This window comes from Amblyomma mixtum, chromosome 4, assembly GCF_055824585.1.
Source record: "Amblyomma mixtum isolate Tamu chromosome 4, ASM5582458v1, whole genome shotgun sequence".
Lineage (NCBI taxonomy): Eukaryota > Metazoa > Arthropoda > Arachnida > Ixodida > Ixodidae > Amblyomma > Amblyomma mixtum.
The window spans coordinates 9,603,400-9,675,488 of record NC_143015.1 but is presented as its reverse complement, the minus strand read 5'-3'; the positions used below and the strand labels follow the sequence as shown (position 1 = coordinate 9,675,488).

The window sequence follows — 72,089 nt, the reverse complement described above, 5'->3', positions numbered from 1 at the left end:
TCTGCTTGTGTTGTCGGTATTAATGTCGTTTGTGTCGCTGTGTTGAATTTGTTGTTGGGGCTTGCCGTAACAATGGGGTGATTATTAGTAGCTACCTCTGTTTCGGATTCTTCTAGTGCTGCTGGGTTTGTCCACGCGAGGTGTGGAATCCCGTCCGTAATGAATTTTTTGCGTTTTATCTCGCGTACCTCGCTGGTTCTCTTTACAAGTACAAAGGAAAGAGAGCAACACCAGAAGCCAAATAAAATGCAAAATTTCGAAATTTCGCACATTAGCAAACGAGCGGAGAGGATGACGAAAGCAACAGATAGTAATAGCACAGGGCCATGCCATTTTCTGTTTACGGAGTACAACAACATAAGCAAGGTCTGCTCAGCACGGGCAGGGGACAATGAGCCAAATGTTCTCCGGCTACGACGCAGCGCCGACATTGCTGTGCGGGTAAAAAGCCAACGTACAAACAAAACATACGACAGTTCTCTAAGTATGGACCCTTGATGTTTTATGATGTTGACAATTTCGTTCAGTTCACGACCGCAGTAAAAGCATGCCCATTAATACGCTGAATATTAAGGCGGAAGCCTTTAATACCTCATCGTTGTAAGCAGGGGTTGTCGACAGAAATGTCACGCTTTTCAATTGGTCGAAACGGTCGTGACGTCACAGTGCGCGAATTTCAAACGGGGCCAATTGCACTTTGATTAGTAACCATGCAACCAATTAAAGGGATGGTATAGTGACGCTCCAAGTGGGACTGAGTTTAGTCAAGTAGTTAAATAACCAATTAGCTTAATTAACCGTTCTAGTCAGACCAGATAATTAAATTAAACCGAGTAGGAAAGTAGCCGAGTTGGGGAATCGAACCAGGCTCTCCGGAGTGCGAGACGAGCACGTTAACCACTCTGCCATGCCAGCTCGATGGTTCGGAGTGAACAAAGGCGCGTCTAGTAAATACGGTGTTTTCGTTCACTCCCATCTTCCTCCCTTCCCCTACGGCGAGGTTCAGGTGTCCACCGAGATATGCGAGACAGATACATTTCCTTTCCTGAAAAACAAGTTTACCGACGAGCAAGGCGTAGAGCCGAACGGGAGATGGCGTTCTGTGAACTCCCTGGCAGCGTTGCAAGACGCTGTGGCATTCCGCTCTTTGAGGCCAAGCTTAACATCTTAACCACACACCTGTGACGCAAGCAGCAACACCGCGCTTAAGGCTTTCGCCTCACAGGACTTTAGTTCAACAAAGCGCCCCCCCCCCCCCCCCCCCCCTGAATTTACTTGGGGTACGTTTTGCTAATTTCTATCTTCGTATTCATTGTTCACGTCCACACAGGATGCGCTTTTTCGCTGTTGCCGTAAATCATAAGCCCTACAGGATGAGGACATATCCCACTAGCACTAAACAGCTGCGTGAGCACAAAGAAGTCAATGAACTCATCAATAAGGTAGATGAGGCGCCAAGAACAGCAGGAATGGGCTGAAAAACAATGAGCTGCCTTTCTTTTCCATTTAGATTTTGCCCACTCGATGCTGTTGGTTCCTCGGAGCCCTTCTATGCAGCAAAAGAGCCAAGGTGCTCCTGCGTAACAAAAGTCGCAGCCCGTGAGCAGACAGCAAAGTTGCGTCTTTCTTTTTACGGCTCGGAGTCTAATACGAGATACTGCAGGTCAGAGCATTCCTGACTAGTGCATGCTCCAATGCAGCTGTTGGAACAGGCGCTACGGCTAATTAATTACTCTCTTCGTCCTCCCAAGAGCAAAAGTATGATGTTTATGACAGCCAAAGTAGGAAGTGACCTGGCCCCTCGAAATGTTGTGTCATGCCAGTTTTCTAACAAAGCGATGCGAAAGTTGTCTAATTTCATCAGAGACTTAACTGATATTTTTTTGAATGCTTCTTGTAGGCTCGAGCACTACTCTTTGAACACTTTGACGGTCGAACGCTAGTGTATCCCACCAAACAAAGCAAATGCGCTATCTTTTCTTCTTTGATGAAGTTGAATTCATAATATTTACTCACAGGCATTTTCCTACAAAGACTTTCGCTAAATAAGTGCTCAAGCGTGCAGAATCGCCTATTGCCCATTGCTGGACTCGGGCATGAGTTTTCAAGGATACTTTTCCTTAGAAGTTCGAAACAGTGCCGCATGATCATGAGTGACTGCAACTCTGGTTTCTTGTCCCGGAACAGCGGTTTTTTGCTACTAAAATCTTTACGACAAAAATAGTCGCCATGTACTTATAGCTACGCAAAATTTTTCATTCCAAACTGAATGATGTGAACAAAAGAACAAAACCGCCGCCGCGGTCGCTCAGTGGTCACGGCGCTCGGCTGCTGACCCGAAAGACACGGGTTAGATCCCGACCGCGGCGGTCGAATTTCGATGGAGGCGAATTTCTGGAGGCCTGTGTAGTACTGTGCGATGTCAGTGCACGTTAAAGCGCCCAGGTGGCCGAAATTTCTGCAGCCCTTCACTACGGTGTCTCTCACAGCCTCAGTCGCTTTGGGACGTTAAACGCTGATAAATGATAAACCATAAAAAATCAAAACCAAAATATGAAGCGGGCAATAAATAGCCGAAGAACGCTGAGAAAGCATTGCTATAGCGGTCTCGACACGCACTGGTCTCTAGTGATCCAGGCCTGCCAACACTTTAGTGCAGTTTTACTTCGAAACTAACGTCTCAACGAAGAACCCACGAACATCTTATAGAAACAAACGTTCCGTAGCACTTTTTCATAACAAGAGTCGCTTCTTTTCCTTCCTTTCCCTAGAGCGGCGTGACGCACCGCTGGCTGTCGCAGGAACGAGGCGCAATGCGCGCGCTCCTCCCATCGAAGCGTTTTCTGATTCGTAGCCGTCCTCTTCCGCTTTGCAGCGCAGCTGTGCGCACAAGAGCGGCTGCCCCCGAGCTACCCATACACACATTTAAACGCAGCCGCAGTCAGCAGCGAACTGCAAGCGGCAAGCTAGCAGCAGAGGTCCCCACATAAGCGCCGTTCTCGACAGTCGTGGGAATTGATCAGTTAAATAAGAAGGAGCAATGATCGGCTTGACAGTGACGGCGTGCTTCGTGATTTTATTGTGGAGTTCGTACACGTGCGTATATTCCACTTTTATTTTGTTTTTTGCTTCTCGTCGCGTAAACTTCTAGGGTTACCTATATTGAACCCTCTTCACATCCACTGACAAAATGAGCCTGTGGCTTTGACTCTAATTTATGTTGAAGGGCGCATTTGTGTAACTATAAAGAAACACAAGATTGTGCTTCTTTGGCTGCTGCTTGTGGGGAAACAAGTACAGTAGATATGTGCTGAAGCTTCCCGTTCAGTATGGAACGCTACAGAGAGCTCTCCTAGCGAACGGCTGTAGAGTGGTGACAGTGGCGATGTCACAGTTAGATGCCAATATTTCTTGAAAGACTGAGGTGCAACATTGTTGTGTGGCACTATGGTATTAGAGAGAAGTAAGATGCTCCTATTTACTGAAACTGCCTTTGTAGCAGTATTAGTATTCCCGCATTAATCCGCGAATACTAAGAGATTTCGATACGTAGGTTCATATAGTGTCCTCTTCTACACTTTTTAGGGATGATCTGTCTGCACGGCGCATGTGTACCAAAATAACAGTTTTAATTTACCCCTGACAAAGTATTGTCGGCCTGGTTGCGGAGATCGGAAGAAGACATTCTACTGAAAGAAACGGATACTGCTGGCATTCCCGTTGCTGGAATCGGAAAAACAGGATGCCGCACACAGCGACATGCATTAGTTAAGAGCTTGTTGCAGCTGGGGCACGTTAGAATTCTACAATAAACTTGGCTATTTTTGCCTAAAAATGACTGGGCTGGCGTCATGGAACGCCAGAAGCATTATATGGACACCAAGGCTGTAAATTAAGAAAATTAAATATAAAGAAAATAGAAATGGCAAAAAATACTTAGGCACGAAACATGGCTTTCATAAGATATGTCATCTATCGATCACCCCCGTCATCAATAATACCTTTATGTCATCCACTTCTTTTTGTTTAAACGCTTGCTGAGCCACATTTCCCTCCAGTATAAGGGTAAGAAGCTGTAATATTCCGACGTCTGGGGGCCATTTGTCGTGAATGGCGCTGCCTCCTTTTTGATGATTTCCGTGTAAACTATCTCGCCATAGCTTTCTGAGATTCGCCCCTCCTTGTTTTTATCACGTATTTTGCGTTTAAGAAAGGCACTCTGAGTAAAACTTCAAATTACGCTTTAAGTACAACTCAATGCCGATGTTCTCTGTGAACGTTTCGCCGTTTTTGGGCCTCTGAGCCACCTATTTTCGGAGCCAATTTTATTTAAAACATGTTTTACGATGCCTCTGGCGCACCAAATGTTTTCCCAAGACCGAAAAAGACTCTCTGATTGCAAATTCTAAGTGAGTCGCGGTACAGCCGAGCCTCAGGCAGGCGCGCACACAAAACTATCTTAACGCTCATCCGTTTGCTTGTGATAACGGCCGGTGGTGGCGGTGTGCTTCTCCCTTTTACTGCCTTCTAAATGCTTTGCGTGCAGTTCAAGTCCATTTTTCATCAGACGGGGAGAAATATTTTCCTTCTCCCCTTTTTTTTCGGAGATAGAAAACAATTACACCTCCAGCCGCTTCGGACATATGAATTGGATTAGGGTCTATTTTTAAAAGCAAGGTAGGGGTAATATTATTTTCTTTTTGCTTACTGAAAGAGCAGGTTTCGATGTTAGGCATGCCCAGTGCTTTCAAACATTGCAACTATTTGATATGATTATATGGGAGGAAGCTAAGTTTTAGAAATATATGAACATCTCAATACTATACCAGATTTGACACAAGATGTACATTCTTAATGATCCTTGTTGGAGAGTTTCAAAATATCTTACTAATGCTTCTTTTTTTTGTTGTTGGAAAACAGAGCAATATGGTGTGCTCTAGGAGGCGTTTTCAGGCAATGCATGAAAGGATGGGAGGCTTTTGTCGCTTCAACCAGTCCCATTCCGTGACTGCAGAAGGAATGGCTGATATAATGGCAGTGGTGCCAGTGAACGTTAGGCTGCCTTGACTCAACCAGAACTGACCAGCATGAGGCACCAGCACGAGGCAGGAGCCCAACTCTAAATGCTCCTCAGTGGTTGGACGTCGTCGGTGACCTCTGCCGCCTGTGTTGCGTGCGTGCGGTGCTGTTGCACATTTATTATTGAAAGCAAAAGCGAGGTGATTTAAAAGGACGAAAATATGTCGCGAGTGGAAGAGTAGGAAGGTGAAATAGAAGACGTCATCCTTGCTTAGGTAGCAAAACAATAATAAGGAAGTAATTACTCATTGGCATTGTGGCGATTCCCCAAGTCAGTGGACGCGAAGTACACCGCAGACGCCGTCTCTGCGGCACCCAGCTGCAGGGGGAAGAAGGGAAAGGGAAATAAACGCTCCCTCGCTTTTCAAGGAGAGGAGCCAGTTTGACTCCCGCCAGCAACGTGTACTGTCGCTTTACGGGCGCCCCTTCCCGCGCCCTCCGCAGGGCACGTCGGTGACCCGTCTCGGCATGCGCTTCCAAGCTCGCCCACTTACAATACTATAACAATTCTGGCGACGAGGTAAAAGTTTTCCGGCATCGCATCATCTGTTGTAGGTACGAATTGCGCACAAAAGACACACACAGGAAAACACACGAGAGAGACTGAAAGAGCGCAAACTATCAACTGGTGTTTATTAGATTCAGTGCCGCTTTATAGGCAGTGTGCACACGTGCCTACAAAGAGGGGAAGGAGAGGATAAGGAGGCAAATCAAACCCTGCGCGACAAACCATCAGAAACGGTCCAAAAAATTCCTTTCCGCGTTGTACAGTGAAACGGATGTGTCACTCACACAGTTATCACCTCTTGCCTTGATATGATATGCCTCTAGAAGTTCACGGGAAACTTTGTCCTTGCTCTTGCCCAGAATTCTGATACTTTTTAGCAGTGGCTCACAACCGTTGCATGCAATGCAATGAGCAGGCAAATTAGCTCCTTCTTTGTTCCTAATTGAACGCTGATGCTCCCCTGCGCGTTCATTCACGCAGCGTCCTGTCTGGCCCACATACACGCGACCACACTTGAGCGGGATGAGATACACAACGCCCGTGGCGCATTTCACAAATTGTGCCGCATGCTTTATCTCGCATGCTCTTCGTCGAGCGCCTTCCGCGCTGATCCTTGGGCACAACCCGGCGAGCTTGCGTGGCGCCGAAAACACCACAGGGACGCCATGCCTATTCGCCACTTTTTTTATGTTGTGGGCCACCTTGTGTATATACGGGACGACCGTAGTCTTTCTTCGTGGTAATCGCTCCTCATTGGTGGCGCGGTTTCCTTTTTTTACCTTCCGAAGAAGGAAAAAAAAAAAAAGGAAACCGCGCCAGTTCGGGCGAAGACAGGCAACACTGCCTTTGTTTGTAGGTCCGGACCAGTGTCCAACTCTTCTCGGACGAAACTGGATCAGTGCGCTGCAGCTGAACCTCAGTGACGTCCGATCCGTTGACTCACTTACGAGCATTGACGAGCTGCTGACTTGCTACAAGGACGTATTTTCAGAGGGACTAGGCACATTCAAAGGCCAAGAACACCAGAGAATGGGACGGGAAGCAATCTAATCCGTGGCCGTTTCCGAAGAAACCATGGTCTAGACTGCATGTCGACTTTGGTGGTCCACTTCAAGGACACTACTTTTTCGTCCTAGTCGATGCCTACTCTAAATGTGTAGAGGTGGTTCCCGTTCATGCACCATCAGCGGACGCCACAATTCGATGCCTGCGAAGCATATTTTCCACGCATGGCATTCCAGACATCATTGTCTCCGACAACGGCACCGCATTCACCAGCGAGAAGTACGCTGACTTCTTGAGCAAGAACGGCATACGGCGTATTCTTATCCCGCCATACCACCCGGCATCGAACGGAGCAGCGGAACGCGTCGTGCAGACAATTAAGGGGAAGCTCAAGAAGGCAGAGCCTGGAGATTTCCAAAAAAACATCGACAGGATCCTGCTTTCCTACAGAACAACACCGCACGCGTTTACTGGGTCCCCTCCGGCTGAGCTCCTTATGGGCAGGCAACTGCAAACGCCCATTAAACGAATGCACCCCGGCCTAAGGACTCATGTGGACTTCAAGCAGTTGAAGCAAAAGATGCGCTGCGATAGCAACGCACGCAAAAGCTCTTTGCCTTTGTCCGGCGAGCCGGTCTTTGTTCGAAACTTCCGATCAGGCCCAGCTTGGATTGCCGGAACGGTTCGCCATCCCACAAGTTCTTCGTCGCTTCAAATACAGCTCGAAGACGGAACGCTGTGGAACAGACACGCGGACCATGTGCGACCGCGAAGGACCCCCGGCGTTCTCTCCGAAGACGAGGAGCCTCTTCCTGCACTGGCAGCGACAACGGACACGGAACAGCTGTGCCCACCTCGCTGCTCATTAAGCACCGAGCCGTCTACAACACCCTCGGCGCGGCAACAGCAGTCAAGCGCGGCTCCTTTGCACCCCCAGCTTCGTCGGTCTTCCCGGGTCCGGAAGCCTGTTATCTACTACGGACTATAGAGGCGTAAACAAGCGCCGCTCGACACCAGTGCCGTGCAGCAGGCTTCATAACAAAGGGAGGAGTGTGGCGATTCCCCAAGTCAGCGGACGCGAAGTACACCGCAGGCGCCGTCTCTGCGGCACCCAGCTGCACGGGGAAGACGGGAAAGGGAAATAAACGCTCCCACGCTTTTCAAGGAGAGGAGCCAGTTTGACTCCCGCCAGCAACGTGTACTGTCGCTTTACGGGCGCCCCTTCCCGCGCCCTACTTAGGGCACGTCGGTGACTCGTTTCGGCATGCGCTTACAAGCTCGCCCACTTACAATACTATAACAGGCATCCACCCAAGCGCAGCCATACGGCTACGAATATATATTGCAAAACAATATAAGTGACGTCGCTGAAATGGCACTTCACACATTACCTTTTATTGATTTGCTATTTCATATCACCTCCCCATAACTGTGAGCTGAAGTGGAGGTACGCCGACTGCAGCAACGTTTATGCTGTTGCATCGCGACACGTCATTGTATCGTGTAGTGGGGCTACGAACGACTGAGGCAGCTACATACTCGTAGCGGGCGGAACAAGAATAACGAGCAGGGTTTATTTGCACGCCTTGTTATAGAGTTGGGGGCGGCTATATCAGCGCCAAGCGCGCAAGTTGGGCTAGCACTGCGATACATAAGACAATTCATGCCCTGCGAATGCAAGGTATACAGCGCATGCTCGATGCATCCAGCGAGGTATACTGAAATGAATGAGAGTTCAGGCTGCTACTTCATTGAAAGCAGCGTCGTATTGAAGTCGTTGTGTTGTCTTGGGAGAGGCGTCGGCCTAGGAGCAGTTGGTGGCTGGGGCCAACAAGTAGATCGTAGCGCTGATGAAGTAGGAGAGCTATGTGAAGCAAATGCACTGGGGGTCAACTGGCACGCGCTCGAACGAAGCACATCAGTCGTCTTCGTCAATGTTGTCCTCAGCACATTTCTCTCGAGTTTAAAATGATGCGGTCGGTTGGGTGTAAACATCCGACGATCTTCAGTTTGTACTTCATAGGACTTGGAGCCGTGGTGATGGTGATAGTTCTTCCTTTGACCATGTGTTGTCCCTGAGCATCACCGCTGATGTTCAGGGACAAAAGTGGTAAGAGGCATACCACCACTTCTCTGGTGGTGCCACCTCATTTAGCTTGTCGATGCTTGTCGGTAAGCTTTGAGACCCCTGCCTTCAAGTTCCCCAGGTGATGGGCCGTCCTCCAGCGATGTACAGGTGGCCAGGAGACCTAGCCATAAGTAATACCCTACGTTTTCACTTTTTTTCATGATTCACTTCACAATCTGTGCGCCCATCTCTGGTAGTGCGTTGGTTTGTGGTGACGAGGACTTGATGGGACATGAGTTAAGTCGCATATTCTGACGAATACAGCGAACGCGTAGCTCATATTGTGACGAGCGCTCGTGCCCATGCCACTGCCCGCTTCGTCGTCTTCTAGTCCGTCACAATATTTATAACGAGCCCCATAGCACGAGCCCCTTCTCTCATATTTATAACGAGACCCTAATTTCCTTTCCCTTGTTTGCTTAATTGCTTAGCGAGGGCCTCGTTTCTGGCAGCTTTGACGCCATAGGAAGCATAAGAGGGTTCTCACACAGCTTCCATCCTCGCCGTTCGATGACGTTCTATGTCACATCAGCGGTAACTCAGGACGTGCTACGTCCGCCGCTTAAGAACGTGGGTGGCGCTGATGAACACTCTTAAGGTTAGGTTATTTGTAAAAACATAAATAACCCCGAAAACAGAAGATTTGACAGCCGTCGCCGTAGCTCAGCGGTAGAGCACCGGCCGCGTAATTCGGAGGTCGTGGGTTCGGATCCCACCGGCGGCATGTGGTTGTTTTTTCTTCTGCTTTTCTAATCAATTAGCTTTAAGCGATAACATATTCAATTATATTCTAAATCGAACAACAGCACAAAATAAATAAATACATGTTAAAAAATCCCCTGTGTCCCTTGGTTTCTGTGGCTGTTGGCTTCTGTCATAGCTTGCGAACTGTGGCCCGTTTCTGTACACGCTTCAAGCGGTACGCCGTACTTTGCAAAAATGGCACTGAGCGCCGAAGTTGCCGTCCTTGCAGCGGTGTTACCGATTTTTTCGACTTTGGGAACTTTCAAAGTGCATCATGTATGAAGTTGTACGAAGTTGCATAAAAAAAAATTTAAACACCATTCGATACATGCACGCCCAGGGACAGGGCACGTGAGCAATGGTTTTTATGATTGCTTGTAAGAAAATATTCGACACGCGGAGCAACTCTTGATCGGTATTGTGATTGTTGCGACCTTCCGTCGCGACGGTCAAGGACGGGCTGACCCTACCGCCCATTAGTGTTTTGTGTGTGCCATCTCCCCCTTGTCGTTTTCAGCCTCATGTCCTTCTGGCCCGGGGAGCGCCTGGGGGGGGCGTTTGGAGGCTCGCGCTCTGGTCTTCCCAAGTAATCAGTTATGAGCCGTGCCGGCTCACCCAAAGCGGAAGCTCTTTGTGTGAGCGCGGGCGCCGATGCCCCCTCAAAGGTGCCGCGGTTGGAAGGGGCTTTGGGACAGCGTGGGGAGAGCGAGGGCCAGTTGTACTCCGGACGCCGAACGACGAGCAGCTAGCTTCGCTGACTGCTCGAGCGTTCCGGGAGATGTGCAGTTGCGTTGCATTTGATTCTTGTATTTAACTTATAAATAAATTCAACGAGTTAAGTTTCAACGACTGGATCAAGTCTGATCATTTGTGATTACGACAACGAATAGCGAATCCTTGCAGTCCTCGGTGCAGTCCTGCAGTCCTCGGTGCACAGGAAGCCAACCCACACAGGACGGTACCTACATTTCGATTCGAACCATCCCATCCCGCACAAAGCATCTGTCGTGACGTCATTACTGAAGAGAGCCGACTCCATATGTTCCTCAAGTGAAGAAAAAAGGAAGGAGAAGAACCGAGTCATTTCTGACCTCCAAAAGAACGGCTACCCAAGCTCATTCATCCGGCGCATTATCAGGAAACAAGAAAGGCAAAACAAAATCCGGTCTATTATTTCCTCAGACGCATGCCAGAAGCGGAAACGTGTTTGCGTCCCCTACGTGAGAGGCGTGAGCGAGACGCTCGGTCGCATTCTCGGAAAAGAAGGGGTGCTGACAACGCACAAACCGACCAGCACTATCGGTCGCCTTCTCCCCCGCCCAAAAAACCGGCAGCCCAGAGAAAAGGCCCAGGGCGTCGTGTACAAAATTCCGTGTTCCGTCTGCCCGGCGTCGTACATAGGGGAAACGAAGAACTTCGCGGAAAGGATGAACCAACACAAAGCGGACGTCCGTCACATGAATCGTCAACGCAGCGCCGTGGCCGAACACTGTGAAGGGTGTGACCACCCAATTGACTTCGACAGCACCATTGTATTGGAAACGGAAGCTAACCCACGCAGGAGGCTTCTACTCGAGTCGTGGCACATACAGCAAACACGAGAGAATGTTAATCGTTCCCTGGGGACTCTCCCCTCATCCTACGTCCATGGGCTGAGGCCATTGACCCGCAGGTCCTCCACACAGGGGCTTAAAAAGCCAAGCTGCGCTCGCCCGTAGTCACACCTTGAAGAAGGGGCCGAGCCGGTCCCGAAACGTCGTGTTTCTTCTGTATTTTACTTGGTTGGCGTCGCTTACCTTCTCCTAACCCTAAAGATGGCATGGGCAGTTGGTTTTTTGTTACGCCTGTTCCAGTATAGAGAGACAGTGGTTTTTGCCGAAACACTATAGTTTACAAGCTGAGGCCGCCGTGACGGCTTTTTTTTTCATTTTGCTTTTAAAACACGAGATATGTGCGTTGAGCCCGTTTATTTTTTTTTTTTTTTTCTGTTTGGCTTCTACTCACTTGAGGAGTTACGAGGGAGTAGGATGAAGCTACCGAGCGTCCATTACATCACGCTTCTGAGTGGGTGCAAAATATATATCTACGTTTATGGCATTAATGAGGCAGATGATGCGTAAGCATTAGTGCTTCCCCTGGACGGAACAGCCGCTGCCGCTGAAGGGTTCAGAACGCGCGAACGGGTGGCACGATCCAATTCAGCAAGCACAGTGTGACACTCCGTAACCTCTGTCCAGTCTCCCACCACCAGTCACCCCCCCAGCCTCTCTTCGTCGTACCTCTCCCACTTTTCGTCTTTCTCCGCATCTCCGGAAAGTCTTCTTTATCTGTCTCCACTTTGACATCTGCTAACCGAGGCTTCAGGCGGACGGAAGCACGGACAGATTTTTCTGACGTTGGGGTTCTGACCACATTAAAATAAAAACGTTTATTCTCTTTTTTACTCTTACTAGCAGGCACTGCAATCTCCTGACTAGAGAAAATAGGAGAGTAACATTTATTACTTTGATAAAGGGAGTTGGCGCTGAAGTCGTCAGTACTTGAACAGTACTTGAACAAATAAATAGCAGTGCAGGGAGACGAGGACTAGACGAGACAACAAGGACGGCGCTGAAGTTCCAACTTTTATTTCCAACGAATCGTGCGAACATATACACTGTCTATACTCTGAACAATCCGGCGTCATCGTCAGTGCATTGGCAAATCTGTCAGCTCTCTATCAGAAAGAGTGATAGAAGTGGAGCTAACACATGCTTCTCCCCGATTATAAATCAACTCCGATTGAATGATTTCGCGCGTTACACGTCGATTATTCTTTTTTCTAATGACGGTGCTAGTAAGATCTGGGGAACATTCTTCACACGTAAGGCAATGGGCGGCCAGAAGTGTTTCAAAATCTTTTCCTTTGTGGGAATCCTGGCTTTCCGCCGTCGCCTTTGCGCGGCTGTACCGGCCGCCCGCGTTGTTTCTCCTCTTTCCCTCGCTCCCGCCTCAGGCGGTGGAGAGGCGGCTGGGTGACTAATCACTGGCATTTAGCCACACCTCCGCCCCGGCTCCCCAAGGGCCTTTGCCATTGGAGCCTTTTGGCGGGAATCCGGGACCCGTTTTGGCGGCCGCGCATCCCGCGACCGTCCGAGCGGGGCCCAGAGAGAGAGATCCCTCCGAGACAGCGTAAGGTGCGTACGTTACTGTTTGTCCGTGCCGGCTTTGCCGCTCGGACCAGTGCTTACTCGAGCTCGCCCGCACGTGTCCTCTGACCTGCAGCGGCTCGAGCCTGTCCAGCGGGGTCCAGCGACCTCTGACAGGCGTACCTTGCGTTGAATGCCCACTCTCTCTCGCAACCGGCCCAACGGTCGACACGAGAGAGAGATCACAGCACTGCCGCGGGGACATTCTCCTGAAGCGGCGTGCTAGCGGTGCGCATTACTCGAGTCGCTTCGTGCGCGCAGCGGAGCCTTGCTCCTCGCGCGCCCCCGGGACGGGGTGACTATTGAGTGTGTGTGTATCAGCTGGAGGACGATGTGAATAAACGTCTCCTTTGTGAACTTGGAGGCTTATTTCTTTGCGGCGAATCGCTCTCCTCCCAGCGGAGGTTGAGTGCGCTGCATCGGTGTCCCAGTGTGTGTGTGGTGACGGCTGATCGGGGCCCTTGGCTCGCGCGAAGCTCGGCCCCCTGCCCTCGGAGAGGAATTATTCCGTGACCGAGAAGGAGTTCCTCGCCATCGTGTTTGCACTGCGCAAATTCGACGTCTACCTTGATAGAACGCAATTCGTGGTGCAGACAGACCACAGTGCGCTCAGTTGGCTGATGCGGCTCCGCGAGCCTGCGGGTCGGCTGGCGCGCTGGGCTCTCCTGATACAGCATTACGACTTTTGCGTGCAGTATCGAAAGGGGAGCACGAACGTGGTAGCTGACGCGCTATCCCGTGCCCCACTCGCCAGCGGCGCCTTGACGCCTGTAGGCGGAGGGGGCGAAACAGCGGACGAGCCGCCGGGCGGCAAGGAGGGGGAGCCCGCAAACGGGTTAACCCATTCCGCTAACCAGGCAAGCAGCGCTTCGCAAAGCGGACGAGAGGCAAAGCTCTTCGTGAGCGCCTCGGAAGTGCCGACGCGAACGGAAATTTTGGCTGCAAACCTGAGTGGGGACGAGACCAGGCTCCCCTCTGGGATGACTGGAATCGTTTTCAGCCCTAAAGAGCTACTGAAAGCCCAGCAAAATGACCCGTTTTGTCGCGAGGTGAGCGACGGTCTCAGGGAGACGGAGCGCCGTGACGCTACTTGTATTGTAGCGGGCGCAGGGGGGCAGAAGCCAGCGTGTGTCGCGGCGAACCCCGGGGATTCATATTTGCTGGACCATGACGGGCTCGTGCTGAAATACATAGCCACCGATGACGAGTCCATCGACCCGTTCAAGGTGGTTATCCCCAAAAGTCTAAGAGGCGCACTTTTGCGATTCTCTCATGACGAACCACTGGCCGGTCATCTGAGTGACTCCAAAGTTTTTGCAAAACTGAGTCAATCGGTGACGTGGCCCGGCATGAAGCGTGACATTATCCGCTATTGCCGTTCCTGCCATGTCTGTCAAGCGGTGAAGTCACGGGGTGGCAAGCCGCCTGGAATGATGAAACCGATTGATAGTGTGCGTCCGTGGCAGATGGCCACCTGCGATTTGATGGGGCCTTTCCCCAGGAGCAAGCAGGGGTTCATTGACCTGAAGGCCTACGCGTCACGGTCTGATGAGCTTGCGCCGGTACCCATTGGTATCAAAGGCAAGTGTAAAGGCACAACTGGTGCTGCGGAACGCAAGCGTACGGAGCACCGGTACAATCTGAGGCGACGGTCACCTGTGTGATTGATGCCGGACGGCGGACTTTTCCGCAACCGAAGGCACGCAGCCTCAGCTAGCTGGCGAGCTTTCTTGTCAGGCCCTACCCAGGTGAAGCACGGTGTGTTTTTTTTTCTGTTGTTGTTTTGGCAGCATGCTCAGTTCCAACCTTGTGTGTTTATCTATTTATTTATTTGTTTTGCTTGAGTCAGTTTCTAGCCACTTTCTTTTCCTGCTTCTCTCGTCTATTTTTGTTCTAACATACCGATATGTACATAGGCAAACTTCAGCCCGCTCGTGCTTGCTCTTATCTTCTAGAAGGAATAGATTGGATTAGGTGTCGTTTGTACAGCGCGCCTTTTCTCATTTCCGGCCCGACTGTGGGTGGTTGGCTCGTTAAGGAGCCGTGTGTCGCGGTGCGAGTTTTGTGCGGCCCTTATGGAGGGGAAGTTGGCGGGGCGTTTGGGGCGATGGGGGGCGGAAAGTGCACCCTTTGACCCTCGCCGCGGCGCCTCTGGACGCTTCTGATGAGGGGATCGTTGTCGCCGACCAGCGTCCGCGCACTTGCCGGTGTATGCGTGGTTGCGGCTGTGACTGTGTGCGCGCGTAACCATGAGCCAAGCGGTGAAGTCTGTGAGTTGTGCCGTTGTGTGCTTTTGCGTGAGCGCGAGGATGAGAAGGACCCCTCGCTGTGGCCAAGGTTACACATCAGGACGCCGCCGAACGTCCTCGCCCGTTTCAGCCGGCGTGAAGGGGGTGCACTAACTGTTTTGTGCCGAACGTGATGTCGTGTCCAAGGGCGCGAGGTCAGTGCTCTGCCGCGGCCCCGTCGTCATCAGAGCACCCTACATCAACGGAAAGAAGACCGCCATCAGTCGTCGGCCCTCCCAACCCGTTCAACTTGAAGTCTGCGAGCGGTGAGTCGCCGACAGGCCCACTGGGCCGCGCCATCGAACTTTGAGGCTGGCATCCACCTGTAACACAGCTGTACAGTGGTATTCACATTTCCTTGTGTACCGTGTATATAATCTGCAGGCTGCTTTGATTTACTGAAGCGTATGCCCGTGTTTGTTTGTTTGCCTTGTTTTTCCTTTGTTTTTTTACATTGTTCTGGCTGGAACTGAAGTGTAGCTAGTTTTTTTTTGTGTGTATTCATTTCTTTATTTTGGAACTGAAGTGTAGTTTTTTTGTGTATTGATTTCTTTATTTTTGGCCGCGTGCTTTGCCGATGGGTAGGAGGGCATTTAAGGAGAGGGGGATGTGGGAATCCTGGCTTTCCGCCGTCGCCTTTGCGCGGCTGTGCCGGCCGCCCGCGTTGTTTCTCCTCTTTCCCTCGCTCCCGCCTCAGGCGGTGGAGAGGCGGCTGGGTGACTAATCACTGGCATTTAGCCACAGCTCCGCCCCGGCTTCCCAAGGGCCTTTGCCATTGGCGCCTTTTGGCGGGAATCCGGGACCCGTTTTGGCGGCCGCGCATCCCGCGACCGTCCGAGCGGGGCCCAGAGAGAGAGATCCCTCCGAGACAGCGTAAGGTGCGTACGTTACTGTTTGTCCGTGCCGGTTTTGCCGCTCGGACCAGTGCTTACTCGAGCTCGCCCGCACGTGTCCTCTGACCTGCAGCGGCTCGAGCCTGTCCAGCGGGGTCCAGCGACCTCTGACAGGCGTACCTTGCGTTGAATGCCCACTCTCTCTCGCAACCGGCCCAACGGTCGACACGAGAGAGAGATCACAGCACTGCCGCGGGGACATTCTCCTGCAGCGGCGTGCTAGCGGTGCGCATTACTCGAGTCGCTTCGTGCGCGCAGCGGAGCCTTGCTCCTCGCGCGCCCCCGGGACGGGGTGACTATTGAGTGTGTGTGTATCAGCTGGAGGACGATGTGAATAAACGTCTCCTTTGTGAACTTGGAGGCTTATTTCTTTGCGGCGAATCGCTCTCCTCCCAGCGGAGGTTGAGGGCGCTGCATCGGTGTCCCAGTGTGTGTGTGGTGACGGCTGATCGGGGCCCTTGGCTCGCGCGAAGCTCGAACCCGCGGTGGGTGGTGGCCTGTGTCCACTTAGGAACCCACACCTTTAAGGGCATTATCTACGTTTTTGGCATGTTCCCTCAACCTGTCATTCACACATCTCCCAGTTCGGCCGACATAAGTTTTGCCACAGATTAACGGAATTTCATATACTACGCCTTCTGCGCATTCAACAAAGGGCCGCCGATGCTTCTTCCCACAGTTCGTTTGCTTCGCTGTCTCGGGATCAGTCATCTTGCACAGCTTTGACAGCTTGTGAGGAGCAGAGAAGACGACTTTCACGTCGTACCGCTGCGCTACCTTTTTCAGGTTCTGTGACAGCTTGTGAATGTAAGGTATCACAGCTACCTTTTGCCTACGCTGCGCGTGGGCGTCACACTTACTCACGTCAGTGCGCAGCTTTTTGAGTAGGCCTTCAGCAACCGAAATGAGAAGGTGCTGCGGATAACCGGCACTGCTTAGCCTATCGGCTTGATGGTTGAACTCTTCTGCGGCGAGATGCGGGAAACTTTTGCTAAGGGCGTTTTTAAAGCAGGAGATGGCGATGGCTCGCTTAACGAGCTTTGAGTGGGCAGAGTTGAATGGCAGAAGCGGTTTTTTGGAGCGCGGATCATAGCCCCAGCAGACACCATCATCTTTAAAGTGGAGCCTAATATCTAAAAATATAATTTGGTCGTTCACTGGGAGTTCGTGGGAAATTAGGTCAAAAGGCCTCACCACCGTTCCAAAGGTGCCCAATATCTTTCTAGCAGCATGTTCAATTGCCGGCGCGTGATAATCAACAACTAAAAAATCATCAACAAACATAAAGACCCTGCGAACGTTGTGGACTTTGAAGGATGAGATTAAAAGACGATCTAAATGAGCAAGTACACGGTCACTAAGGGCTAGGGCAATGCAAGACCCGATGCATACGCCCTGCTTTTGCAGGTGCGGTGTCCCTTCAAACTGGATGTAGGTTGACTCTAAATAAAAGGTTGAAAGCTCTAAAAAACCTCGGACAGGAACTCCAGCTGCGTTCTGGGAGGCAATGCAGCCAAATTTGTCAATAGAGTGCTCAACGCATTGAAGGATTAGCTTGTGAGGTAAAGAATAAAAAAGGTCTTTAATGTCAACTGAGAAGGCTTGGCAGCCCTTGTCATGATTATGAGAGAAGAATTCTAAAACCTGGTTAGAGTTTTTGACAAGAAACGCATCGTCCACGGGTAAAAGCTTAAGTTGTCGTTGCAAAAAACCTGCAACAGAATGCTGCCATGTTCCAGCTTCAGAGACAATGGTCCTTAGCGCGAAAACCCATAAGTTAGAAATGCCACTAGAAATGCCAGCGGTGGACCGTCGTGTGCAGCTCGGTGGTAGAGATCTCGAGCCACATCATGGGCCGCCTCGTTGCCACGGACAGATTCGTGCGCGGTGGTCCAGATTATTCAACAGGAAAATGGCGCAAGAGACGTGGACAAAAGAGACAAATACGACAGGACCAGCTTTTGTCCACGTCTCTTGCGCCATTTTCCTGTTGAATCATGAACCAACTAGCCCAAACTAGAGTTCTTCTTGTCCAGATTATATTGATTGTTCTATTCAATGTCGCTTGTCTTAAAATTTTGGCAGCTATAGGGGAGAGGCTCTCCCTCTACTAAAATTTTGGACTGCAGCTTTGCTGTCGCTTATGACGTATTTAGCTTTGGAACCGACGCAAGCTAGTGCTATTGCGACCTCCTCCGCCGTCTCAGTGCTTGTCCCTAGGATAGTTGCAGCCGTAATGAGGCTACCCGCTCCGTTCACTACCGCGACGGTCGTGTACTGACTATGTGTATCACCCGCTGCGTCTACGTAGGCGACCTCCTCCTGAGGCTTGTCACCGTAGATGCGGTCTATCACCTCTGCCCGTTTTTGTCTTCTTTCCTTGTTTATTTCCGGGTGCATGTTCTTGGGTAAGGGGGGAATCCTGAGATTGCTCCTAATCTCCATGTCGATATCCTCCCTCTGTTTAGCTCCCCTGTCTGTTTTGAGTCCGACTTTGGCTAGTGTGGCTCTTCCCGCATGTGTTATGCTGAGTCTCTCTACCTGTGATGTATGGACTGCTTCTGCGAGCTCTGTAAGCGTGTTATGTATGCCCAGTGATAGGAGTTTTTCCGAGGATGTGCACATGGGCAGGCCTAGAGCTTTCTTGACGCACTTCCTTATGAGAGCGTCCATTTTGTTCCTCTCTGCTGCTTTGAGATTTAGGTACGGCGTGGCGTAGCTGACTCTACTTATTATGAAACCTTTTATGAGCCTAAGTAGGTTTTTTTCTTTAAAACCGCCTCTTTTGCTCGAGACACGTTTTATGAGATTCAGGGCCTGCATCACGTGGCTCTCAAGCTTTTTGATGGTTATCATGTTCTTTCCATTTCACTGCATATAAAGGCCTAGGATTCTGATTCTGTCCACTTTGGGTGCCTCCTTTCCTCCTACAGAAATCTGAATTTCCGAGGGTGGTTTGTTCCTCAGAGCCTTACTGTTATATATGAATATTTCTGATTTTTCGGGCGAACATTCTAAGCCCCTTTCTTCTGCATACGTCGAAATTATATTGGAAGCTGCCTGTAGGGTTTGATTAATCTCTGCATCACTTCCTCGGTTGATCCATAGATTAATGTCGTCCGCATACAGGCTATATTCTAAGTTTGGGTTGCCAATTTTCTCAAGTTCGCCCGGGAGTTCTCTCATGGCCATGTTAAAGAGAATGGGTGATAGCACCGACCCTTGAGGGGTTGTCTGCTTTATTTCCCCGGATTTAATCTCCTGGAAGCTTATGCTCGCAGTTCTGTCTGTGAGGAAGTCTCTTATGTAGGGTTAGGTTTTGTGGCCTACTCCGGCGTGGCTGAGTCCTTTCAATATTGCCTCATGTTTGACGTTATCAAATGCCTTTTTGAGATCGAGACCTAGGATAACCTTTGCATCCTTGGTTCTGGAGTCAATGATATCATATTTTAGTCGCAGCATGACATCTTGTGTGCTGAGATGGGGTCGGAACCCATACATCTCATCTGGCCACTTCCTATTCTTTTCCATGTAATTCGATATTCTGGTCGGGACGACATGCTCCATTAGTTTTCCTACGCACGATGTGAGGGATATAGGTCGGAGGTTCCCTATCTGCGGTTGCTTACCGGGCTTAGGTATTAGGACCACGGTGGCCGTTTTCCATTGCGGGGGAATCTCGCCCTTCTCCCAGCACTCCTGCATGTAATCTGTGAGGGCCTTTATGGAAACATGTTCCCGTCAGAGCGTCCCGTCCGGCCTCGGAACTTCCCTCTTGCCCTAGCGTGGGCGAACGTTCGCTCGTAACCGTGCTGGTGAGTCGGACATCATCGATTACTCAGTGCATTTTGTTGCTAGCTGGCGTTGTTGTTGTAGCAATAAATGCCTTGTTTGTGTCAGCCAGTGTGTCGTGCCTTTGTTCCCGCAGAGCAAGGCCCGCCGTGGTCGCCGTGCGCTCGGTAGCGCTCGCGACCACGGGGTGGGATCCGCGCGTCTTTGAACTGTGTCAGCAGCGGTTAAGAGGGGAGAACGTGTATATCTCCCCCATTTTAAACTCCACAAGTTATAGCCATCGCAATCAACAACTTCGCCATTTTCCTCTCCTTCCATTCCCTCCTCGAGATTTTTCTCTCTCGCCTCCTCATCGAGTAGGCTCCTCAAGGGAAAAACGCCCTTCCTCCTCCGATGCTAGCGGGATGAGTGGTGTCTGCTGGAGTGCGTCGCATGTCTACGTCATGGCCCCGCCCTAAAAAGAATTCTTTTCTTGCTTTTTGCTACCCGGTCTATTCGAGGGGGGAGGAGAGCGGCGGGTCTCCCAAAGCCCTCTCTATTTTACTCTTTGGGTCTCCTCGCGGTGTTTCGTCGTGTTTTTTTCTTCTTTGTCCTTCCACTCCCCAGTTGCTTGGTTCGTGGACGTAATCGTCCGGAGCGAAGTGTCTTCCTAGTTTTACTATTTTTTACTTTTTATGACTAGGTTCAAGGCTGTCGCCAGACGCTCCCTCCCCAGTTCTTTTTTTTCCCCTCATGCTGGTTTGTAAGCATGTGCCAACACGGAAGGCGCTGCGGAAAGCGTTGCGCAGACGACGCGACGCCCCGGCTACGCCCAACCTTCGCCCGTCGGTCAGAACGCTGCACCAATGGAATGTATTCAGCGAAAGTGACCCGTATGACGTCAAACGAGCCAGAGTAGATGACGTGGACTTTTTCTTGTGGAAGGAAAGAACGAGCCGGCTCTGATTTGAATTTTTACAGCTTTTCGGGGCGCGCATGACTCTAGTATTTTGCAGAGGTTATCTTCGATGCCTCATCTACGCAGTGGGCTTGTTTATTAAAAAATGTCCTGACCCTAGGCAGGTGCCCTTTAAGATCGGCGAACCCGAGCCAGGGAGGAATTCCAAGAAGACATGAGTCATGCAACAAAGGTGCGGCGGGGAACAGCTGCGACGGCGGCAGCGTCAGGTGGCCAAGTCTGCGCACGGGTCGCCGGACGGAGTTACGCGGTGAAAGGTCACGCTGTTGATTTTACTCGAAAGGCGACTGCGACATTCACAGAGGTCCCGCGTATCGGACATTACGGTGGGGGGGGGGGTCGTACAAGGCCCCTCATTCACCTGCTGGGAAACGCAGCGCAGTTCCTTTCCCATGGAGGCACCGATCTCAACACAGTGCTGAAGTCGACACGACAGCCTTCGATGACGTGTCTTTCCCCCCTGTCCACCGGCTGGGAAACAGTATGGCATTCCTTTCCCACGATGGCGCTGTACCTGTCAATTCGACACGACAGTGTTCGGGGGCTGCTGGCTTTTCCCCTTCCCATCGACCGAGCTGCGAGAGAGCGAGATAGTTCAGCACCGCCGCCTGACGTGGGTGGGACCGCCAGTGCCCACAACTACCCACCTGGTTGGACATCGTTCTCCGAAATTTATTCCCCAGTCACGGATGAGGGGGAATACAAAGGGTATTTAACGGGATGTTTTTTGGTGACCGAAGCACTCCCATCTCTACTGTAAATGTGTAAAGTAAACCGTCCGTCCAGCTTCCTCCCTATCGGAGTTCGACCCCGTCCTTCGGAGCCGGGACCTGCGGGGCTGAACGAGTCAGTCATCTCAAGGCCCCCTCCGTCTCCAGTCCCAGCGGTGGGATTGAAGCGCAATCTTCAACAACCCTTTATGAACGAAACACTGAATTTAGTCAAGGGGATTTCAGATACCTTTGCGCACTTTCTCATGAAGTGTGATCGCCAGGGAGCTTTATCAGTGCACCAGTGTGCAATTTTTCTCTCTTTTCAGCATTTACAAATGGCGCAAAAGGAAGTTCTGTTATTTCCGCGAGATCGGCATCCCTGGTCCCAAGCCCAGCCTCATATTCGGAAACCTTCTAGAAATAAGGAGAAGGGTGAGTGCAATTTTATCAAGCAACAAGTGTGTGCAGTTAAGCGTTTATGGGCGAGTGTGTGTGGAGATGTACTGTGTATTATGTGTTTTAATAAAGCAATATTAGAGGCTTCTGGACGGCTTCGCTGCTTACTAAGAATCTGGACAGTAAGATTATTCGCCAGAAGAAAAAAAAATATTATCCGGACATCTAAATTTATTTTCTTTTGGTCGTAATCTGGTGCAAATCAATGGAGGGAGGCGCTGGAGCTCCCATATATGGAAGCGATTCCCCAAATGCTCAGAAGAGGCAACAAAATCCGTCTTTGTAAACTTTTTGTATTGTACTGTATCGTTTTTTCCCTCGGTTCTTGCATAAAACTGGGAAAATGGAAGTTGCTCACTGCTGAATAGACGTATCTGGTGTTAAACTTTCTTTGCTTCAGCGCTTTGTTTAGTATTTATTACAAATTTGTTTGAGCACCTTGCAGTTTTTCACCGGTTCAGGGCCATTTCGCTGCGAATAACATCGTTTTGGGAACGCCAGCGGAACTATATTTGTTGACTCGTTTGCATTTCTAGCAATGCATTTTCTTGATACACGTCGTTCAAGCTGATTTTGCTTATATGCTTCCGAGATGTGTCTTTGCGGAAGGCTGCTGGGTGTCGCGCGATGCGGGCGCACGGCACTGGTTTCCACGGATGCCAGCGGAATGCATCCTCGGGCACAGCAAAGCTCTAAAAAGCTGCGTTTATTTTCAAAGAGTATGCTTTTTTTTTTTTTTTGCTCTGAAGTACTGCGCTAATCGCGAAGGATTAACATTGTGTTCCTAAAGCTGGAGGGAACTCGGTGAGAACTGTTCCTTATGTGCAGCTCAGATTACAGTTCGGAGGAGAGTGTCCTGCTAGCTTCCCATAAGAGAGCAGAATCGCGACGCGGTTCTCTTCAAACATTCTTTACCTGTGCATAAACCGGCCGTATATTCTAAAATTTTTTCAAGATTGTGATTTGGACTCCACGCGGTGAAAACAGAAGTTGATGAATATTTCGAGTGATTGTGGTCGCGACGACGTAGATCTGTCATATCACAGATCAGTGCCTGAATTCTTGGGATTAAAGAATATCTAAGCGTCGCACAGGGGAGCAGTAGCCCGCAGCACATTTGCAAGGCTAATTCCACCAGTAGCTTATAACAACCTACGATTCAGCGTCAACTTGCTCTACGAAAACTCCTTTCCATGATTTCGCGCTAACAGCCCCTTGTACGGCGCCGTGCTCCCCAAGATAAATTTGAATGAAGAATGCGCTTCCGAGGTACTCAGTGCTTAAAGTCCGCTAAAATGCACGTCGACTACCCGAAGCAGAAAAAATGGGGACGAATTTCGTTTCAACAATCCTCTCAGTTTGGGTTACAGCTCACCACCTTCAGTTGCGGATCAGTTTAAGCACTCTGTGTACGTCTAAGCACAATAATAAGAAAAGGACTTTGCGCACAAGCATACGAAAATGATTGCGACCTCATAGTACCGGCGCTTGCGAGTTCTTCATCACCCAGCCCTCTGCCTACTCCTTTGATTCACTAGCACATACCAGTACTTATCGTACACTAATGGCAAGACCTACAACTTGAAGAACTCCAACAATCAATGAAGTTTAGAGAATGGCCAAACATACGCAAATCTATGGTCTATAATGAGGTCTGCACGAACCTGACTCCTCACAAAGTAATTTTACTGTTAATGCTATTTTGTTGTTATAATCCTTCCGATATAGTGCCTTTTTCTTTCAACTCTTCACTTATCGCACTCCATTTTATTTCAGGGAGCTGCAAATTTGTTTGAAGAGTGGATAAATAAGTACGGAAATATTGTTGGGTGAGCATGCATTTCCTCGTCATAGTTATGTACACAGACATTTACATTTGTTAACTGAGCATAGAAAGCCATCGCTGCCATCAGTGACCTGAAACGAGGGAATAGGGTTCATTAAAGCGAGAGTCGCATGTAAGCGAAAAAGAGAGCAACGCGAAGAGGCGGCGCGACGAAAGCGATCGTGGTTCCCTCTGTCGCGTACAGGGGGAAGACGCATGCACGCGACAGCGCGAAACCGACGGCAACGCGAAACGGCGACAGCGCTCAGTGTTGCTGGCATAGCACACCGCAAAGGTATTCGCAAATGCAACAACAGCAAAAAAAAATTGCAAGACTTTAAACCGGCCGCCGTTAACCCCGCCACAAGATAAAAGCCTGTACCGTATTTCTGTGAAATAGTACAATTCTAGTTCTGCATGCAATGCTTTCCTTAATTGTCAGGCAAATCTGCTACGCGGCAGCGCGCATTTTCTAGCGAACGATAACGATCGCTCGATGACAGCTAAGACCCCATGCATGAAATATAAATGAGCGCTTGCACTTCGTAAATATCCAGTCTGCGTACGGAAAAAGGTAGGAGTCAATGAAACCAACTCAATGAAATTGTTTACAAAACTGCTCATGTGCACGGACGGCTTCTGCAACTCGGCGCCAAGCCGCATTAGAATGACCGGGATGCTTATAGTACCTGTGCTGCAGGTGCCAAAGGACCAGCTCGCATTCTACGGCGTCAATAAGGCGTTCATTGAAGTTTTGGTAGGCCATCGTTTTGTAGGAAGCGCGAATGCGCGGCGATCGCAATGCAACGCTTCAAAAAAAAAAAAAAAAAAGCACGCGAAATGACCGGCAGTGACGTACGCTGAGCGTTCATGCTATTGGCTGATCGCGAATGCACTTCCGGGCGAACGAGCGAAATTTTCTATTTCGGCAGATCCGAGCGACGAGCCAAGCGACACATACATTTCTGTTCGCGCGAAGTCTTCGCGCGACGTGTGTCGCGTTCACGTGAGTTTTCGCGTACATGCAACTCAGCCTTAAGGCTCAAGCGTCGGACAGTTGGAACTCGACATTTTAATCATAGCGCCTAGCGCTTTACATTAAGCACAAAGGCCAATACAGAACACACGCAGGCGTCGGTCCCGTCTACTAGGGCCGTAGCCAGGGTGGGTGTTTCGGTGTCATAACACCCCCCCCCCCCCCCCTCCTTTAGGCCTTTTTTTCGCCCATGCTGTTTTGCTCACAGCATCAATGTATAAAAATGCAGAAACAAAAAGAAATACAAAAGTGTCGGTTTGCTGACAAAAATGGCTCCTAAGCCCTTTGTTATTACTTTTTTCACCTGCGGCGTATAAAACCACCAGAAATGTATTTCTGGATACGCCACTGCCGTCTACGTGTGCTCTGTTTTGTCCAATATGTTTCTCTAAAGCGCCAGGCGCTATGAATTTCAAGTATGCAGAAAAATCGTGAAGTGAATCAAGGTCACAAGGATGAGAATATGTGGAACTCATATAACGCAGACGGAATGACGTCATATATATGAGCGCCGCCGCGGTGGCTCAGTGGCTAAGGTGCTCGGCTGCTGACCCAAAAGACGCGGGTTCGATCCCGGCCGCGGCGGCTGGAATTTCTTTGGAGGAGAAATTCTAGAGGCCCGTGTACTGTGCGATGTCAGTGCACGTTAAAGAACCCCAGGTGGTCGAAATTTCCGGAGCCCTCCACTACGGCGTCTCTCATAGCCTTAGTCGCTTTGGGACGTTAAACCCCCCAAAACCAAACCAATCATATATATGAGCGGAAGTCGAAATTGCCAGTTCAAGGGATGCAACGGCAGCAATTAGAACTACCGAGGGTAAGAATGACTATGTTTGCTTTGTAAGAAACGGGTGGTCGCCATGGCAGAAACCCCTTAGCTTTCTAGGTACAACAACAACAACATTATGTACAGCGCGATAAACTAAGACAGAGGAAAAAAAAACGCAAACAAACAAGCGCTGTTGGCGTGTTTCTTCCTCTGTCTTAGTTTTTCGCGCTGTACATAATGTTGAACGTTCACCAACTCGCCCAGTTTTCGGTTCTGCTTAAGTTCATTTCTAGAAACTTCTAGAGCGAAATCTCTAATTCACGACCAAAGCTGCAAAAGCCGTTTCACCGCTGAAGCTGCACCTTGATTTGGCCTTGTGAGCGTAAATGAGTAAACGAAAACGAAGCCAGATAAGCTTCGCTGGCCTGTGCACGAGAGCAGTCTGCTATCACCGTGGCCGATCACGTCTTGTACTAAGCAGCAATACACTCTCGCGCTGAGCAGTGCGCATTCTCGTCTTCATCAGTTAATGCTGCTATCTAATCACTAAAGTTGCCAGACGTGCAGATGGCCAGGCAAAGCAAAACCATGAGCCAACCATGCTGAACCATACCCTCCTATATTTTCCATGCTTGCTCATCGGCGCCAAGGTCAAGGGATGTGTCGCACGTTTCGTCTAGGCTGCGAGCGCCGCTTCTCGGCGATCGACAAAAGTCCGCGCGCTTCGATCGCGGAGGCCACGGTGGCGTTGAATGAGGCGCTCGCCAGGACGAGGCGCTCGCATCGGAGAATACCTCCTATGTGAGCCATCGTGGGAGAATAAAAGGCGAAGGGATGCCGGCTTAATGAAACCGAGGGCATTATGGGGGTGCAACAAATATGAAATACTGAGAGGTATTTGTAAAGGAGTAATGGTGCCGGGGCTTGCTTTCGGGAATGTGGTTCCGTGCTGAAGGGCGGAAGCTCATTCGAGATCGGAAGTCAATCAGAAGGCTGTTGGAAGATTGGAACTGTGTCCGCGACGAATCCACAAACGAGGCAGTACAGGGGGATATGGGCTGGGCATCGTTCGAAGCACGCGAAGCTCAGAGTAAAATGCTATATGAAGAATGCCTGAGGATATTGGAGCATAACAGGTGGGCAGCTAAGGTATTTAAATATTTATACAGAAAGAGCGTTGACTTACGGTGGCGGGAAAGAACTAGGAAACTAACCAGTAAGTATGCCGGGCAGGAGGACGGAGAAAGAAAGAGCATTAAATGACAGGTTGAAGAACGCGAAGATACAAATTGGATTAATTCAACAGAAAAGAAGCGTAGTGTAGAACTACATCGGTACCAGAAAAAGGCAGAACAAGAAGGAATCATTCTATGGTAACTCAAGGGGCAGTGCCCTACTATTTGAAACTAGGGCAAGGAGTCTTAGAACGGGCAGCTAAAAAAAAAAAAACAACAACAGTGGTTGCTAAGAGAACGCATGAGGGACATGGAACTAGATTATTATGTTCGACTTAATAAATTAGTAGTAAATACCAAAGTGGTTAGAAGCGTGTATTAGAAGAACCAGTAATAGTATGGGTTGGCTATTGTAATTAATGTTCTAACCAATTTAAGTGAACTTTAACAAAGAATGAGCACTGACACTGGACTGAAAATACCGCACTATTAGGCGATTTGCATGACTATGTTTGGCCTTCGTATGGAGAATAATGGGCATCGTACTCTAATGCAGCTGATGGGAGTACGAGTAACCGCCCGATCCGCTACACATGAGGTGTCCAACTATGGAAGAGTAGTTGTAAAATCTCTAGTAGCGTTAGAAACATTTTGTGCGCATTGTATTTTAACTACATTGCAAAATTATCGCGAATAAAACTACATAAAACTGAAGTCAGAGCGGTGCTGAATTAATATTGCACAGAAAAAAAATCAAGGATCCGATGTCCTGTGTTCTTAATCGCAACGAATAAAGCAAAACAACAGACGACACTTGCGGGCTGAAAGAGCTGTCCTATTTCGTATGGAAGAAATTCCACCTGACCTTTTCGAAAAAAAAAGGAAGAAAACCCCCGGAAAAGCCAAGATTGGCAGTTCCCTTTTTTTCAAATAGAACTAACTTGCAGCCAAAAGTTGTAGGTTATTATTTTGACATACCAGGGCCTGCTACAGATTATTCTTACGGGCACGGTGCACGTCAAAGAGGGTGTCTTGTCAAGACAGTATGCGCCGCTGTCTCTGTGGTTCTCCTTATGATAGTTTTTTGGGAGTCCATAACCAGTTGAGGTTCTCAAATACCCACAGCCTTGTCTATCATTTGCCCTGCCAAAACGTCAAAATTTCTTCGACTTGACAGTGCTTGATCTAACATTACGACAGCCTCTGGGCTATGTTTCGGAGTGTGTCATGTTCATCATCTTTTATCTGTTCGTTCTGTGGCATGTATGTAGTTGGTTCCAGTACCTGTCTGACCTCTCAGTGTACACCTCAAACAGCTCGAACAGCTCAAGTACGGTGCAGTAGTCCGAAGCGCTCGGCACGCGCAGAAAGAGTGACTCTGACGCCAAACGCATCCATCTTATTAACAAGCGAAAAGGAAAGTGCTGGAGCGAAAGGCAAAAGTTGAAGTTGATTTATTTACTCAGTAATGAGAGGGAGCATCGAGACAAGAAAGCTCCATTGAGCTTGACAGGCTCTCGAGCCCCAAAAAACAAACTAGACGGCAGCACTCCAAAGGCAACAAATGCATCGCTGAAGTAAAACGGTGATATACAAAATGTGGGAGCATAAGATTTCCTATTTATCCTAGGTTAAGTTGAAATGAAGTCACAAATTTAATGCATTGGGAAAATACAAAACAGAGTATCAAAAATCCGAAATATAAATGACTATTTGCAGAGTACATTACAAGGTAAAAAAAATGGACTCGCCAGGCTAAAGCAATTAGTTCAACACTTTGAATGTCTAACATAAAGAGACAGCCACACACTTATGAACACAAATAATGACACAAATTTAAGTGACTGGAAGAGGAAATGTTCAGACCAGCATCTTTAATATCACTGAGCAGGGAGGGAAGACTGTCTTAACATTTGTTTACCATAGTTAGTCCTAGGCTTTCTAATGAGAAACCGCTGTGTGTGACGCAAAGGGTACGTGCTTTCATGAACCGCAAGCTCAGCTATGTTGGATAGAATCATCAAGTTATTTTTATTTCATGCTGGAAATGAAGGGCAAGTCGTAAATTAAACAGACGAAACGCCTTTGCAATGTCAGCAACATCAAAGAGCTCGGAGGTGGGATGGTCCCAGGGCAGATTGTAAATTATTCTGATTGCTTTCTTTAGCTACAGGTAAAGCTTTTGGAGATTTGTTTCAGTAGTATTTCCCCACACTAAGTGACAGTAATATAATTGGGGCATAAATAATGTTTTAAGCACCAGGAGTTTTACACCCCTTGGAAGCAGATGACTGTTACGCCGGAGAAGACCTACAATACGGGCGACGTTTAAACTTAAGAAATTAATATGTTTGTCCCAGAGAACTTTTTCTGTAAACCAAACACCGACGGTCTTGAAAGCTGGCACGACTTCAATTTCGTGAGAAGCACAGCTAATGATGGTATCAAGGCTCACAACTTTAACTTTAGGACGGAAAAACATCGCTTTTGTTTTTGAGAAATTGATTAATAAGGCATTATGATTGGACCAGGGCAGGAGGTTCGACAGTGTACGGTTAGCTTCCTTAATAAGTTCAGTGGGGTTATTGCCAGCAAAAAATAAACTGGTGTCATCTGCATACATGACAAAAAATGCGTTCTTATTAATATTGATGACATCATTAAAGTATAAATTAAACAAAAACGGTCCGAGAATGCTACCTTGCGGCACGCCCGAGAAATACGGGATGTACCTGAAAGCCAGCCACTCAAATCCACGTATTGGGTTCGATTAGAAAGGTAGGAGGCTATGAGCTTTTGCGCATGACCTCTAATACCATACCTAGAAATTTTTTCAAGCAGAATATCGTGACGTATGCAGTCAAATGCCTTCTTGAAGTCAATAAATAAATAAAGTACTAACTTCCTGGCCTCAAAATTACTTAAAATAAACTCCTTTTGGGCAAGCAAAGCCGTTTCAGTGGAAAAGTGTTTTCTGAAACTATGCTGCGCATGTGTGATAATGTTATGGTTTTCAGCAAAACGTGATAACCGCGTTAAAATTATTTTTTTCGGATCCTTTAGAAAAAATTGTTAGCAGAGATCATCATCATCATCAGCCTGTCTACACCCACTGCAGGGCAAAGGCCTCTCCCATGTCTCTCCAATTAACCCTGTCCTTTGTCAGTTGCCGCCACTGTATCCCCGCAAACTTCTTAATCTCATCCTCCCACCTAACTTTCTGCCGTCCCCTGCTACGTTTGCTTTCTCTTGGAATCCACTCCGTTACCCTTAAGGACCAGCGGTTGTCTTGCCTTCGCATTACATGCCCTGCCCAAGCCCATTTCTTCCTCTTGATTTCAATTAAGATGTAATTAACCCGCGTTTGTTCCCTCACCCACTCCGCCCGCTTTCGATCTCTTAACGTTACACCTATCATTTTCCTTTCCATAGCTCGCTGCGTTGTTCTTAACTTAAGCTGAACCCTCTAGCCTCCATGTTTCTGCCCTATAGGTGAGTACCGGTAGGATACAGCTGTTGTATACTTTCCTCTTCAGGGATATTGGTAAGCTACCATTCATGATCTGAGAGAACCTGCCATATGCGCTCCACCCCATTCTTATTCTTCTAGTTATTTCCCTCTCATGATCCGGATCTGCGTCTTGTGCAGATCTGATCTGCGTTAGCAGAGATATGGGCCTGTAGTTACCGATATCATTTTTATCGTCTTTTTTAAAAATCGGGATGACTCTTGCTTTTTGCATGGAAATAGGGAAAGTTGCCGACGTCAAACAGAGGTTAAATATATAGGCTAGAAGTGGGGCGATCACGTCAATGACAAATTGAATAGGTCCTACTTGAAAGCCACTGACATCACAAGACGTTGTATGCTTGAGGGCGCAAAAGACAAACTGTTTCTTCAGAAGTTACAGGCTCCAGAAATATAGTAGAGCTATTGTTGAAATCTATAAAACCACAGGCGTCGCTACTGTGATCTGTATCAGGAAGTGCAAGAAAAGAGTTATTAAACGCGTCAGCCAGTACGGAGCCTTGAGTTTCAACACCACCAATATTTATGCCCTCAGGAACGCTTACTGCCTCTCTGGGATTTATTATGTTAGTTAAATGTTTCCAAAGTAAGTCGCTTTGGCCGGTGCTACGCTCAGATAGGTTAGAATAACAACGGGTCTTGGCAACTCTAATATCACGGTTTAATCTGTCCCGGTGTTTTCGGTACTCTGCTAGGACCTCAGGATCTCGGGTTTTGAGAAACAGTCCGTAGAGTTTATATTTTTCTTGTATAGGATGATGTAGTGAGCTGCTTATCCACGGTTTTCTGATCCCCTTTCTGCGTGTGGCTTTCTTAAGCGGAAAATGGTCTTTATACAGACCGTAAAACCTAGTTAAAGAAGTGCCATAAGCAGTATCGGCATCATTTAGGCCGTATATACTACTCCAGTCCTCCTGAAGTAATGTCATGCGAAAACGATCACGTCCATGTTCCGGACTTGAAAAGCGGACTGCCTAACGCGGATCTGCCGTATCACATTGCACGAACGCCAGTCAATGTTCAGGCAATGCCGGTGCAGTTTTGTTTGAATTCAAGGCTGTCATCAGAATACACAGAGGCAACTACCGAAGCAACTACGTCTTTCGCGGGCAAAGCCGCAGTAAGGTTGTGATGCCGACCACTCACTGAGGCAGCTGCGATTCCTACCGCCATTTCCTTTTTTTGTATATTAAACTGCAGCTAAGAACATCACGGCGTCTGAAATAGAAACTCCTTAAAGAAGCATATATTCATCACGCTGAGCAATTACAGGAGTATATGTCCGCGCAAGCATAAATGAGTTGATAAACATCAGTCATCATTTCGTTGCACAGCCATCAGCGGGTGCAAACGCTTTATGCTTTTCGCATGGCCTTTGTCGCTTTTCGCGTAGTGGCGACCGCGTTGGGATGGTTTTAGCTGAAAAGCATTACTCCAAGTACGAGTTCACAGTGTGCTGGAGATAGTCCTGAGCTTTCAGCACTTCGCGACGTGTAAGTGCTTGATCACGACGTCAAAGTAAGAGAACGCGTCGTGCTACCATTTTCTCCTTTCATTTACTGTTGACGATACTCATGCCGTTTGCAGTAAAATACGGCATAGAACGAATGTGTCACATGTATATGCGCGGACGTTCGTGCTAAATTGAGGGGTGTCGTTTGTGTCATGCTCGATTTATGTCCTTAAGGTTTTTAAAATATCGCTGTTGTCGTGCGCCAGTTGCAATAGTGGCATCGTGTACGTTATGTACAGAACCAAACAAAGAAGGGATGAATGCAAAAAAGGAACAGGTCCGTTTATTAAGTCCGAGATATAAAATCTCTCACAAAAGTTAACAGGCATAAAAAGCGGTAACCAGGCTGTGAACGGGGCCCTGCAGTGGCGATCTCGTGATAATGGCTAGTTTTATTGTCAAACATTCATGAAGCGTGTGCTGGTTTTCCTTAGTACTGAGCAAGCGAAACTGGCGCAGCGTTTTCCAAACATTGCTTCATGCTATTTACCTCATTCACCTTCACGTCCTGCAAACTTTTCAAAAAAGGTGGCACGAAGTATTGAGAGGAATTATCATCATCATTACCATCATCATTATCAGCCTGAGTACGCTCACTGCAGGGCAAAGGCCTCTCCGAAGTCTCTCCAATTGACCCTGTCTTTTGCCAGTTGCAGCCACTGTACCCCCGCAAACTTATTAATCTCATCAACCCACTTCACTTTCTGCCGCTTCTTGCTACGCTTGCATTCTCTTAGAATCCACTCCGTTAACCTTAAGAACCAGCGGCTATCTTGCCCTCGCATTACATGCCCTGCCAAAGCTAATTTTTTGCTCTTGATTTTAACTAGGATGTCATTAACCGCGTTTGCTCCCTCATCCACTCGGCCCGCTTCTGATCTCTTAACGTTACACCTATCATTTTCCTTTCCATAGCTCGCTGCGTTGTTCTTAACTTAAGCTGAACCCTCTTTGTTAGCCTCCATGTTTCTGCCCCATAGGTGAGTACCGGTAGGATACAGCTTTTGTATACTTTCCTCTTCAGGGATATTGGTAAACTGCCATTCATGATCTGAGAGAACCTGCAATATGCGCACTCCATTCTTATTCTTCTAGTTATTTCCCTCTCATGTTACGGATCAGCTGTTGCTACCTGCCCTAAGTCGACGTATTCTGTGACTACTTCCAGCACCTTGCTACCAATTACGAACTGCTGTTCCCTTGCTAGGCTGTTGAAGACTACTTTGGTTTTCTGCATGGCAATTTTTAGCCCCACAGTTCTGCTCTGCCTCTCTAACTCATTGTTCATGCTTTGCAGTGCATGTTCTGAGTGGCTTAGCAAGGCAAATTAGCGAATTGCAAATTACCTAGGTATTCTCCATTAACCCTTTGAGGGTCGAATTATTTTGAAGAAAACTTTCCCAGGTGGTCAAATTACTTTATTGCGGATCTTGAATCTACAAAATGTATATAATCGAGAATAAATAGTAAAAAAAAATTAGGAACAATACTTTGGTGACAGCATCACTCAAAACTGGAAAATGTTCAATAGAATAGAATAGCAACGGTGATAAGCAAGCTAAGAGCAGCACCAATAAAGATAGAAATCAACTTTCGCCGCCTCTGCAAAACAGTGCCCACAAAGAGAAAACGCGTTTCGCGCGACTCCGTTGCGATCCCGCGGCGGAATCGAAACCGCGTAGGCGCGTTGCCACAGAGGGCGAGAATACCTCGCGAGCAACGGTGATAAGCAAGCTAAGAGCAGCACCAATAAAGGTAGAAATCAACTTCGGCAGCCCCTGCAAGATAGTGCTGACAAAAAGAAAACTCAAATTTCGCGCGACTCCGTTGCGATCACGCGGCGAAACCAAAACTATAAAAGGGGTGTTACTGCAGTCTGTGCCGCCGCGCTAAAGCTAGACATAAGTTCTGCTTATCTCCGTAAGAAGGCAGCACAAAATTCAAACACTTCTTGTAAGTCCTAAGAGGTGGCAGCACCTCCCAGTGAGCACGCATTGCTCTTTTGGCGCAAATTTTCAAACGGAAGATCGAAACCGTACCCGTACGGCAAAGACCTTGCGGGACAGAAAACCGCCGCCGTACATATACGGCAAAAACCTTCAAAGGGTTAACTTTTATACCCAACTGTTCCCATTTGAGGCCCCGCAATGCCTCCTGTAAACATGCGGTGAATAGCATTGGCGAGATCGTGTGTCTCTGCCTGACACCTTTCCTTATCGGAAATTCGTTGCTGACATTATGGAAGACCATGGTAGCTGCGCAATCGTTATATATATCTTCCAATATTTTCACATAACACTCTTCTATATCCTGATTCCGCAATGCCTGCATGACAGCTGAGGTTATATTCTGTGCATTTCTTTGTCACCTGATTGATAGTGTGGATATGGTCTATTATTGAGTATCCTTTACGAAAGCCTGTCTGAGCCCCGCCGCGGTGGCTCAGTGGTTATGGCGCACGGCTGCTGACCCGAAAGACGCGCGTGCGATCCCGGCTGCGGCTTGTGAATTTCGATGAAGGCGAAATTCTAGAGGCCCGTGTACTGTGCGATGTAAGTGCACGTTAAAGAACCGCAGGTGGTCGAAATTTCCGGAGCCCTTCACTACGGCGCCCCTTATAACCTGAGTCGCTTTGGGACGTTAAACCCCAATAAACCAATAAACCAAACCAAAGACTGTCTGATCATTTGGTTGATTGAAGTCTGAGGTTGTCCTGAATCTATTAGCGATTACCTTCGTGAATACCTTATAGACAACGGACAGTAAGCTGATCGGTCTGTAATTCTTCAAGTCTTTGACGTCTCCTTTCTTATGAATTAAGATAATGTTTACGTTCTTCCAAGCTTCTGGTACTCTAGAGGTCACAAGGCATTGCGTATACAGGGTGGCTAGTTTTGTAGCACTATCTCACCTTCGTCCTTCAACAAATCTGCTTTTACCTGATCCTCACCAGCTGCTTTCCCCTTCTGCATTGCTCCTAAGGCTTTCTTTACTTACTCCTTCTTTATTGGCGGGATGTCCCATTGCTGTGCTCGACTGCCTCTCTCAGTAACGTTCTGATTACATTCGCTTGTGTATAGATTTGTGTAGAACCCTTCGGTTACTTCAACTATCTTATCCATATTGCTATTGACATTGCCCTCTTTGTGTCTTAGCACATACATATGGTTTTTACCTATGCCTAGTTTTCTCTTCACTGCTTTTAGGCTACCTGTGTTGTTTAGAGCATGCTTAATTTTCTCCATGTAAAACTTCTTTATGTCAGCTACCTGGCGCTTATTTATTAACTTGGATAGGTCTGCTAGTTCTATTCTGTCTGTGGAGTTGGACGTCCTCATGCTTTGGCGTTTCTTAATCAGATCTTTAGTCTCCTGAGATAGCTTGCCGGTGTCCTGTCGAACCATCCTATTACCTTCCTCTGCGGCGCACTCCGTAACTATAGCTGTGAGGTTATAATTCATTATTTCGACACTGTGGTCGTTTTCTTCAATTAAAGCGGAAAATCTGCTCTGCAGAGACATCCTGAATTCCTCTACTTCCCCTCTTAACTCTAATTCGTTAATAGCCTTCCGCTTCACTAGTTTTCTCCGTACCATCTTGAAATCTAAGCTGATACGAGACCTTACCATTCTGTGGTCGCTACAACGGACCTTTCCGAGGTCCTCCACATCCTCTACGATGCCAGGGTGAGCGCACAGTATGAAGTCTAGTTCATTTTTAGTCTCACATTGGGGCTGTTCCACGTCCACTTCCTATTTGCTGGTTTGCGGAAGAAGGTATTCATGATCCGTAAAATATTTCTATTTGCGAACTGTACAATAATTCTCCCCTGCTATTCCTAGAACCTATGTCATAGTCACCTACCATCAGGTCTCCAGCCTGCCTCTTGCCTACCTTCGCATTGAAGTCGCCCATAAGTACAGTGTAGTGTAATTTTACTTTGGTCATTGACGATTCCACATCTTCATAGAAGCTTTCAACAGATCTGGCCATCGTTGTTTTTATTTATTCAATACTGCCAGCCGCCTTTTGGTGGCCAAGGCAGGAGAGGGGATACAATTGCACAGTGCTTTGCCAACAGAAAACAACGAAAAAAAAGAAAAAAAAGAAGGCCTGAAGGTAGGCAACAAATTTTCTGCCGAACAACTCAAATAATAGACGAGTAACAAACACTTTACATTAAAATACAAAACAACAAGCGACAAAGGCAACACTCCAGAATCGAACCAAATACCCTAACTTGACCGGCTGGGGTTGACTGCAGATAAAAATGTTTCGGCTGACAATAAGGTGACCAGTTCACCAGGTAATGCATTCCAATCAGCTATCGTTCTTGTAAAGAACGACAGCTTGTATGCAGTGGTTCTGCATTTGGGGACTACAATTTATTTATCGTGTTTGTGCCGAGTTTGCCGTGTTCTGTTATACTCCATATAAGTGTGAAAGTCTATTCTAGTGTGATTATTGACGATGTCGAATAACATTTTCAAGCGATGCATTTTGCGACGAGATTCCAAGGTGGGCAAAACGGAACAGCTAAGAAGATGAGATATTGATAAATGTCTTCCGTAGGCGTTGAAAATGAAACGTAGTGCTCTTCTTTGGACACGCTCTAAACTTTTGGCATCCGTTTTCGTATGCGGGTCCCATACTACGTCAGCACATTCGAGTAGTGGACGCACTAGGGAAGTATACGCCACAAGCTTTGTTTTAGTGGAAGCATGTTTTAGCCGGTATCTTATTAGCCATAGTCTTTTAGATGCCACTGAGGTTATATTATTAATGTGCGGGCTCCAACTTAGATTAGAACTGATCGCTACGCAAAGGCACTTAAATTCATCTACCCGTTCAAGAGGGACGCTGTTAATTTCGTAAGAGTACAGCAATGGAACTTTTTTCCTGGTTATGGTCATTTGTTTGCACTTACTAACATTTAACGACATTTTTCAGTTGTTGCACCAATTATTCACAGCACCTAAATAGTTATCTATAATTAGCTGATCGGTTTCGGAGAGAATTGTTTGGTAAATTACGCAGTCATCTGGAAAAAAACGAGCCTGCACGGGAGAATCGAACTAGAGGTCATTTAAATATATAAGAAAAAGAAGTGGCCCGAAGACAGGGCCATGCGGCACTCCTGAAAACACTGGAGTGATCGACGAACTTGAACCAGAGATCTGCACGTACTGCTGCCGGTGGGTTAAGTATGAATGAAGCCATTGTAAAATTTGTTTATTTTGTAAGATGTGCTTAAGTAGGTGCGTAGGCCGGCACCACATTCAACTTGTACCTCTCATTCATTAAGCTTAATTACGATAGCTACCACCAACTCGTTCATACTATAAAACTACTCTATGTTGCCAGCGATGTCCTGATTTACGAAGAATCCCACACCTAGTACTCGTCTGTCTGCTAATCCACGATAGCACAGCACGTGCCTGCCCTTTAGTACTGTATACGCCTCAAGGGCCCTCTTAACATCACTAAGCCCTATGACATCCCATGTAATTGCCGCTAATTCCTCCAACAGCTCTGCTAAGCTAGCCTCACTAGATAAGATTCTAGTGTTAAACGTTGCCAGGCTCAGTTTCCAATGGCGGTCTGTCCGGAGCCACTGATTCTTGGAACCCTCCGCTGCGTCACAGTTCTGACCGCCGCCCCGGTCAGCTGCTTCGCAGCCACTGTCGACTGAGGGCCGAGGGTTAATTGGTTTGTTCATAGAAGGTTGCGGCCAAGTACTACACCAGGGTAGCCAAATCTCGTTCTGGTGAGAAAGTGCATGGTCGGTTCTGGTCACCGAGATCAGACTGCACTCCAGGCCTGGTTATCCCATTCCATCGACACGCAGAGTTTTTTTTAAACCGCTGGAGAGTTGTGCGGCACCGGGATTCGAACCGCGGATGCTCTACCTCTGCGCCATCGCTGCCCTTTTTTTTCAGGATGGTCAAGACTTGTGAACCTGCAGAAGCACCTTGACAAATGTATATTGCTAACGGAAAAATAAAGAACTTTTACTTTACTTACTTACTCAATTATACGTAATTAATTATATGTGATTACAGTGATTATGCGTTGCCCTAATCGCGAGAGCCATGTACTAAGACGCTGTTTCCTTGCGCTGTATCCCATGCAGGTTCTACAATGGAGCCGTGCCTTTTTTGTTGGTCAATGACCTGAAGCTCTTGAGCAAAGTGGAGATCGAAGACTTCCACAATTTTGCAGAACGAGGGGTGAGAACACGTGGATTTAGTTCGCTAACAAACCTTCACTCTTAATGCATTACACGTAATCCTCCATGGGATAGACCCCAATACTCGCAACCTAAACACAAACTAGGAAACTTCAGTTTTGCTGGTGAATACTGTCGCGTGGCTTCAAAATGTGAGAATAAGTGCTATCCACCACTTTAGAGCAGCACTACTTCATATGTGACCTCTAAGGGGACATAGACATGATAATAGTGATAGAACAGGCTGTGCTCAAACATTGTTGACGTTTACTGTCATTGTCAAGTCAGACTGCATGCGGTGTAAGTTCTGCATTTAAATAGTAAAGTATTTTTTAATAATGGGTTTCTTTAACGCGCTCAGTATGCAGGACCTGGCCTGCTATTTTGGTACAATTTTGTCTAGAGACGCAGTCGTCGAGTACAAGCACAAAAACCTGTAGTTTAAGGCTGTTAGTTAAGAAGGGTTTTATGTCACTGGTGCTCCTATAGAAGCTGATCTGGGCCAAGGGCAAAGAGAAAAAGAATAAATAGACAGAAAGCCAGCGCGAAATATGCTTGCTAAGCGCATTCGAAAGCAGAGGAGGATCTGAGACGAAACACCTTGCTGCTTTTTCGATAACTTTACAGTGGGAATTAACACTCTGTGTTTATTCATTTTCATACAGAACCTCATCGAAGTTACGGCCATGCCCGACATTCACAGGAAGCTCATTGTAACCGCTCCTGTTAATCGATGGCGCGAGATGCGGGCGGTGCTGAGTCCGGCCTTTACGGCCAAGAAATTAACCCAGGTGAGCAGTTCTTAGTTCTCAACATCATCTACGCATAGAAAATTCATCATTCAGGTGCAGTAAAGTCGGTGATCAAATGGTAAACATATCCCTCTTAAAAGCAGCGACTGAGACAAAACCGAAAAGTTCTAAAGTAATAAATTCTAGTCACTCTGTCGAAATAGCAAATGTTGATTTATAAGATTTAACAATGGATACTTAGACGCGGATTTCATGCCCTCTCGTGCGGTGAACGCTAGCGATGCTCCAAGAGGTTGTATTCAGAGCCTGTGTTGGACTTTGTGCATATAAATTCTCCATCTAGGCACGCTTGTCGTCAATAACGTTACGCGTCTGATTAAAAGTAAACAGGGGGAGGAAAGCTGGCCCTGTCCAGCCTTTGTCCCGTGGTTTAGCTATTGTGCATTTGATTACCATTACTTATGCCTACAGAACAAACTTGCGAAACGGCGCTTTACCTTCTCATGGCGCAGATATTCGTCATTATGGACGAGTGCACAGACACTATGATAAAGCTCCTTGAGAAGAAGGCCCACACTGGGGAGGCCGCGGAGTTGACGAAGACCTTTCGACGCGCGACCATGGACAGCATGTTCAAGGCTGGCTATGGCGTCGACCTTGATGTGCAGAACAGCCCTCCAGGTGGGGCCTTGGACCAGATGGCTGATGGTGCGAAAGAGCTGGTGCGTAGCGTACCTCTGCACGGTGTGACTTTCTGGTCCAGTGAGTGCCATTTCCTTACTCTTGACTTTCCTCTTCTGAGTTAATGGCGCTTCCAAAAGTGTCTTGAAGGTAGTTAAGCGAGGCACTGCGCAATACAGTTATGGAGAAGAGCACAAGGAAAGGTGCACGTGTTTTGCGCCTGTCCTTGTGCTCTTGCAGTCCATGTAAATATTGCCACGTATCATTGTAGTGTTTGTTCGTTCACGCTCAAGGCTGCAGAAAAGGGGTGTTATCATTTTTGTTCGTGACGAGAGAAGCGACCAGTCTAATCTCGATTGTTCACAGCCATGAACAGCTGCATCTACGTGTTTCCAGATTACTCTAGATGATCTCGACCTGTTATCAAGAAGTTTCCTTGCCAGCTTTAAATTGAACGATGCCGCTAGCAGCTGGTATACGTAGTTCGACGATTGACGAGCACGCTTGTTGCTTACGCCGCCACCGAGTGAGTCAGTTCTTTTGCGGGCGCAAGTCAGCCCAAATAAAGAAGTTTGTTTGCAAGTATTTCTGGTGTCTTCCTGACCGCTGGACTGCCCTCACTACAACGTGACATCTGGTGGAGGTGCTGGGTACCCGGGGCTGCTGCAGAATTATTGGAGTTGCCCACTAGGGCAAGCTAATGGTGGACGTTGCTACTTGCGTTCGCTTCCGGTTAGGGTCCGGCAGAGTCCCGAACTCAGGTGCATCGCCTAGCAGACGTCACTTGCGCGGTGGACTGGACTCAGGTCCTGTGGTGAATGACTCAGAGGGCTGGCGTCACGATTTGCTGGGGGTTTCCGGTACATGGAAGGCTACCCCGCACCTCCACCAGATGACGCCCGAGCCCGCCAGTATGACCGCCAGCAGCGCTTTTTGTCAGCAAGCTGCATGGACACCGCTAACAACGATAACCTGCGGGAGGTTATACGTGAAGTTGTGCGAGAGGAGCTCCGACGATTGCTGCCAACGGGAATGCAGCCGCAACTTTCATCGCTCACTGACGTCATCCGGGACGAGGTTCAACAGGCCTTGGGTGTGACGCCGACACCCACGCAGCCTATGCAGCCCCCAGCTATGACTTACGCCGCAGCTGTGCACCGTCCTGCACCTCGACGACGGGACCCAAGCCCCTATCGCCCTCAGCCAGCTGCGTTGGACCGCCGCCCACTCGCCCCAACCCTCCCGTCCTATGAGCGACGCGCGCAGCCGAGGAAATGCGACAAGTGGAGAACTCCCGACCAGCGCCGCCCACTATGCTTCCACTGTAGCGAAGCCAGTCACGTCCTCCGGCACTGCCCATACAGAAGACTGGGCATCCGAGGGTTCTCTTACGACGCTCCACGACCCCGACCCGGCCAGCGACCAGCCGAAATCGAGGAGTTTTTACGTCGGGAAGAATACTCATCGCCGAGCCACCTATCACGTTCCCCGTCGCCATCGTCCCCGCGCTTTGTATCTCCTAGCCGAGGTTACGCCGTGCGTGGACGCTCCCCCAGCCCCCGAAGGTTAAACTAAATAAAGCAGCCTCTGGAAGTGAGGTTGCTTCTAAGCGCAATGACAAAGATCCTCCATCGACGAGTACTCAAGACCATGCCTCAACTACGACGACAACACCGACGACGACGACACCGACGATGACGACGCGGCCAGACTTGAAGCTTTTACCGCTGCCCAGTGAAGAAACGTCGCAGTACGCCCACCGTAGCCTCACTACTCGACGAAGCCGAGATCGGACACCGAAGACAACGTACAATACGAGAACGCGAACAAGTGACCTTGAAGTTACTGTCGATGGTCACGCGGTTACAGCCTTGGTGGACACGGGAGCTGACTACTCTGTCATGAGTGGCCCACTCGCTGTCCGACTCAGGAAGGTAACAACAACCTTGGATGGCCCGCTGATCCGCACCGCAGGTGGCAACCTGATTACGCCGTCCAGGACGCTGCACCGCGAGAGTTACTGTAAATGGGAGAACCTATGCGACAACCTTCCTGATCCTACAGCAATGCTCGAGAGACGTGATTTTGGGAATGGACTTCCTGAACGAACATCGGGCGATCATCGACCTTCGATCTAAGTCGGTCAAGCTTTCCACGGAAAAAGCCATACCTGTTGCGACGGGCGCGACTCATCACGTTGCCTTAAACGTCCTCGATGAAGCATTGAGCGTGCCGCCCCGATCAAGTGTTCTCGTCGGCATAGGTACTGGAGACATCGAAAATGCCGAAGGCGTTATCGACGGGAACACCCAGTTACTCCTGGATCGAGGATTGGGCGTCGCGAGGGGAGTCGCCGAAATCCGAAATGGCCAAGCCCAGGTGTTGCTAACCAACTTCACGGAAGAATACCGGCATCTAAACAAAGTTACGACGATCGCTTTCCTCGACGAGCTGGCAGACATCAGAGACGTATTTGCCCTACCCGACCAACACGCAGAACCATCTGACCAAGGCCATCAACCCACGTTCGACATCAACCCGGCATTACCCCAGAGCAGACAAGACCAAATACGCAGTCTTCTTCAAAGGTACACCGATTGCTTCTCATCAGCATCGAATGTGCGACGAACCCGGCTTGCCAAGCATCGCATTGTCACAGACGAACAACGCGCGACCACTGCGACAGAGCCCCTACCGCGTATCGCCGCTAGAACGCCAAGCTATTCGCAAGCAAGTTGAGGAAATGCTACGTGACGGCGTCATACAGCCATCGAGGAGCCCATGGGCAGCACCGGTAGTCCTAGTGAAAAAGAAAGACGGCACCCTTCGCTTTTGCGTCGATTACTGCCGCCTGAAGAACATTACGAAGAAGGATGTCTACCCCCTCCCCCGCATCGACGATACACTGGACCGGCTGTGCAACGCTAAGTACTTCTCATCGATGGACCTGAAGAGCGGCTACTGGCAAATTGAAGTCGACGAAAGAGATCGCGAGAAGACTGTGTTCATCACGTCAGACGGACTCTTCGAGTTTAAGGTGATGCCATTCGGCCTCTTTTCTGCCCCAGCGACGTTCAAGCGAGTAATGGATACGGTGCTCGCAGGCTTGAAGTGGCAGATTTGCCTAGTCTACTTAGATGACGTTGTTGTCTTCTCCTCAAGCTTTGAAGACCACCTCAAAATGCTTCGGATAGTGCTGGAAACGATCAAGTCTTCAGGCCTGACACTGAAACCAGAGAAGTGCCACTTCGCCTACGAGGAGCTGCTGTTCCTTGGTCACGTCGTAAGCAAGGATGGAGTTCGCCCAGACCACCAGAAGACGGCTGCGATCGCACAGTTTCCACAGCCTAATGACAAGAAGGCATGCGCAGATTCCTTGGATTGTGCGCTTATTACCGGCGATTCGTCAAGAACTTTTCGCGCATCGCTGAACCTTTGACCCAACTTACCAAGGCTGACGTGCCTTTTAAATGGGAAAGGCCACAAGAGGAAGCTTTCAACGAGCTGAAGCGCCGCTTACAATCCCCTCCTGTGCTCGGGCACTTTGATGAAAACGCCGAAACCGAAGTTGATACCGATGCAAGCGGGGTGGGCTTAGGAGCGGTCCTCGTTCAGAAAAATGGCAGAGAGGAAAAAGTTATCGCCTACGTTAGCCGTAGCCGTTCACTGTCGAGAGCCGAAGCCAACTATTCGACGACAGAGAAAGAATGTCTCGCCATTATTTGGGCCACGTCGAAATTTCGCCCCTACCTATACGGACGACCATTCAACGTTGTGAGCGATCACCATGCTCTGTGCTGGCTGGCCAATTTGAAAGATCCCTCCGGCCGCCTTGCTCGTTGGAGCCTGCGTCTTCAAGAATTCGACATAACTGTAGTCTACAAATCTGGCCGCAAGCATTCCGATGCAGACTGCTTGTCACGAGCTCCTGTCGACGCAGCACCCGAAGAGGAAGACGACGACGCTTTCTTAGGACCGGTAAGCGCCAGCAGTTTCGCGCAGCAGCAGCACTCGGATCCTGACTTGCAAAGCCTAGTTGATTATTTGAAAGGCAAGACCGCATCGCCTCCCCGAGGGTTCAAGCGGCAACTGTCGTCCTTCGTCCTTCACAATAATGTCCTCCTGAAGAAGAACTTCGCGCCGAACAGGGCAGTGCATCTTCTTGTCGTGCCCAAAAATCTCAGGAAAGAAATTATGCAGGCATGTCATGATGAGCCGACTGCAGGACATCTCGGGATTGCTCGCACGTTGCACCGCATCCAGGAGAAGTACTATTGGCCGCGGCTAGCTACCGACGTTTCCCATTACGTGAAAACGTGCCGTGAGTGTCAGCGACGCAAAACGCCTCCGACTAGACCATCCGGACTCCTGAACCCCATACCACCGCCAACTAAGCCCTTTCAGCAAATTGGGATGGACCTCCTCGTCCCCTTTCCGACCTCTTCATCAGGAAACAAATGGATCATCGTGGCCACCGACTACATGACCCGCTACGCCGAAGCAAAAGCGTTGCCTAGTGGTACCGCCACAGAAGTCGCAAAATTTTTTGTCGAACAAATTCTCCTGCGACACGGCGCCCCGGAAGTGCTCATCACAGACAGAGGAACGGCGTTTACAGCGGAGCTGACGCAAGCCATTTTAAACTACAGCCAGACAAGCCATCGGAGGACAACTGCCTATCATCCACAAACCAACGGAGCAACATAGCATAGTGGGCGAGTTGGTATTGCATCTTTAAGGAACGAAACAGCGCAACTAAAACGAAGGACCAAGAAAAAGAGAGCGCGTGTTCGTGTCTCTCTTTTTCTTGGTCCTTCGTTTTAGTTGCGCTGTTTCGTTCCTTAAAAAAAAAAACCAACGGACTCACAGAGCGTCTGAACAAGACCATCGCAGACATGCTCTCCATGTACTGTCAGCGTCAATTGAAATGCGAACAAGCCAATTGAAACGCGAACAGCACAAATCGCAAATATTATACTAGGGAGGCAAAGTACTACAGAAGTTGATTTCCCCATCGAAGCCGAAAAGACCGCTCTTCTGAAATGTTAATAGCCCACGCCTGTATTTCACCTCCAGCCTCTAATATGCTTGAATTTTTGTGCTCGCGTTTCAGGTGTTTTGTTCGCATTTCATTTGACGCTGATAGTACATCGACGCCGAACACAAGACGTGGGACTCCATTCTGCCCTACGTGATCTTCGCCTATAATACTGCCGTCCAGGAGACAACCAGGTTTACCCCATTCCAGCTGGTATACGGCAGGAAGCCCAGGACAACACTCGACGCTATGCTCCCGCACGTTTCGACGAAGACAACCTCGACGTCGCCGCCTACCTTCATCGCGCCGAGGAAGCCCGAAGACTTGCGCTGCTTCGCATTCAAGACCAGCAGCGCACCGACGCCCGACGCTACAACCTGCGCCGACGAGACACGCATTACAAGCCAGGTGATCGTGTTTGGATATGGACGCCAGTTCGCCGCCGTGGACTGAGTGAAAAGTTGCTGCGACGCTACTTTGGCCCGTACAGGGTTGTCCGTCGCATCGGTGACCTCGACTATGAAGTCATCCCCGACGGCACGACAGTATCTCAGCGACGCCGCGCACGCCCGGAAGTCGTACATGTCGTACGCCTGAAGCCATATTATGAACGCTAAAGGACTCGAAGTTTTCATTCTCCGTGTTTATTTTCATTTTAAAGCATCGAGACGATGCTTCTTTGGAAGGGGGGTAATTCCACGTATCATTGTAGTGTTTGTTCGTTCACGCTCAAGGCTGCAGAAAAGGGGTGTTATCATTTTTGTTCGTGACGCGAGAAGCGACCAGTCTAATCTCGATTGTTCACAGCCATGAACAGCTGCATCTACGTGTTTCCAGATTACTCTAGATGATCTCGGCCTGTTATCACGAAGTTTCCTTGCCAGCTTTAAATTGAACGATGCCGCTAGCAGCTGGTATACGTAGTTCGACGATTGACGAGCACGCTTGTTGCTTACGCCGCCACCGAGTGAGTCAGTTCTTTTGCGGGCGCAAGTCAGCCCAAATAAAGAAGTTTGTTTGCAAGTATTTCTGGTGTCTTCCTGACGGCTGGACTGCCCTCACTACAACGTGACAATATTGCGCAATCCCTCGCTTAACAATGTACGGCCTACTTGCCCCACAACGTGCACTCTTGAACTATTAAGCTGGTGTCTTGGGAATCGCCAGAACTGCTTTACAATTGTTTTGTAGTGGGTGGTGCTTTCACTGAAAGCAAGAACATACAGTGGAAATCATAGCAGTCTGATGCATTCAAGAGAAACTTAAGAGCTACAGAAGAGTGCTTAGAATCATACCCAACGATTCTGGACAACATAATTTTTGAACGTGAAAGAGTTTATGACCGCAATTTTTACATATATTGTAAGATTTCATTTAAACAAAAATATACCCGCTGATCTCCCCTCGGCAGGCTTGCATTTTTTTTATCTTAACGTTTTTGCTGTCGTCAAAAGCGTGGCCCATTAGTTTTCTATGGCGGTCTTAACTGATCGATGCGAGTGATGGAAAGTCTTTAAAACAAACATTTTGCTACGCGTAAGAAGAATGGACCATTACCTGCGATATTTCGATTTCAGTACCTTGCAATTTTCTAATATTGAAATTTTGTCCAAGAAAGTTGGCCATGACGGGACATATCTCCCTGCTTTGCTCCACGGGCTTTGATACTGAGAACGATCTCCACAGGTGGTACTTTGAAGTCTTTAGTAGTCGAATAAATGCGGTCGGATAATCCATTTTACTGAGGTCGCGAATGTACCCAGTACAAGCACCGAATATACCCAAGCCAACGGTAGGGTGCACAGCCTCGGTAGGCACGCAACGTCGTATTTGCTCACAGCCGTGTAGCTCAATTTTTGCGACGAGCACTGGTAAAGTACAGGTAGATTTCAATCGAAATCAAGAGGAAGAAATGGGCTTGGGCAGGGCATGTAATGCGAAAGCAAGTTAACCGCTGGTCCTTAAGGGTAACGGAGTGGATTCCCAGAGAAGGCAAGCGTAGCAGGGGGCGGCAGAAGACTGATGAGATTAAGAAGTTTGCGGGAATACAGTGGCCGCAACTGGTGAAGGACAGGGTTAATTGGAGAGATATAGGAGAGAGGCCTTTGTCCTTCAGCCGGCGTAGTCAGGCTAATGACGATGATGACAGGTGGATTTTATTTCCTTAGATATCCCTTGCTGGTGAGGCTGACGAAATACTTTCTTTTAACACTTATGAAAGCAGCCTAGGGGTTGTCAGCAATCTTGATGCACAAATTTTGTATTAAAATCAAAGTTCACCGCAATTACAACAGTTTCACTGCTGTTCCTTGCTCTTCTATGGCGTACTGCGCCTCGTTCGTTACTTGGAACCAAGAAAACTCTCCCAAGCAAGCCTCCTTAGAGACATAGTGCAACAAAAAAGAAAAAAAATATAGCACACGGTTTGATAAGTAGGCAGGCATTTCATCACCAGAGCCTGGCCTTCGCGCAGGAGTGACCAGTACTGACGTGCGTCCGCGAACACTAATAGTGTATGCGCGTACGCTGTATGCACCTGCAAATGTGAAACAATTGAATAACAGAGCAAAAAAATTGCTGCAATGACCCTGAAAATATGTTAGTCTTGAACTTCGCTCAATATCCCGGACGCTGCATTCAGGAAATAGGCTCTAATTATGATTCAGGATAATTGGACGAAACTTCCTGAATTCGCAAATAACTTACCTTTCGCCATGCCCTGTTCATGTTAATTCTCGCACACATGATGGAAGCTTCGATGCGGCATTGGGCCATAAATTACACGCGGAAACAGAAATAAAAAAAATATTTTCCATAGCGATACTACCAAGCGCTATTTATTGTAGAAAGAAAAATGATTAAGGATACAAACGAAAGGAGGTCTAAAGGAACAAATAAATAGTAATGTATTGATATAACCTTTGTTATGTCTTGCTTTCATTAAATTAGGTTACCAAAATCACATGTACAGTCATCGTCACACTCCTGTTTACTGCATTCCTAGCGAAAAAAAGCTGTAAGATGCAATGACCTCATACAGATTTGTCATATAAATGTTAAAGAATGATTATACAAATGACTTTCAAGTTTTGTAAGTTCTTACAAAATTATGCATTTCTCATCCGAATGTCCAGTGCGACATATGTATGAGAAGGCTTGTATGAGCTTATCTCATCGTGCAGCTTTTCAGTAGGGTTGTTTCTAATCTTGGCGTGTACATCTGTTTGAGATTGAGTTCATTGTTACACAGCCGGATGTGGCATTTCATTTTTGCAGGCTGCTTCCCGGAGCTACGCCTCGTATGGCTCCTTCTCAGCTGGGTGACGTCAGGCCTTGTGATCCCTTATTTCGCACTGACCACTAAGTTCATAGAACCTGTCTTGAATGAAAGGAGATCGAAGGCACTGGTGAGCGTGTGACGTATTCGTTATCTTTAGCAGCATGTTAAAGAGTCCTAACACGGCCAAAATCAGCAACAGAAAATAAAGTACAACTCAACAAAATGATTCCAAGGTCATTAATGAGTGTTTAAACAATGTTATTTTAAAATACATCCACGAGTTTTCGCATCCATGCTGATTCTTCAGATATTTTACTTCTTCATATATGTTTGCGATTAAGAAAAAAAATCTCTGCCTCTCCCGTAACCGAGAGTAGAGTAAGCATGAAATGTTTACGGGCCTAATGTCATCTCGGTGGACACCCGAACCGCACCGTACAGGAAGGGAGCAACGCCACCACCCGTTCAGCCAACACCACCTAGAAGGTGGTGTTGGTTCAGCTCGATGCCTTGCCATTTGAACGCAAGGTTTTTTGAGGAAAGGAAATGGCGCAGTAATTCTCTGCCATCTCGGTGGACACCCGAACCGCACCGTAAAGGAAGGGAGGAACGCCACCACCCGTTCGGCGTGATGCCTTGCCCTTTGAACGCAGCGCTTCTCCCCGGATCACGTATGACAACGAAGTGTAACATGGCATTTATGTGCTTTTTGCACGCGTTATTAGAAATCGGAAATTATAATTCCGTGCATTATCAAACCGACAGCTCCACTGATATCTTGATAAACATTGAGAAGGCACTGGCAGCAGTTATTTTTTGTCTCGTTTGGAGACCAACCGGCGCTTGCATGCCGGTCGCGTAGGAGGGCTTAGAGAGTCTCGTTAAATCTCGTTAAGTCTCGTACGGTGCCCGGATGTTCTCGATTTAGAGCCCGGATGACTGGAATTCAGTGCCCGGATGAGTGGATTTCAGTGCCCGGATGACTGGAATTCAGTGCCCGGATGAGTGGATTTCAGTGCCCGGATGACGAATTCAGTGCCCGGATGAGTGGATTTCAGTGCCCGGATGACTGGAATTCAGTTCCCGGATGAGTGGATTTCAGTGCCCGGATGATGGCTCTCGGTCTCGGCGTGACGTCACCACACTGCCGACAACGGGAGCTAAATGCATTTCATGCTTAAAAGGCGGAGACAGACCAGCTCTTCGGGGATTGAGTCGTACTGCGAACCGATCAATTCTGGGCGAGCATGTAATCCACTGTGATGAAAGATACGCAGCGAACCACGTAGGACCTGCCCTAACTTCCAGCTTCTAATTCAGAAACGAAAAGTCAGCTCTTCATACCTCCTCTAGTCGGTCATATTCTGTGCTTTTTGAGCGTTATGACTTTATCTTTAGGACAAATATATTGCGTTCTATAAAATCTTTTGCAGTATCAGAAGGCTGACGTGCTGCAGCTTCTGCTGAACAAAGAGAACAGAGGTGAACTGTTTGAAAACGGCAAGCACGGTAAGCAAAATGTTCGGTTTACCAAGTTGTGTCTTGGGTTAGTTCGGCTAGCATTCGAAATTTTGAAAGCGCATCTGAGTGCAAGAAACCACAGAATAGGACCAGACAAGCATTTGTTGTGTCTAGTTCTGCCATCCCTTGGCATTAACCGGGCTTTAAAATTCGATATTTTCGGAATTTTTTTTCGGCTTGACTTGATGGAAGTACTGTATATTGCCTATCCTGCCCACCGTCTCTTGCACCAATTCCGCCTCTGCACCGTAGAAAAGATGCGGTCGTTAGTCTTGTCCTTGTCGTTATTGGGGCTGTAGTTGTTATGATTTAGGTTTAAATTGCCAGGAATTCAAAAGAACATGAATCAGAAAAAGAGCGAGCTTGCAACTGCTAGGGAAGCGGACACGTCACCTGCATGATGTGGAACAGGAAGGCCTCTCAGCATGGCGGCACTTGCAGCGCACAGATTATTGAATTAATACTCGTACCAAAAGACGACGCTGAACTCGTATCGAAAAAAGAGGTTCACAGAAGAAAGCCTACATAAGAAAAAGCATAAACAAGAACACTGGAAACAACAGGGACAAGAAAGCTAGCACCTGAAACAGGAAACTAAGAGATCGGCTCATCAAGACATTCTGAATAAAACTTAAGAATAGAGAAACAATGAGACTTATTCAGCCCGCTAAAAAATATTAAAAGCGGTACACTGCACGAAGTGTGTAAACGTGTTCACTTCGCGAATGAGGCTACAAAATGACAGCAATAATAATGATATGGTAACTCAGTCTCATGAAAACTTACCTTGAAAAGCGACAAAAGTCAACGATGCGGTCAGTGGAGACGAAAGGCATTACTTTGTGTGAAGAAAAATTTCTCCACCACTGCACAATAAGGCCTTTTCTATTTTGTTAGCAGTCCCCTTAAAGCTGAGTTCACTGCAAAGGAGGTTCTGACCAGCCCGAAAATGTGTGACCAAGTGTTGCACTAGAGCTACATACTGAACTTTTGCGATTAAGTGCTCGCCCCAGTTGGTATCAAAGGTTAGTGTCCAATGGTCAGTCGAATTGCAGTTCTAGTATCTTAACTTTATTGCGTATTAAGGGTCTTGCGCTATCAATGCTCGTCTAATTTGTTTTTACAAAAATTGGCTCATCATAACTGCACGATTTCTTTAACTATACTATTGAAACTCCAACCACACAGGGGTTCTAAGTCTGCGATTACTTTTTCAACCATCACGAAAAAGGCTGCTAGTATAAAGGACCAGACATTATTGACGTATTCTTCTGAGAACTTCAGGGGACAGGAATCATGAGCAGCATTAACGTAGATGTCCTTCCTGTGTACTCAAAACAGGGCGTGATGGACAAAGGAAGCTGGCGCTAACAAAAGAAGAAGTAATTGCCAATTCCGCATTATATTTGATTGCTGGGTACGTATGACTCAATGTACAACGATTTTTGTTGGTACCTGTGGGGTTCCCATAAAAACCCTGAACTAACTCTACATGTAGGTGCAGAGAAAAGCGTATTGCGTCCATTTCGATGCACTGGTCTTAGAAATACAGAAGTATCTGTGAAAGCAGGGCGCTTTTTAAAATTTATTTTGTTTCGTGCAAGTGTGCACAGCATATAAGTAGATGCCCATGCACTATGCAGCAACTGGTGTTAAGCGCCTATTCCTGGATTTCGCGTCGTTGTTGTTTGCCGTAGTCTGTAGTAGTCGTCGGCATAACCGGCAGGTGCGTTGCAGAGGTGAACCAGGTGAATTAGAGGGTGGTTACCATGAAAGAAAGAAGCTATGGCGTGAGCAGAGAAATGGTAGCGGGTTGGCTGTTACCGCCTGAACCATCTTAATGGGATGCCGCGGGAGGAGCAAGATATCGGGAAGGCGGAGGAATCCCCAACCAGAGGATGGTTATCCTGGAAGGACGGTGGTATGGCAACAGCGCGAGAAGGAGCGGTTGCCACGGAAACCACCCGGAGGGTAGTTTCATTGGAAGGACCAGGAGCGTGGCCATGAAAGGAAGCTTTATGGCGATAGTGTAGGAAAGCGTAACCAGATGATAGTTGCAACGGAAACCATCTGGAAGGTGATGACCGAAAAAGTAGGAGGGTGTGGCGGAAGCGGGAAAAACCCCAAGCGGAAGATTGTTACCATGAAAGGAGGAAGATATGGCGAGAGCGTGATAACGCGCAACCGGTACGTGGTTGTCATGGGAACCTATCGGAGTGTAGTTACCCTAGAAGAAAGAAAGAGGGATGGTCACGGTGGGTCTCGAGGGGTGCGCCCGCTTCCCTGGAGTCCGGTCCTCCTGACCATACCTTTATCATCGGCTTGGGGATTTTTCCGCTTGCACCACATCCTCTTCATTCCGCGGTAACCACATTCCAGGTAGTTATCGTGGCGACCATCACCTGCTTACGCTTTCCAACGCTCTCTACGACGTTCGTATCCCGCTTCAATGTACACACAAGCATCGAAGAGTTTCGCGACGGCAAAATGTTGAAACGCAAACGCACACCCCTCCCGAGGGCTCGCTCTCTGGAAAGAAAGCGATTGCGAGATGTCACGTCTACATAGGTCTGCTGCGCATGTCATTGGACCTTGCGACATAGAACTGAAGGAACATTCCGCAACCAGAGATTAATTGGCTGTTTATTCTTGTACACAGTTTGGAAGCGACACCGAATGCTGCGGCACTCGCACTATACCTGGTTGCTCAGCGCCCAGAGGTTCAAGAAAGACTTCGGGAGGAAATTATGAGCGTTCTCCAAAGAGATGTAAGACAAAGCACGGTATCTGATATTAGCAGGCGACTTTTACAGCCGTGTATGAGGTGTAGCACAGCTGAAATCATTTATGCCCTCATAGGGCAGGAAACGTAAAACTGTCACAAGCAGACGTGACAGTTTTAATCAGCATGACGTAATTTTCAAATCAAATCAAATCAAAGGTTTATTTTGCACTTCATACAAAGAAATGCAGGGCACAGGGACAAAAAAGCTTGTCAGAAGACAGCTTGACAGGGCCCCTGCGCCCTTACAAATTGCTGGCGTACAGTGCAACAAAAAGCATCACTAAGGACTGAAATAACATGACATAATTACCACAATCAAAACGAAATTAGGTACACAAAAGAACTACTACAAAGATTTAGCTGTTTTGACCTTGAGGAGTGATCAGTTGCAGACACATTTATTAAAAGTTCAACAGATATGTCTTAAGTTCGGCCGGTTTCATGCTGTATACATTTACATTTTTTGAGATTAACTCATTTAGAAGCCTGCTTATACGATTTTCAATGCTGTTCCACCCCTGACTCGTCCTAGAAAACGGAACCAACCATGATTCCTGGTTCCGAAGAGAATATTGCACGTCAGGAGGCCGTTTCAGATTAAACAGTGATAGATATGCCTTATTATTGAATTTCAGGCATGTCTTATATCGCGTTATCAGTCGGTAGCTGTACAAGTTAGTGAACGGTAAAACGTTGTACGCTTGAAAAAGAGGCATTGATGGTGCGTCCCAAGAAACTCCCGCAACTTGCCGGAGAGCTTTTTTCTGTAATATGTGGATTCTATTAATATTTACCTTTGAGGTTGTACTCCAAACTAAAGAGCAGTAGTCTATTTGGGATGAAAAAAGGCAATTATATACCTGAAGTTTAAGCCTTCCAGGTAAGACATGACGGCAGTTACACAGTACTCCAACTACTTTCGCCAATTTAGCAAGGACATAGTTCACATGCGAGTTCCATACCAAATGTTCATTAAATATGACACCAAGCACCTTAGTCTCTGGTACAAGTGCAATCTTGTCTGACCCAATATAGAGGTCAAATCTGCAACTTATGCGTTTTTGGGCCACAGTAAAAAGGATTGCCTTAGTCTTTTTAGTGTTAATATGCAGTGAGTTTGCTTGGCTCCAATGGTGTAACGCCTCAAGGGTGGCATTGGCTGCATCATGAAGATTGTCAAGGCTGTCCGACCTTATAAATACGCTCGTGTCGTCTGCATAGATAATGAAGGAAGCATGGTCTGTGATGTTTACAATATCATTTGTATATAAATTGAATAACAAAGGTCCTAAGACACTACCTGATATTGTTTTCACCTTCTTCTGTTCTGCTGTAGGCTTTGGTTTTGCGGTGAATGGGGGAATGAAGTATACCATGCAGTCACTGCGTGAATTTATCTTTTACTCATTATTTCTTTCACAGGAACCAAGCCAAGAGGAAAATAAATACGCTCCCATTTCTATAAATAAAAGGGGTGGGAGCTCGAAATATTCGATTTTTTCCATCTCAACTCCCTTCTCGAATATTTATTACCAATTCATATAACGAAAGAGACTTTTCTTGAACTATAAAGTTTTGCAAAAAGACATAGATATCGCTTGCAGTAGCATGTGTGCTTCAGTGTATAAAACAGAATAATTACTCACTTATTACATATTTGCTCCATCATTAGAGATTACGACAAACATTATGTTGTCCCTTTGAGAAGAAACGCTGGAGGCCTTCAGGCAGGGCTGAAGTTAAGCCCCTCTGTGCTGCTTCTACATTTCTATAATAATTTGCAGAATGAACACAAGGTTACAGTCAGCCTAACTGTTCTTCATCGTACAGGGATTTCGATCGTCGCCTGCGGTTTTTCACAACGGCCCTTGTCCTGCCCTAGGAAGAGCATCGGAGATGAACTTTCATTCATTCTACTGTTCGGGCGACACTTCAATTTTTTTCTTGCGCACAGACTTGATAAGGAAAAATGTGGTTTGGTGCTCGTGTTTTCTTACTTTTAGTTTAAGACTTGCAGGGTCTTGAAGCCCAGGGCTAAAGGAGTGAAATTTAACCTCACGAGGAAATGACGCCTATATTTCAAACAGAGCATTATAGTACAGCAGAGCATCGCAATACTAGGAGGCTGTACGCCATAATGACTGTGAACAATTTATCTTTGCAGACATAAGAAACTCTAAGAGGCGCAAGAATAATGACTTCGGGAGTAACTTTTTTCCAATATTTTAACAGTGAAGAAACATTGTCTAAATAATCGACGCTTATATTTTTGCAGAAGCAGTTCACGGACAAGAACGTCTTGAAAATGCAGTACATGGACATGGTACTGAATGAATCTATGCGCTTTTATACAGCAAGTGTAGGGTAAGTGACAAGATAACTTGAATCCATGTATGCCGTAGAAAGTTGCACTGCAGAAAAAGATGTTGTGACCGTCCTTCCATCACCAGCCTGACTACGCCCACTACACGGCAAAGTCCTCCCCAATTCTCTCCAATTAACCATGTACTTTGCCAGCTGCGCCCGCCGTATTCCCGGAGACATCTTGATCTCATCCGCCCACCTAAATTTCTGCCATCCCCTGCTACTTTTGCCTTCTCTTGGAATCCACTCCGTTACCCTTGAGGACCAACGGTTATCTTGCCTTCGCATTACATGCCCTGCCCAAGCCAATTTCTTCCTCTTGATTTCGACTAGGATGTCATTAACCCGCGTTTTGTTCCCTCACCCACTATGCCCGCTTCCCGTCTCTCAGCCCTACAGCTATAATTTGTCTTTCCATAGCTCTCCGCGTTGTGTCCTTAATTAAGTTAGCCTTAATTAAGTTTTCGTTAGCCTCCTCGTTTATGCCCTATAGGTGGGTACCGGTAAGATAAGGATAAGGATGGGGTGGAGCGCATATGGTGGGTTCTCTGAGATCATGAATGGCAGTTTACCAATATCCCTCAAGAGAAAAGTATACAACAGCTGTATCGTACTCGTACTCACATATGGAGCAGAAGTGTGGCTATGACAGCAGTGTGCGATTAATATTGTATTTTCGAAGAACAGCCACCCACTTTCACTGAATTATCTAATGCTATTACCTGCCCAGACGCTTCTCTACTCTAGAACTATTTCCACTTTTTAACTTCAGCAGCGATATCAGACACTCGTGTTTTCGACACTTATGTCTGGTTTGGTCTGGTTTATGGGGTTTTACGTCCCAAAGCGACTAAGGCTATGAGAGACGCCGTAGTGGAGGGCTCCGGAAATTTCGACCACCTGGGGTTCTTTAACGTGCACTGACATCGCACAGTACACGGGCCTCTAGAATTTCTCCTCCAAAGAAAATCTAGTCGCCGCGGCCGGGATCGAACCCGCGTCTTTTGGGTCAGCAGCCGAGCACCACAACCGCTGAGCCACCGCGGCGGCTACACTTATGTCTAATTTTGTAGCTAAAAACTGATGTGTTTTTCCGTTATTCATTTACTCAACCGCGCAAAAACCAGTCTTAATAGTCCTTAAATGGTAAAAAGCATGGCGAAGGTCTTGAATATTTGTTCTTATCATTTGCACCAACGAAAACTAATCGACCAAATAGATGAGAGCCTTGCACTAGCTCAGAGTTACAGCAGGACTAAATGCATTATTTGGCAGAATGTGTGATGTCACGCATTTAGTTCGTTAAAGACAAATCAGTTACTCCGACATGGACACACGGTGATGATTCGCGCTAATGACCATACTCAGGTTCGTGACTCGGCGAGCCGCAAAGGCCTACGAATGTGAAGGAGTCAAGATTCCTAAAGGCCTAAGCGTTCTGGTGCCTGTCACTTACCTCCACCACGACCCAGAAGTGTGGCGGGAGCCTGGAAAGTTCGACCCGGAAAGGTAAAAAATGTGGCGGCTGTACCGCTTTAAGAATACGAAGCCCGAGTATGCACGCAAGAGCTGTTGTCGGGCTGGTTGGTGATCGTCCACTTAAGCCATGCTATACTGCGCTAAAACAACGGCACATAAGAGAAGAACACAAGCACAGGACGAGCGCTTGGGTTCTTCTGTTATGTGCCGTTGTTTTCTTGTAATATAGCATGGCTTCTGTAGAGTACGCACGCAGTGGCCTGAGGCGTGTGCACGTTTATTGACAAAGAGTAAGGCCCACTACTCGGTCGTTATTACCGTAACTGCACTCAAATATTTCACGATTTCGTATCTAATCGCGCATGCAAATCTTTACATAATTCCCGGCTCAAAGAACGTTCATTAATAGCTTACACTCAGTAACTAGCGGTACCAGCTGAGGGGAAATGAACGCTGCCAACCGGTTTATTGAGTTTGTGGAGAGATAAGGTGACGCGCAGAAGTTTTTCAGAAGTGCCACCCCAAGGCGTATCGCTAATCAAGACATTTTTGTTTATTTTTCGTGTCGTGTGCGTGGGCTCCACTGAATTCAAAACGTCCAAGAATTATATAATTGAAGAGGAGAGGGAGGAATCACCCACTTCCTCTAAGGCAAGGAACTGAACTGGGGCGTTTATGGGCTTTGGCGTACTACAAGACAAACTGAAAACGCAAAGAATATGGGACAGTGGGTTGCGTGAGCCTAGCAGGAAGGCTATCATGCCGATAGTTTTCTAAATTTTAGGTAAGAACGTGCCAAGTGGTGTCTAGCCCACGGCAAATGCAGGATTCTTAAGGATGAGGTAATATTAGCGCTACTTCGGCACAATCATCAGCGGTTCCCAGCTAACGTTGTTTTCCCGCACAGCGACGTTGGGAGCACACTTTGAGGTTATTAGTTTAAATAGCACCCAAACGAAGTTCTCTTATGAAGAGCACGAAGTACAATAACCGTGCCCAATGACGAGCGCTAATAGTGATGGAAAAGGCGCGTTGTGATCATGCAGCAACCACAATGAGACCGCTGTTTTTTTTTATATCAATAATTGAACAATAGAGTTAGTGGCTCATAACGAGGTTAAATGGTGGCGTATAAAAAGCTTCTTTCCCGACTGGAATTCGCGAATGTATATTTCGAATTTTTCTGCATGTTGAAATAGTCCGCGTGAAGTAAGAGAAAATTTGATGTAAATGATCCAGAATAAATGTGGTACAACATGTGCATCGTTTATTGCATCAAGATATCAAACGTGAAGTTTGAAAGACCGAAAAAAAAACTCTTTGCCAGCACAGTTAAGAAACGGTTTTTTTTCTGATGCAAATAAAACCTCTTATGGTTGTCTAATTGCGTTGGTCGAGAAAAGAACTGCAGGCATTCGCTCCACTGAAGGCTAACGGTGCAAAAATACTTTGCGGTGACGTGCTGCGGGAGTTCAAAGAGAATTAGCATATCGGAGACGCACTGGTGGAGCGGTATATACCGGATTACCGGACGCCTCCCCCGCTTGCGCAATGGCAGGGGTGGAGGTACTGCTCGCGTCCGCGGCCGGTATTCCGTGACTGAGCATACATCTCCGCTCTGCTAAATCCCTCCATTGTTCGAGGAGTTGCGGAAAGCTTCGCTTCGCACGACCATTAAGCTAACTTGAGCTACTTTGCCTCACTGTGCCTGACACCTTGAAGTTTATGAATTTTTCGACATGCTAAAGACGACGTTTTGTGCTGACTCAATATGCGAAGCGGCATCAGTTAAAGAGACTATGAAACAAATTTATTGAGATTACGTAAAGATAGGCAATCCATCACTCGTCACCCCAGCGCAAGAATTTTTGAGCTAGCATCAATAACAACGAAGCTATAGACGATTAAAAATCACGCTCCTCCTCTCCCCTCTCAACTCGTTCGCGCGGGGCACCATAAAAAAAAAAGAAAACAGCTCCGGGAATGGGCACCGCCCATGAATACGTCATTCGCTGACGTCCGGTTTACGACTTCTGGTTGTCCCTCTCGCGAGGAGCAGCGTGCGTCGGCGTCGGCAGCGTCTGTCCGGTCTCTGCGCGTTCTTGGCTCCTGAACTTGCGACAGAAAGAGGCGGCAGAGGTAAATTGAAAACATATGCGCGAAGGCAATGCCCTGGATCGCGCTTGGCTGAGGGGGGCGCGCGGCGGCTCGAGCAGACGATTTTCACCGCTACCGGAAGTGTGCCCGTGACGTCGTAGCTGCCGCGGCTCGAGCGAATGACAGCGTGTGGTGGCCTGCCGACGTCATGGGACTAGTGACGTCTGTTTTCCCGATTTTGGTTCCAAAATAGCTCCCTACGAAGACACCAAACGGCCCGCGAATTTAAAAAAAACACGATTTTTAAAAATTCATAATAAATTGCCGGCTCAGTTCCAAAGACTCATACTTGGTGTCAGTACTTCTGAGCATCACTTGTAACATTTACAAGCGGCTTTTAATTCTTTGCATGGTCCCTTTAAAAACCTAAAGGAATGGTTATTTTGGTTGCTAAAGACATGAGAGCGCAAAACAGGGACACGGACGAGGAAGGGAACAGGACGAGCGCTGCTGTTTCTTGATGCGTATCTGTGAGAGGCGATTGTCTGCGATCAAGAGCATGGATAAGAGCAAAGGCTATTTAAACATTCTTCCCTGAATAAATCCTGTTGAAAGTGCAGCGCTCGTCCTGTTCCCTTCCTCGTCCGTGTCCCTGTTTTGCGCTCTCATGTCTTTAACGAATATGCACCAACAAGCCCAGTTTCAAGTACTTCTTAGCCATATTTTGGTTGCATTTTTCTTACTTATGGGTAACAGGTTACACTAGCTCCTTTTGTTCTGTATTCCACCTGCATCTTGCAAAGCAAACGCACATTAAAACTGAAGGATAGTGAAACGTACAGAATAACCTTCAGAGCCATAATGATCGCTGCGAAGTCTGGTGTATACACAGCCTTTTAATTGCAAGAACTTCTTGTTCAAAAGTGTCTCCGTACTGTTGATAGTCAGGGTGCTGAACTTTCTCGAATGCAGTCGAAAGCCCTGAATTCAAGTTTTTGTTAAAGTGGTGCTGTCTCACTTCCCGCGTATTGTTTCTTGCACTTTGCGTTATTTCATTATTTCCTCCAAAACAGCTCCTACTCTGCTTTCTTTACTGCACGAGATCGTCGGCTTCGTACAGCTTCTAAGATATATTTGTTCATAGGAGCTAAAATTGTGGGCCTATAGCTGCTAATAAAGAGTATACATCCACCTCACTGTTGGACTGCTTAATGAAATCCGACGTCATGCCGCGGTATCATATGATAAAGCGCCGGAAAGAGGCGACGCAGTGCAAGCACGGATTAGTGCTGTATCTCTGCTGCGTAGACACCGTCAGCTAAACATTTTGCCGGCTGTACATTTCGATGTGATGTTGAGAGTGACCGATTCTGCATATATGTATGTGGGAATAACTCATTAAAGATATCGCGTCATACCCTTAAGGCGGAGCTTAAGATCCGCTCCAATTTTTTATTTCTCAGTGTTTTTTTTTTGCAATCGTTTCGTTTTGCTCGAAAGCATCGAGCCGATTCTTCTTTGAGAGGGGAGTATTGTGGCGAATCATTTTACTTCTTGTTCGTTCACGCTCAAAGCCGCCGGTACGCGGTGTTATCGAGGTGCGAGTTGCGACCGGACTTCTCTCGACTAACCACGACCACGCGCAACTGCTTCCATACTTTTCCAGACTGCTGTAGTTGCTATTCACTCCTTATCTGGAAGAATCCTTGCCAGTTTTAAATTGAGCGCGTCCGAGAGAGTCCGGGATTTCTGTTCGAAAACCGCCGAGCACGCTTGTTGCTACGCCGCTGCCGAGTCATTCAGTTCTTTCTGGGTGAAGGTCTGCCCCGTAGAGTTTCTTGTAGAAGCCTTTTGCCGATATTCTTGCTCTCCGAACTGCCGTCACCAATACGTGATAATGTGTACAGGGAGCATCACTTCAAATGGAAAACTGTGCCAGAACATTTTGGGACACAATGTTGAAATCGCCTCTGCGAACCTATGTTTGCAAAGGCAGCCATGCTTGTGCTCCAGAAAGATCAGTTATGGTAATCTGATTAGTGGAATCCCCCAAGGTGGAGTAGATTTGTAATAAGGGAGTAATTACTCACTGAGATCCACCCGTGCGCAGCCATACAGCTACAAAGGAAAGGTTTTCTTTGTAGCCGTATGGCTGCGCTCGGGTGGATGTCATTGAGTATTTACTCGCTTATTACAAAAGATCAGCTATAAACAGTCATTCCAGACACACGCAGTTACGGAGACCAGTGAGGACTGTGCTCTATTCGCGGCACTTGTCTCTGAAAGGAATCGATTTTATTTTATTCTCGAAAGCAGAACAGATGACGTCGGCGCGGCTGTTGCGCATGTTTATCGCCTTCCATTTCTGGGAATCATCTTGTGTTCTGGCTATAACGGGCAAGCAATGTACAAAAAAAAAACATCAGGTGAAAGTCAGCGCCCTTGTGTTTGTCTCGACCGCACTGTTGTACGCGCTTAGCGCTCTTCTCACAATACAAAATAACTTCATTATGATCAAAAATTGTGATTTTCACCTATGAAGTGTTATCCTGGCCGTTATGTTATACCCCGACAGGGGTCTTTCAGGCAATAAAGTGTAACGCATTACACCTGCCATTCGGCTTTTCTAAGTAAAGGTTAAGAAAAAAATTCTTTAGGAAGAGGTACTGGCGGCTCGCTGACGCGCTTTCTTTCTCTGCCTGACAACATGCAGTATGCTTCCAAACGTTCTCGGTGCATCTTGTCGGTCGACTTGAGCATAAGTTTTCTTTGCTCACACAATAGGGTGCGTTTTGATCTGGCGCGGCGCAGAGTCAAATAACTGGGGAGTGATAATAGTGCATACGTGTACTCGTGTTCCCTGAGCCGTTAGTTGAGACAGCGGCCAGTTCGGAGTAGATACACGAGACCGCAAAACAATGGCGTTTTTGTATACAAATGCTTGGGCACATTTTGCGAACTGTCGCCCGGAACGTACCATTGGCTGGTTTCAGTCACCGCAGTTAGAATATCAGCAGTCATACCAGCTAGCGCCTATTCAGTACTTGCTAAATAAGTTCTGGCAATAGTAACGTTGACAATTTTCAGAGGATAATGAATATATTGGTCTACATCTGACAAATAAATGCTTCGAGATAAGAACTGCTACTGCGAAATGAATGATGCTACATGCTCTGAAGTTACCTTAAGGGCAAAGCCGCTCCTTGCAGTGTTGTATCGCTTGTGCTCAACTTTGGTAGCAATAGAGTAGGGCGCAACTCATGTTTTTTTTATTATCACTGAGCTTTCGTAAAAAGTGCGCGCAATATCCAGTCTTACATTTGAGGGTGTTTTCACGTACAGGTTCAGCTCCGAGAACAGGTCTCAGATCCACCCGGCCAGCTTCCAGCCTTTCGGCAAAGGTCCTAGAGAATGTCTTGGTCGCAATTTCGCAATTCTAGAAATTAAGCTAATGCTTGCGAAATTTCTGGCAAACTTCAGAGTGTCCATTGACGAAGAGCATCACAAGGTGAGTATATTGTTGAGTGTATTATCGCACGAAGGCGCGTGCAGAAATTATCGCTGTACGCGAAGTTACTAATGATATGGCCTAATGATGGAACAAATAACTGAAACGTTCACGACGTGTCTACGTGTATCTAAGGAACGATTAAAATTAAATTCAATCCCTTAGGACGAGTTATAGTTCTGTTCCCATTCTTGTTCTGGCATAGCATTTAAAATTCTGGCTTTCCACCATTACAGCAATTTCCAAAGAGTCGAACTGCGCTTAGTCTTTGTGTTAGCTTTCCCTTAAGGTGAGGACTGGGATCGCACTATAAATGCTCGCTGCCAGGCTGGTTTGACGAGGCGATGGCAGTTCTTTTCTGCCGTCTTGAGGCTTGCAGACTGGACTGTTGACAAAAAAGCCGCTCAAAAATGTTTCTCTTTCCAAACAGGAGCCCATCAAGCTCTGCTCGTCATTCATCTCTGCTGTTGTGCCAAACGGCGTCTGGATGAAGTTTGAGAAAGTGGACCCATGAAGCAAATTTTCATCACCATCATGGCTGAAGGCCCTGCAGGAGGATGGCAAAATTTCCAGCTACACCACAGCTTACGCAGATTTACGTATGGTGCCAGTGCAAGCAAGCTTTTCTACCTATTAATCACTTCTCCTGAAGCTATGTTGCTCTATAATTTCTTCTGCGCTGGAGTCGGGCCGTCAAACAGTGAGCCCACCAACACTGCACAATAGTATAGCGCCCCCGATCTTTTGAAATTAATCTGAAATACCCTCTTCCAGTAGTTATTTACAAATATTCCTTGTTGTGCCCTCTTTGAGTGCCTTAATGCAGCATCTGGAGTAATCTTCCCCTGACGTGCTGTGCTCGTGGAGCAGAGGCGCTGCCGATGATTAGGGACGCTGTTCTTCGAGTCATAACGCAGGGAATCAGCTGAAAAGCGAAATATCGGGTTTCGCAGTTGTGGAGACATATTAGGAAAACAGTGTTTTCAACTGGATAGTGCCCTCAATCAGGAATACCCTGTATTGGGACAATGGGACAACGCTCTAGAAAAACTACTTGGAATGTTCGTTATTCTGACCTTTCTAGAATACTAAGTAAGCGCAGCGATATTCCTGAGATAAAGTTTTTTAAATGGTACCCTGCTCAGAACACAGATGAAAGACAGTGCGCTATCGTTTTCATAAGGGAAAAATAGTTAATGATTACTAAACACCAAACAGTCGTACTTGATAGCAAACTTATTGATTAGCACTCGTGTCATTTTTATTTAATATATGGATTTTATGAAAGGTATGAAGCAAAGTTTTCATCTTTTTTTGTCTGGAGACAGTCTCGCCCTTTTGTTTTCTTTAATACCGTCTCTAGTGATTCTTCTCATGGGGCTTTACTTGTCAGTAATATCAACGTACCTGTATTTTTTTTGCATTGCATCAATAAGACTAAAGATGGGTAATAAGGCTGATATGTGCAAATCCAACCACACCTTTTTTGTATATTCTGTCAGCTGTGAGTAAATTTTTTTGTTGCTCTGATCTGCCAAAATAAACGATCTAAAGTAAGCAAACCACGCGTCACCTTATTACATGCTTTCTCAACATCCTTGACACAAAAACAGAACATTTTTTTTCTTGTACTCGTCGCTCTGTGAAAATGACCGGATGTAGCAAAGTTGCGAAGGCCTTGTATTCTTAGAATGAAAAGGATAGTGTCGTTAGTGAATGAAAACCAGGCCGGAAGTTGCAATAGGTGTCGACCGCCGTACTGAGTTTCAGTCTTTTCCCCTTACATATTTTAAATGGTGTATGAAGAAATAAGTAAATCGTATGCCGAGAGGACAGCGTATTTAAGTACTTCGCATTATCTGTGTTTCCATGCTCTTTAAAGAACTATGCTCAGTAAGATTTTAATTGGACAACTATAGAAATGCGTATATAATTTCTTATAATGCTCGGCAAAAATGGCCTGCTGCAGAGTGTTATAGCGTGTTGCATGCTGTAGAAAATGATGGAGCCGAAAGTATTAACAACTATCTCGCTAATGGGCGATGAAAACTTCAGAAATGCATCAAGTGTGCCGATCACGTATACTACTATCTAGATAGCTATTAGGTTACGCATCTCTGCCGACATGTTTATGAGATTACCACGGGTACTGATTTACGTTGACCTGTTTTCTCGCTCACAGACACCGAGTAGATGTGCCCCAAAACCAAACGAAGCTCAACAAGGGGGAAAGTCGAAGGAACAATAAGACGTCTGATGTTGCAAATCTGTAAAAATCTTGCGTTTAGGCGATTCTGATCACTAGTCTTTTGCATATTTAGCTTTTGTGAGTATTACGCGACAGCGTATACAGCTCGTTCGGTCGAAAAGCCGTCGGCGTCGTAGTTGTGGTCGTCGGAACGGCGTGTCGGAAAAAATCGTATCATGACAACCGTTTTCCGCAGAAAGTTCCGAATGCTCTCATACGATTAATCGTTTTATGCAGCATAAACTAACTGGCTAAGTTCGAGCCTAGCTTGCGGCGGGAATTAGAACCGGCGACCTATAATTGGGGGCTGCGGGTGTCCTCCGAGATATGCGAGACAGTTACTGTGTCATTTCTTTTCCTCAAATTCATCTTGCACTTCCTTCCTTATAGCCCCTTTTTCCCTCTTTCTTTTTTCACGCCCACCTACATTCGTTGCCTTCCGGTGCGGTGTGAGGCACCGGGATGTAAGAAAGTTACTGCACCATTTTCCTAAAAATGCGTTGCGTTCAAAGCAGCTTCCAACGGGCAAGGCGTCGCGCCGAACGGGCGGTGGCGTTCCGTGGACTCCCTGGCAGCGCTGCAACCAGGGTGTCGAACCGGAACCGAACCTGAACCCGAAACCGGAACCGAACCCGAATTTTCATCCGGGACAGGAGCCGAACCGAACCCATATTTTTTTTCACCGTCTTGGAACTGAACCCGAACCGGAACAGTTCAAAAGAACCGTTCCGAACCGGTTCCGGAATCGGTTCAGCACCACTTTTTTTGCAACCCCGCATACTTTTTTTTCAGGCAAAATGAGATGGCCTAGCTCGTAGGTTTACCCATCCGCAGCTGTCTGCGCTGGAAAGTGCGAAAATGGCACCCAGTATGTGCGACAACAAAATTGAATAAATTTGGTGTTTGAGAAGAAACCTAATTGATGCTTCTGTAATGTACAGTACACTGTTAAAGGGAGCATGCGATCGCGTGACCTCCGCGCTTCGCGGAGCGCTGCCGCCGAGAACTTGTGGGTATTGTCGGCACAAGACGCATGCGCAGTAAGCACGGCGACTGGTCTTTCCGCGCATGTGACTCATGCCGCCTATTCTCGCCGCATATAGGCAGCAGGACTTCGTGAAGCGCGGAGGGCACGCGATCGCATGCTCCTTTTAACAATGGACCGTACTGTACTAGCGCCATTTCCAAAGCATTGTACGATAGGTTTATGTGAAATCTTGATTTAATACCCCTCCCCTCTTACATGTTTGCGTATGGTTTTGATCAAATTGTTAGCACTGCTCTAACTCGATAAAGGACTATAAGCACCAAATTTTTGCTTGCATGTTTTCTTCTTTTAAAGGATGCTTTCGACATTGGCATACATGGAGCACCCCGTGGTATTCGCCTGCGGCCAATAAATGGTTTATATTTGCATTTATTCCTAGCGCTATTTCGGTTTCATCAATAGAACAAACGCTGTGACATGTTGTTGAATTTAGGTTACATGAGGCGCGAGAAAAGCAGCAGTATAACTGCTCATGCGTCGTTTGCTTTAATTCTAGCCTTTGGAGCAGGCTGGATTATGTGCAGCAGTGAGCCAAAACAACGTATCAGCGTTTGTATCGCAGTTTTTCCGCGTGTCACGTGACCTCAACTACACACGTCACAGCCATCGTTCGGCTGATGAAACGAAAACTGCATGGGAGAATAAGTTCCTTTGTAAATTATTCAGCGGCCGTAGGCGAATACCACACGGTGGTCCCTGTTTTCAGATGTCTGGGGCATCATTTGAAAGGAGAAAACACGCAATAAAATTAGTTGTGCACAGTCCTTTAGGCACTATTAGGACTTGGCATCCCGCCGCTGCCACCACTGTTGGGACTGGGCCTCCGAGCCATGAAACGGTCGAGGCGACAGTGAGTCAAAGGACGTTTATGTACAATATGTACAAGAGCTGTTACATGATACAAGGGCTGAGAGCACCACGGGCTAGCACAAAGAAGAAGGGCGGCCCCGGGCAAGCGTAGCTCCGGCGTAATGGCTCTTCTGCTGCCCGTCTGCTGCTCGGGCTCAGCGCGGCTCCGTTTTTATAGCCGCCGACGTCCGTTGCGGCAGCTAGCCGTTCAAACCCTCCAATCAGGTCACGGCAGTAGCCACCGTTCAAATTAGATGAATGGTCTAGAGGGCTCGGCCGTTGAAGGCTTGTAGACTGGGAAGGGCGGTCGGCGAAGCGTTGTGGGAGTCTCGAGCCGACAGTGAGGAGGAGGAGGAAGGGTCTGCGCTGGCGAGCCGGATGATTCGTGCTGCAAGCCGCGACATGTCCGATGAGAGTCTGGGCTTGCTTTGCGCGATGGCAGGCGCACGGCGCTGGTTTCCAGAGAGGCCAGCGGGATGTGGGCAAGAGCACAACAGCACCGATTGAGGATACCTTCCCTTTCTTTACGTCTCTTACCACAAATATATGAAACAAACGGCCTAACAACGTTATCGTGGTGATTTTTGACGAAAGGAAATAACGTAGTAACAGTCTCACTTCTCGATGGACGCCTCAACCGCGTCGATAGGGAAGGGAGGAAGGTGGGAGTGAAAGTAGAAAGAGAGGTACCGATGCCGCAGTTGAGGGCTTGGGAATAATTAGGACCAACTAGACATCTTTAATGCGCACTGACATCGCAGAGCACACGGGTGCCTTTTGCGTTTCGCCTGTAACGAAACGCGGCCGAGATCGTGCCCGCGGGTGCACCGAATAAATAGCCGAGTGGCCTGAACACTGAGCCACCGCAGTGGGCAGTGCAACACTTACCTCTCGAAGCGTTCGTTGTCTCAGACTACAGGCACTAAATAAAACACCTCACGATGGATCAGTGGTGCAATAAAGAAAACAAAAATGCCTCAGTGGCTGTTGAGCTCGACTGCTGATTCCCAGGTTGCGGGATCGATCCTGGCCTCGAAGGCCGCATTTCAATCGAGGTGAAATGCAAAAATACGTGTGCGCTGTCGCAGGTTGAAAAAAAAAATCCACTGGTAAACTCTTCTAAACCTAGTTAGAGCGAAAGCTCCATGACACTTGGCTACGCTTGGTTAGACACCTGACACGCCTCGCAGGCGTTTCAGGCACACTGTCAGCCGCGCTCTTATCCATGGCGAAACTGCACGCGAGAGCGGCGTCGCCTCCTTACGCGAACGCCTAGTCACGTGCATAATCACATGACCACATCTGACGAAGTGGCGGTCGCCACTCCGCGGGACCACGGTAACCACGGTAAGAGCAGCGGCGTGGCGGCTGCAGCTGCGGCGAGTCATGTGCTCTTACGTCACAGTCACACATCCTGCAGTCCTCCTGCTGGAGGTTAACGTCCAACACCCGATGACCTTTGTGAAACATGGTGTAGTGGAGCTCTCGCTCCAAAACCTCAGCTGGTCTATGTTAATATGGAGTCTTCCACTACAGCGTCCATCATATAGCCTCCGTGACTACTCGGCCCACTGATTGGTTCTGTATTTTATTATTCAACTTATTCTGTCAATTTATTTTGTGCTTAGTTTACACAATTGTATAATTTGACTACTTAGTGCTGGCTTCAATCCTGCTCTTTTTAATTTCCTCTGTAATCGGCAGATTGCCTCTGTTCATGTGCAAGTTTGCTTTAATTTTCATTCCTATGTGTGTGCTGTTTGTGCTGCAAGTTTTGTAGGGACATTGGCCCAGTCCGGCGTTCATTGCTATCGCCTTTTGCCTCTGCCCCTTGGCACTACTTCTTTACTGTCTTAAGCACAATAAAAAAACAAACAAACAAACAAAACGCGAGGTATTAATATTATTACTACCAAATAAAGGATGGATAAATTGGTGCAGCTTGTTTTTTTAGAATCCGAATAATCTTTTTCGGACACGACAAAAAAAAAAGCAAGGAAAGCGCGGCCTCTTCGCAGCGGTGGAGATATAAAGAAAAAATTAAATACCGATTACACAAGGGGGAAATGCCGAAATGCATGCGTTCGCTGGTACGTTATAGGGATAACGCCCAAAAAGATGCTATTGCAATAAAATGTAACTGCGTTGAAATGATTTCGTTACGCCGATTCGCAGAAGTGTTCTGCTTATTAAAAAAACTGATGCCAGTCGCTAGCGGGTGGCTTCATCTCATTGTTCTCGGACTGATGGATCTTGAATTCTCGTTTTATGGCGGTTCATTTCTATATTTCGCTGTCATACTTCAGGTTCTTAGTTAGGTTTCGGTTTAGGTTTATGGGGTTTAACGTCCCAAAGCGACTCAGGCTATGAGAGACGCCGTAGTGGAGGGCTCCGGAAATTTTGACCTCCTGGGGTTCTTTAACGTGCACTGACATCGCACAGTACACTAGTGTCTGAGACGAGGGGCTTATGCTTGTTAGTGGTTTTTCGTAGAACACTTGGTCGATGGCATACGTAGAGCATTCACAACAATCCGCCTCGGCTACATCGGGTACAGGTGGGTGATGGTGGGGAGGTGAAGGTTGTTGAAGATGCATTTTTACTAGCGAGTGCCCGGAACTACGACCACAGGAGTGTGCATCGAGGGTGGAGGCTGAACGCACGCACACAGAGCGCAGCTATTATGCGAAGCATACTAAAATAGCCCAACCCAGCTCCTCGAGCGCGGCGGTGTCGTTACCATTGACCTTTCGTGACCTCCATGTCATACAACGTGATGCGTGACGTCAAAGCAGATGAAAAACGGGGGCCCAACTCGCGCCGTCGCGCGAGGCGTCGTGACCAAGGATGACCATGTGGTGCGTGACGTCACAGCAGATGAGAAACGGGGGCACAGCTCGCGCCGTCGCGCGAGGCGTCGCGACCAATGTGTTTCCTGCTTCTGCCGCTAGGTGCGCTGTAGTGAACACGTGATGCTGGAGCGGCGGTATACAAGGGGGTGCGCCTGCCTCTGCTAGGCGTACACGGGATAGAGATGCCTCCTGGAGACAGGGCTGCTCGTTGGAATGAGAAGCAAAAGTTGCGGCTTGCTACAGAGACTGATGAAGAGCGTGAAGAACGTCTAGCCAAGCGGCGTGCTCGATATGCAACTCGGCGACAATATGCTTCGCATCTGACTAGGCTTAAACTAAGCTAAGCCTCAGCCATTTTTTGGGGGGAATGGAGGCTGAATGCTAACGCAATAAAACGAACAACTACAACTAAACGAGGATGCATGCTCCGAGTGGGATTCGTACCAGCGGCAGCGCAACAAAAAATTTCCGTTTAGAGATGCCTTAGGCTACTTGGCCATATCCGAGCCTTGTTGTTATCGTTGTTGCATGGAATATCAGGAACCTCTATGAGCCTCCTCGTGCCTCGCTTGATCTCGTCGAATACAGCGATTATGGCATAAGGCCTCAAGCCATCACGACTCCCTTACTCCGCCCGCACATTAAAATTCCTGAACCAGTCAGGAAGTTGAACTGGAGCAATATATTCCTACTGCGTTGAAGAGCACTATTCTTTGAGCAGTGACCTCGTTGAATGCGGCGGTTCTGCGTGCTCATCCATCATGCGGGTTTTCCACACGCTAAGCAGTCCTATGAACACGAACAGTTCGCACGGAGTTCCCTAGTCTCTTATCGGAGACAAAAATTTTATAGTAAAGTGCATAATCTCAATGTCTTTTTAAGAGATTGCTGAAGTATGTCCCCCCCCCCCCCCCCAAAAAAAAAAACAGTATCACGAGAAAAAAATTTATTGCTTAATTATTTCTCGTTGCTCGAACAGGTAGCAATTCCCTCACCGTGGTACAAACACCTCCATAGCGCGAAGGTACGGCTAAATGCGCAACCTGCATGTTTGAAGCGTGAAAAAAGGTTTTCGCCGCCGGTTGAGCCCACTTATTTATTTATTTATGTATTTCAAAACACTGCAGGCCAGTAGATTGGCCCATGCAGGAGGGGCTATACGAGGCATTGAACATGACAAATACTAAGAAAATACGTGGGGTTACAAACAATGAGCAGAATAACGAAATACAACGCTCATTCACTCGAGAAAATGCTTCTCAAGAGCTTTACTAAAATTTGAGGACTGGAAAATGGCCTCGGGAAGAGAGTTCCAGTCGGAAACAGTCCGCGGAAAAAAACTGTGCTTGAATGAGTCAGTCTGTAAAAATGGGTTCCAGCAAATGAATTCGTGAATGGTGTGTTCGGCGCGACAATTGTTTGAAAATTACAGGGCGGGGTATGTTTAGTTTATGTGTTAAAAGGTTATGCATAAACAACAGACGGGAAATTTTTCTGCGTACTTCAAGTAATGGAATATGGTTGGTTTTCATTAGTGTTGTAGGTGAGTCTAACCTCCTGTTTTGGTTATAAATAAACCTAACCGCTTTCCTTTGCACCATCACTATCTTGTATATGTCTTTCTTTATGAATGGATCCCATAATACCGAAGCGAACTCTAATTTGGACCTAATGAATGTTGAGTATGCAAGGAGTTTAACTTTACTTGGGACATCTTTAAGCTTCCGCCTTAAGTAGCAAAGCTTAGAAAAAGACGAGAAGCAAATGTCTGCAATGTGTGAAGTCCATGTTAAGTCATGAGTTAACGTTACCCCTAAATATTTATATTGTGTAACCTCGTGGATGAAATGATTTTGCAGGGTGTAAGAGAAAAAACTAAAATGTTTTTTTTTTTTTTGCGCGAAATGCGTAAGAGAACAGTTTTATCAAGGTTTAGTTGCATATCCCATTTTACGCACCACTGATGAACAGCTAGAAGCGCATTTTGCAAGATGTAGTGATCGTTCTGGTTATTTATTGTCTTAAAAAGTATGCAATCATCTGAAAAAAGCTTGAAAGAGACATGTTTACGCAAAAGGCGTACTGGCGCTAAAAAACGAAGACAACACACACAACAGGACAGGACTGGCGCCAACTTCCAACTAGTTTATTCACAAAAAAAACCACTTAAGAACTACACTGCATGCAAAAATATACAGACAAACCATAAACAAGGGGTGATTTAACAAAGGTGCACGTGCCATACGGACCAAAGGAATGATTATAACGCTGCAAGAGACCCACTCAGAAACCTAATCTCTTCTTCTGACAATGACACAGATGGCTTGCTTATGCAGATATCGCCCCTCTGCTTGATGTAATAGGCTTCTATTATTTCACGCTCTAATCTGTCTTTTGATCTTGCAATGAATTTGGTGGTGGGTCAAGCAGAGGGGCGATATCTGCATAAGCAAGCCATCTGTGTCATTGTCAGAAGAAGAGATTAGGTTTCTGAGTGGGTCTCTTGCAGCGTTATAATCATTCCTTTGGTCCGTATGGCACGTGCACCTTTGTTAAATCACCCCTTGTTTATGGTTTGTCTGTATATTTTTGCATGCAGTGTAGTTCTTAAGTGGTTTTTTTCTGTGAATAAACTAGTTGGAAGTTGGCGCCAGTCCTGTCCTGTTGTGTGTGTTGTCTTCGTTTTTTAGCGCCAGTACGCCTTTTGCGTAAACATGTCATGCTACAACCAACTAGCTCAAATCAAAGTATTGTTGAAAGAGACATTTTCGGCGATCGAAGCAGACAGATTGTTTATAACGATTCTGTTCGTTATATCCGATGTTTGTAGTAAGAGGACTTTCTGTATAACAGCTAAAAATACTAAGGCCGCTAAAAGCGGCATTTATTTCTTATAAAACTGCGTTATGCGCGCCTACTTGTGCAAATCAGAGCCTGCCGCGGCTCCTTCCATGCTATCTATGCCAGTCATTTAATCCTCATCGAAACCCTTGCTGCCAACTGTCAAACTCAGGAACGGGGTATAACTAATAGTGGTTCTAGTGTCCGCGGCAGCTGATGGCAGGTCGGCCGCATAAGATGCATGGAGGTACGGGAATGCTCGTGTTCAAGGTCCTCGTCAGAGCTTGTGCTTCTGCGATTTTGTGGTCCGCAGGAACGTAGTTTTCCGAGGAAACATCTGGCCAGCTACGGATCAACGAAGCGTTGTACAAATCTACGTGCGTCTGGTCACGTTTGTTTTCAAGCTGCTTCTGCCATTCGTGGGCTCATGCAGCGACGAAAGTAGCGGAGCTCTCGCGGCACAGAGTGCATCAGTCGCACTGTCCGCTGTATGACGCTGCCTGCACGTGGTAGCAGCTCAAAAGATGTTGCCGACTGGGCGGGCTATGCATACTACGTGACCAGAATGGACAGCAAGGCTTTCAAAATTCTCAAATCACTGCTGTTGATCCACGACCTTGGTCAGTAGCTTCGCTTTCGACCGTGCCCTTTTACCACGCGCACTGTGCTTCTTCCATTTGGGATGCTTTTCCCAGCCGACGAGCACGCAGGAAGTGATTTCCCTCGTAGGCCATCGACGCGGGCTTGGCCGGCGGTTGCTTACTGCCTCAGAAGAGAGTTATAGCATATTGCTACCTTATTTACGTTACCGTTTACGCTATCGTTTACAGTGTTACCGGACGCCGGACTTTCCGGTTAGCGCTGCGTACTGCAGTGCCGCCTTTTATTACATTTTTTGGTTGAAATGTTCTTTTCCGG

General features: G+C 47.5%; 1 protein-coding gene across 1 annotated transcript; it reads left to right on the top strand.

Moving 5' to 3' along the window:
- Positions 1-21,085: 21,085 nt before the first annotated feature.
- LOC149345656 (cytochrome P450 3A14-like) lies at positions 21,086-61,847 on the top strand. Its single transcript, XM_089541172.1, has 14 exons — positions 21,086-21,291; positions 21,566-21,728; positions 23,529-23,581; positions 37,733-37,829; positions 38,494-38,619; positions 39,093-39,342; positions 47,576-47,706; positions 49,013-49,088; positions 50,442-50,517; positions 51,760-51,868; positions 54,161-54,249; positions 55,618-55,758; positions 61,168-61,333; positions 61,764-61,847. The coding sequence occupies exons 1-14, from the start codon at positions 21,086-21,088 to the stop codon at positions 61,845-61,847; spliced, it is 1,767 nt and encodes a 588-aa protein (XP_089397298.1).
- Positions 61,848-72,089: the final 10,242 nt, after the last annotated feature.

Bases quoted from the DNA above. Each gene is read 5' to 3' on its own strand.
- LOC149345656 (XM_089541172.1), top strand. From the start codon at position 21,086: ATGGCGCTGTACCTGTCAATTCGACACGACAGTGTTCGGGGGCTGCTG. The intron at 38,620-39,092 runs GTGAGCAGTTCT...CTCATGGCGCAG, and splicing joins CGGCCAAGAAATTAACCCAG to ATATTCGTCATTATGGACGA. The intron at 55,759-61,167 runs GTAAAAAATGTG...TTTCACGTACAG, and splicing joins GGAAAGTTCGACCCGGAAAG to GTTCAGCTCCGAGAACAGGT.